This window comes from Lonchura striata, chromosome 2, assembly GCF_046129695.1.
Source record: "Lonchura striata isolate bLonStr1 chromosome 2, bLonStr1.mat, whole genome shotgun sequence".
In the NCBI taxonomy this organism is placed as follows: Eukaryota; Metazoa; Chordata; class Aves; order Passeriformes; family Estrildidae; genus Lonchura; species Lonchura striata.
Window position 1 is genome coordinate 7728063 of NC_134604.1, and position 71678 is coordinate 7799740.

At 43.7% G+C, this 71678-nt stretch overlaps 2 protein-coding genes across 3 annotated transcripts; both read left to right on the forward strand.

Moving 5' to 3' along the window:
* Positions 1-27539: 27539 nt before the first annotated feature.
* Positions 27540-46658, forward strand: C2H21orf91 (chromosome 2 C21orf91 homolog). Of its 2 annotated transcripts, none has more exons than XM_021532398.2 (5): positions 27540-27606; positions 27993-28122; positions 40494-41009; positions 44534-44596; positions 45657-46658. In XM_021532398.2, exons 2-5 carry the CDS (start codon positions 27999-28001, stop codon positions 45815-45817), a joined length of 864 nt encoding a protein of 287 aa, XP_021388073.1. In that variant the 5' UTR covers positions 27540-27606; positions 27993-27998; the 3' UTR covers positions 45818-46658. The 2 variants fall into 2 exon arrangements, with proteins under 2 accessions (XP_021388073.1, XP_021388072.1); XM_021532397.2 differs by having other exon boundaries at positions 27554-27676.
* Positions 46659-46951: 293 nt separating this feature from the next.
* LOC116183407 (ragulator complex protein LAMTOR1-like) lies at positions 46952-49550 on the forward strand. Its single transcript, XM_077790363.1, has 3 exons — positions 46952-46956; positions 48822-48948; positions 49238-49550. Exons 1-3 carry the CDS (start codon positions 46952-46954, stop codon positions 49328-49330), a joined length of 225 nt encoding a protein of 74 aa, XP_077646489.1. The 3' UTR covers positions 49331-49550.
* The last annotated feature ends 22128 nt before the right edge of the window (positions 49551-71678 follow it).

Sequence of the window (71678 nt, forward strand, 5' to 3'; positions counted from 1 at the left end):
ACTTTGCCCCAGTGCCATCTATGAAATTTCTCTTCCTTACATATGTTTCTTCCTATTTTCTTTCTTGTTCATATTGTCTGTTCACCTAAGCACAAAAAAAATACTAATTTTAAAAGTTAGGTTTTTAGGTGATTTCCAATTACCTACCCAGTAAGGCTGTTTTAAAATGAAGGAAAGACAGCAGCACTGCAATGGCTGAGGTTTTTATCCCACATGGGAGTTGACCTGTAAAGCAGCAATGCTAAAATCAGGATCCTCCAGCTTGGGCCATCCAGGGTCCATCTCCATGATGCAAAGGAGCACAGATAAGAAGCCTTTCAGAACTCTGAGATGGCCTCTACCTGCAAAGACACTTCCACAGGCTGTGCCCCACACAATGCCAGGCAGATGTATTAGCCTGGCTTGTAAGCTCTTTAATTGCATCCATTAGGGCGAGTATTTAGTCTAATGAACTCAGTTAGATTGTTTCCTGTTTCAAAATTAGCTTGATCATTACCAGTTTGATGATCTGTGCACAGCTCTTAAATTCAGCATAGATACACCTTAAAAGCTACATCCTGAAAGGCCTTTAGGGACATAATACTTATTTGGAAATACTGTGCGAGTCAAATTTTTTATTTTATTTTTTTTGTTTTTAGTTTGATGTGTTAATACTGCTGAAATGTTCACCTGAAGGGCTACAGTCAGGGCCTGTGGCTGATTTTCAGCATCAGACACTGAGGGGGTGGAGAGCAGCCAGGAACACTATGTTCAATGTACTTGCTGGAAAAGCTCAGAATTTTTTTTCCTGGTAAACATATTAAATGTGGCGATAACATGAAATATTGTCCAGTGCATGTGCATTAAAAAAAAAAAAAAAAAATAAAAATAAAAAAAAAAAAAGAGGAGGAGGGAGGAAGTTTTGGAGGAATTATTTTGTATCAAAGCACAGCATTCTACTGCTGGAAAATAAACCACAGTTCCAGCAAGGATGATCTGGTAGCTCAAAATGGAGGAAGCAAATGTGAACAGAGGAAAGAAGAGCCCCAGAGCCACCACCCTCTGTATGGTCGCTCCTGTCCAGGCTGCAATAACCTCAGCACCCTGGAATGCATCCCATATTTTGGGGAATTCCTCCTTTCTTTAACTGGCACAGGTACAACACTTTAAATTATTAGAATTACTGTAAAATTTAGAATAACTCAGCTTAATTCCTATAGAATGTTTCACTTCTGTAAGCTACAGCAACATCTTAGATTATAAAATGTCTCTGGGAGCAGGAATGCTGAATTTGCCCCCAGGAAATCAGATCTCAACTCTATCTGGTCTGACGGTCATCAGTATCAGGCATTCTGGAGAAGAGGAAGGATCACCTGTAGGTCAGTTCTCATGACATTATACCACTACTTCCTATGCCTACCATCACAATTATAGCATCACCTCTTATGTCTGCCATCACAATTTCTGCTGATTCAATATACTAATATTGCTTGCTGAAGGATGAGGTTGAACACTCTTTTGAATTTGTTTTTTTTTTTTTTTAATTAGAGATGCGTGGGAAGAGTTTCTCAACTAAGTCCTTTTAAAGCCACCTAAAGAGCGCATTTTGCAGAAATGTGCTGTCTTTATGCATAAAAAAAACCACATCCAAATATACTCAAATCGACTTAAATCAACCCAAATCCACCCAGCCCATTGTCGGAATCTGTGTTATTGATGATTCTGAGATTGTAGAAAGTCTCTGTCTTTCAGCCCCGCTGCCAAAGCAGAAGCCATAATTGGTCTGTGCTGGTTTCAAGGTTGTTTATTCTGTTTATCTCTCACATGTTCTGCTGCCCTGCCCAGCTCTGTCCTGCAGGGCAGCGTGTAGGGCTCTGCCCTCAGTGGGATGTGACAAACATTAAATACCAGAAACTCCCTGGGCTGCATTTACAATAACGTGCCAATATCTGTCACCTACGTTGGACAGTGTGTCCCCAGCCTGAACCAACAGAAAAATGCCAACACCACAGTGAAACATGGAGGGCATGGAGAAGGAGAAAAAGGACAAGGCACACCCAATTTCCTCCAGCTTGTGCCCTTTGGACCCCTAATCTAGAATCTTAAAATTTTACTTTTGCACCTGTGCCACACTTAATTATTACTGATATCAAACACTCAGAGCTGGTAATTCATGCTGTAAGATTGAAAACTCTTTTCCATGGACAGAGATCACAGACAGTGTCTCTGGGGGCTCTGTCCAGGGGGTTCCTGACCCCTGCCAGGGTCCCAGACCTGCCAGGGCAGCCAGAGGGATGCCCTGGACTCCCACAGCCCATCAGGAGCCAGGATTATAACAATGCTGGGGCTGAAAGATGCGGACACAAAAAAAGCAGAATGTAGAAAAGGGATGCCGAGGTTTCCGAGCGCTCGGGAGCAGGGATGCTCGGGCGCGGTGTCCTGCTGCCCTCCTGCGGGCAAACCCGGGACAAACCCGGGGCAAACATCCGGGAGGACTCATTCATTTCCACAGGGAAACCTGACACTCACCGCATACGGAATGGTGGGAATTATTCTCTGCTCTCCCGCAGAGAGATGTACGTGATATCATCTACATGCAATAAGTGGGTTATGAAAAACAAACAACTAAACAAAACAAACCCCCCCCTCCCCAAACCCCCAGGCAAACAAAATATATGTTTTAGCTGAGTTACTGTCTCACAAAGGTTCAAGATCTCTTGTGTCATTGATAGGAAAAAGCTATGTATTTTGTTTTCACACCTATTACCGGAGCAGCATATTTTAAATTACAAAATCGTAGTATTGTAGATACTAGAGGTACTAGATACTAGATGGAAAATCCTAGTATTGTAGGTACTAGATGGAAAATCCTAGTATTGTAGATACTAGATGGAAAATCATCTAGTTAAATGATCTAGTTAAAATCATCTAGTTGAATGATAATACTGCCAAAGGTTTGGCAGTGTTGTGGAAATAAGTGTCCCAGACTAAATGTGAGCTAGTTACCTGCTGTTGGGATGCTAGACAAATTAAATTTAATTGTATCAGCCTCCTTGCACTCACTTTATATAATAGTCACTTTCTTCGTAAAGCAGAGACCTTGGAGAGAGCTGGAAGAATTAGACCCATGAAACACAGAATAAATTGTTTAAGGCCAAGAGAAGTGCAGAACTGCTCATTTTTCAATGTTTTCTGTGATTCTTTCCTGCTCTGCATGCATTGGTATCACCCTGGGTGCCTGATTATTCTCATGTATCACAGAGGAATCCTAAAATCCAAGCTCTGGACTGATATTTTTCTGGGGCAGACCAGGTGTTTTCAAGGTTATATGTAGCACAACTATGTACAGTACATTCAGATGTCCTTTCATGTTTCTAGCTTTTAACTTGCTTGAAGTCATAATAGAACTGATGCCTAGAGAGGCTGACCTGGAACAGAGGCTAGACAAAGTTAAAGGAATAAAGTAGGTATTTATTAAAAAGCCTTCAAAGGACACACCTTGGGCAGTACAAGAGCCTGGCTGGGGCTCTGCTCAAGATGGACCCAAGATGGACAACTGGTCACAAATTTTCACACTTTTATAAGTTTTACATATTGGGGTTAATTGTCTAAATACAGCTTCAGGTTATGAAGTTCCATGCTTCCAGGTTGCTTTCTTCAATTTGCTGTTGTTTATAATTTTTGTGCCTGAAGCTGCAACGGTGTCCTTGGCTCTCTCTTGGGAAAGGATTGTTTTGTGTAACTAAACTGTGAGGAGAACTTGCTAACACTTCATATGAAGTTCAGAATCACACACTAAGGCAGTCTAAAATCTGGAAAATATGAAAGCTAAAATTAAGGCATTAGTAATAATAATAATAATAATAATAATAATAATAATAATAATAATAATAATAGTGCAAATAAGAACCCAGGTTTTATTAGATTAACTTATATGGCTAGGGAAGAAAAGGCAAAAAAATCCAGAACCTTAGGTTCTCCCAGTCTAACGTATTCCTGCTCCTTATAAATATTGATGAATGTATTCTTAGCAATAGTGAATTTCTACCAGGAGATTCAGAATTTCTAAAAAGAAGACATTTATCATGCTTTTTTTAAGCTGGGCACAGACAGGTCCTCCCCTAGAATGTAGTTTTATCACATTCCTGTATGCTGTAACATATCCTCTCTTATAAGATCTCTGATACTGGAGAAAAGGCACTTTGCTTTTGCTGTCAGGTATACAAGAGTTAATCCTTTCTACAGAGGTCTTGCATTTCTCTCCAGACTGCCATTAACTGAAATGTGCTGCAAGGTAACTCACAGTGCAGAAATAATGCACCTGAATGGCCAGGATGTAATTTAGTTATGTCTACAGCAAGTGAGCAATGCTCAACCCCAAGAGTGGCATGCTCCAAAAGTACTACACAGTACAAAATAATTCTGTGCATAGTTTGGATCAAGCTTTGCTTCCATTTGTATCATTTTTGCAATGGTGACATCCTTGCATGAGCACAAGTCAGGCCAGATTTATATCTCTTCTGTGAGGTAATTAGCAATAAACAGACAAAGCTGTGTATGATCATTGTGCTTTTATTCATCAGATGCCTCTGAAGGAACATTTGCATTAGAGCCCAGATCTTTGCTTGAATGAAAAATTATCCCCACTGGAATCAAACAAGGCTATTTGACATAAGTACAGAAATCAATTTAGTATCTCCCTCTGCCAAGGGACTCTGGGCCTAAGCCTGCTGCTGTTGAATTCATCAGATAGATTGGGCTCATTATCCTTGTAGGGGATCAAGGACCACTTCTACAGTCCTGCAGAAGTCTTCTAATCAGCACTAAGACCTAAATGTGCCCATAAGTGACTTTGATTCCTGCACAGGCATAAGGCTGCAAACACTTCTAGTGGTATTTCCAATACCAGAGAAAAATCCTGCCCTCAGACTTTCAGGCTATGGGGTCATGCTGTGGCTGTAGGAGGAGGGTTTATTCTCAGTATTTATCCTCAGTATGAAATTTTTCTCTTTCCACTTTTTTTTGGTGAGGAGAACTTGCAATTAATATACTTCAATTTCAAAAGAGAAAAAAAGTAATTAGAAAAATTATAGTAATTGGGGCATTCGTTGCCACTTCAAAAGATATTTTTTCTTCAGCATCCTTGCTGAAAAGTACTTTCAGATTTACTAAAGAAATGTTCTCCCCCCATCATTAGTCTTCTTTAAAATGAATCCTAAACAAATATTGTGGAATGATTATGAAGTCACTGAAATCAAAGGACACAAGTCAATGTCTTTGTTGTATTGAAAAGTCTGCAATCTTAAGGAAAAAAAACCAATACAGGAGTACTGAAAATTAAATCCATATAGTTGATATTGCAAATGAAAATATGTTCGAGCTTTAGACAATGCTCTCAGGCACATGGTGGGATTTTTGGGCTGTCCTGCACAGGGCCAGGAGTTGGACTTGTGATCCTGATGGGTCCCTTCCAACTCAGGATATTCTATGGTTCTATCATCTAGACAAAATTGCAGTCATATCATAGAAAGACAAACAAGGACAAAAAGCATGGGCATAGCCACCTGGTCATTAGAAAGGTTGCTGTTGCATCTAAAATACATGTAAACTAAGCTCCAGGCAGGCCAAGACAAGTTTAAACTAAACAAATCTAAGTCTTCATCCTGAGGTCTTGCAAAATCATTACAAATCAGTACAAATCCTGTGGCCAGTTACTAGCAGTTTTTACCAAGCTACCAGGAGGCGCTGAAAACTTCCTTATTTAAAGAACAAGGTGATGTGGAGAAAAGGAAGCAGTCTGAAGCAGTGCAACAGCAGACCAAAAGCCTACAAGCTGAATCCTGCCTGGAGCCAACAGAAACCATGAGCAAGCTGACAGCTCCTCATGAGAACAGCTCTGCAGCAGTGAAAAACAACTTGTTTTACCTGAGAAAGAGTTCTAAGGCTGTAGAAAACAACCTACTTTCCCTGAGAAAGAATTCTAAAACTGTGATAAACACTCACCATCTGTATGAACTGTTTTTATACCATTAGATAAAAAAATAAAAACTACCTCTCACAAACGATTTTCCCAGCAGGTAGGCACCAATCACACAGAATAACAACTTGTTACTGATCAATTAAGGATAAACAAGAGATGTTGTTTAAAAACCCTATAAATGAAAATGTGTGAAATAAACCAAAATCAATCCTTTCTTTTTACACCACAAAACAGGTCCTACATCCTTCTTTATCAAACACCACAACAACACAGTTAATTTCCTTTGGGAGTTGTCTGTTTTATCTACCATAGTTCTATACTTTCATTTATTCTATGTATCTTTCATTTCTGTTTTTCTATGAAAAAAAACCCACAAAAATAAAAATAAAAACAAAAAAAACCAACATTTTAAATATTGGCATAGGTAGGAAGCCAACCTGAGTACAAAAGAGAAGATAATGTCTAACAGAGGTCTCAGAGGCATAGAAATGAGATGTAAAGCAGCCAGAAGTCACTGCAGCCCTTCCCCTCATTTTTCCAACATTTAGTTTTTGTAGTGTTCCTTTGTTTCACCTGCAGCTGCTGCTCTCTGGTTTCACAGAGGTGCCACAAAACATCACGAGCTCCCATGGGAAGTGCAGGATTTCCTGGGCCCCCAGTCAGCCTAACTTCTTAGACTGTTGGTTTGTTCAGCCTGGAGAAGAGAAGGTTGAGTGGAGACCGCACTGGGGTTTGCAGCTTCCTTAAGAGGTGAAGAGGAGGTGCAGACACTGATCTCTTCTCTCTGATCAGTGATAAGACCCAAGGGAATGGCCTGAAGCTCTGTCAGGGGAGGTTTAGATTGGATATTAGGAAAAGGTTTTTCACCCAGAGGGTGGTTGGACACTGGAACAGGCTCCCCAGGGCAGTGGTCACAGCACCAAGCTTGATAGAATTCAAAAAGTCTTTGGAAAATGCTCTCAGCACGTGGTGGGATCTTGGGTTGTCCTGTGCAGGGCCAGGAGTTGAACTTTGGTGATTCTTATGACAACTAAGGCTATTTTATGATTCTATGATCCAATTTTTCACATGTTCCTTTATTATCTGGACCAAATGGGTCATGTCCAAGGACGAGAGATGGCCCACATTGCAGAAGGATGCAGCATGACAGGGAAGAGACAGCAGGAAAAGCCATGAGCTGTCCCTGGAGTGCAGGTAAGAGCATGTGCATCCCATGATCACGCTCAAAGAAGTGGAAACAGCAGCTGACCTTCCTCTCCCAGTGTGCCAATGCCCATAAATTCCACAGCCACTGAGCCTGGCTTCTTTTTCACACCCCAACACCCAGCTCGAGGTGCCATTGCCTGAGCTGTGTTTGGCCATTCTGTGGCTGAGCCACAGCACTCACTGGGTACTTCCTGCTCCACATCAGGCAGTGGGACCTTCCCTATGATGTACAGAACCATCAAATGGCCTGGTTTGGAAGCAGCCTTAAAGATCAGCCAGTTAAACCCCCTGCCTTGGGCAGGGACACCTTCCACTATCCCAGGTTGCTCAGAGCTCCATCCAACCTGGCCTTGAACACTTCCAGGGATGGGGCATCCCCAGCTTCTCTGGGAAACTTGTGCCAGGGCCTCACCACCTTCACAGGAAAGAATTTCTTCTTCATATCTAGTGTAAACCTACTCTCTGACAGCTTAAAGCCATTGCCCCTTATCCTGTCACTCCAGACCCTTGTAAATTATCCTTCTCAATGTCATGGTCCAGCACCTTGGGTACTGCCAGGTGGGTATTCCAAAGGGATGCACCACCATGCAAGAGCCATGGGCAAAACACCCCCAGAGGCTCAGCCCTTGAAGATACCTTTGAATTTGGAGGGCATAGCAGCTGCATCCTACTGATGCCATTTCCACAATTGAGAGACAGGTCTGTTGGCCCTTAATATGGATTTTTATGCTAATCTTTTGCAAAGATTAAGGTAGTAGCACAAACACTTTAGGAAGATGAGGGCAAGGGAACTGCTTTGTGAGAGATCCCTGACAGAAAAAAGCTGCATGTTTCCTTGGCATTTACTTAATTTCCTATCTATAATGTGTTTAAGGACTAATAAGAAAAAAACATAGTTATGGGAAGGAGCAGTTGACTGTGAAAATGTTTAAAAGTAATAGACATGGCTTTCCATGGCCTTTTGTGAGATGTGAATAACATTGTTGAGTTTTCCTGTATCCTCAGAAGATCCATTTAGACTAAGAATGAGCTCCCTGCAGTTTTATGCACTCGAAAACCTCATCTCTAAAACTGGTGAATTACCAATTAAAAGTGGTAATGGCAACTGCACAAAGAAGTCATGACAGGTACTAATAAGATCTTTTCTGTTTAAAGAAGTCAATGAAAAGAGCATTTGCTTTCAGGAAATGGTGATCCTCATAAGACATTAAGAAGAGCTTACCTCAAGCTCTACATGGAGTAGAAGGGAAGAAAAATAACACATTAGATTTGGGAATGAGTCTCCTGTGGGGCTGGTTTGCTGAAAGATCTAGTTCGTTATCTTTGGAAATGTAAATGTTATGCCACCACCGGGGGAAAAATGGAGTGAGCTTCTGTTTTAAAAGACAGAGCCTTGCATTTTCTTTAATTTAGCAGCAGTAAAATTAGCTGCAATCTTAATTCCCTCTTATAAAGTGGTGCTCCAAAATCTATACTTTTACCTAAACCAGCAGATTACATTTCTGCACCTCTGCTGTGAAGAAAGTCTTCCAAATGTCACCTTACCTAAACCCACAGACTACCACTCTCCTTAAGCAGCAAATGATTTGAAAAAACAAAGCCTATTTCCTGTTTCACTGATGTTTTTTCACACTGCTGAGGTGCTGTAAAGGTTCCTCATAGAGCAAGGACATGGTCTGTGCACAGATGATTTCCTGTTTTGACCTCTGCTGTTTTCTGCTGACTTTCCCTCCATCACCTGTGTCTGCTGCAGAACTAAAGCACAATGCACAACAACAAAGCTGCTACCAGGGGTCCACAAGAATTTCTTTAGCAAATAGCTTCCACTAACCACACCACTGTTAACATTTCCTGTACATAAAACATTAATTGAAATAAGATTCGGATGTTCTTGTCTCTTCCTGCAGTTCTTTGCCCCAAAATTATTTATTACAGTCTGCACTTCAGAACAGTTTCAGAACATAACAAATATTTGCATTGGTCCGTGTATTCTTATAACCTCTGCTACCAATTACAGGGCCATTAAGGGGAAGTTAATGACTGATTTTGAAATGCAATAATCACTTCACCCATGCTCTTATTTTTTGTTCACTATGTTGTGCATAAAATATGCCTATATGAATTTGTACATACACAAATGTATAATATATCATTTTCACAGGCAATTTGATGTAAATTTACCACTGTAAAGTAAAATTAAACACATAAAATGCATTGCTACATTAAAATTCAGCTCAGAATTTCCTGATGACCATTTACTTTAAATTCCCTTCATAATAAGCTATTTCTGTTTAACTAGATGTGATGCCATTTAGGCAATTAATTTTCATTCCTGCAAAAAGGATATATTCATAAAAGGATGCTTATTATGTTGCCTAGCCTGGTGCCATGCAGAATTGGAGGAAGACAGTGTAAGTGACAATTGCAATGCTATGCTTACAGGAAAACACTATAAATAGAGCAGCTAAACTTAGGGGCACACCTGCTGTGCTCTCAGAATTTAATCCTCACACAAGGTGCTGAGTACCCTGAAGAAAAAAGCTTATAGGAATCACTAGGCATTAAGATGATCCATCCACTGCAGAGTGGAGCACGGGTGACAGAAATGCCAGTGTGGCTGCAAAACCCCTGTAATATGTTATTTTGAAGAATATTGAAACAATGTGTGCAGAACTTTCATGGCATGGATACATGCTAAAAAATATAAAACCAGAAGTTGACTACTGAGCCACACCATCATGTCCAGTTTAATGTAAAAGATGCATAAATGTGAATTTCTGCCACAGTGCTTCCAAAAGCACCAGCTCTTCCCAAGAGTAAGCTCCCTTGGCAACTGCCTGGGAGGAAATTCCCTCAAAACCAACATTTAAAGCCACTATCTAGATCTTTGTGGGAAAATCCTCATCTAGGTACCTTCAGCAGTTCCAAATCTTTTTTTTCTTGCCTGCCAGTTTTTCAGTGCAGTGCACTCCTGCTCTTAACAGGGATTTGTAAGCCTGCCCTTTAGGTAAAAGAAAAAACAATATCATATACATCCCAGGAATGGGGAATTAAGTAAAAATGTCAGGTGGCTTGAAAAAAGGGAAGCTGAAATGTGAAAAACTGGTGAAAGGGAAGCATATATTGCCTTCATGTCCATTTGTGTGTTTTGTTTGTGTACACCATGATCATAGAATCACCAAATGGCCTGGGATGAAAGGGATCTCAAAGATATCTCATTCCAGCTCCCTGCCATGGGCAGGGACACCTTCCACTATCCCAGGTTGCTCCAAGCCCCATCCAGCCTGGCCTTGAACACTCCCAGGGATGGGGCATCCCCAGCTTCTCTGGGAAACCTGTGCCAGGGCCTCAGCACCCTCACAGGGAAGAATTTATTCCTAATCTCTAATCTAAATCTACTTTCTGTCAGTGTAAAGCCATTGCCCCTTTTCCTGTCACTCCAGACCCTTGCAAATTGTCTCTCTCCATCTTTCCTGTGTGCTCCCTTCAGGCACTGGAAGGTCACAATTAACTCACCCCAAAGCCTTCTCTTTTCCAGGCTGAACAATCCCAGTTCTCCCAGCCTTTCCTCCCAGCAGAGCTGCTCCATCCCTCTGATCAAGTTGGTGCCTCCTCTGGATTGGCTCCAACAGGTTCAAGTCCTCCTGTGATGATATTAAGCACAAAGGACCTCAGAATTAGACAAGAATGGAAAATTTCAGTCACTTAGTCCAACATGGTGCTCTCACAGATATTAATTAAACTATTAAACTTTAGAAACTCCCATATAAAAGCTGCCTAGATTTCTCATCACACTGCTTCAAGAACCTTATTTTTCCTGATTACTAGATCATTTTGCTAGGTTTCAAGATGAACTGTGCCAGCTTATACACATTTGTTTCTATATCCCCACCATTCTTCACTGTTTGAGCTTTTTCCATGCCATTCATTTGCTCAGTGTACTCAAAGAGAACAATCATATCCCTTCAGGCCTTCCTGCTACAAGCTGAACAGAACAAAAGCTTAGCTTCATACTTTTAGAGAAAGGATGATATAATTAATAGGAAAAGAGATGCATAGAGAAAAATCATAATTCTGCCTGGAAAAATGACAAAACTATTTTTTGTTTATCTATCACTGTGGTTCATAAACCACTTCTAGGTCACACAATCAAAGAGCGTCAAGCCAGAACAAATGGTAAACGCAGTGTAACATCTTAATCTTATTATAAGGTTGTGTTTAGTCATTTCTAGGTGTATGAAAGAGGACTTTTCCACTAAGTCAGAAGCTAAAAAACTGCATGACCCACACAAGCTGAGGGGGCTGTGAATGTTTTGTGTACTTTTTTCCCAGGATGGAAGCAAGGTTGCAACATTTTTATTTTCAAAAGAAGATAAGGGATGGGTACAGGTGGTTCTGTATGGAAAACATGGGTTGCCAACAAGTCTGGGGCACACAACAATTACAATCTTAGGTTCTGCTGAAGCTTGAGATACAGGCAATGTAGATGCACTGAGCTCATCACCAGTTCAAAATCCTTGCTTTATTTTCTGCTATTTTTATTTAAAAAGCACACAGGTTTTTGCTTTTTAAACCAAAAAGAACAGCTGAAAAACATCTTACATCTACCATAAACAGAGGGTGGCACACTCCAAATAGTTGATGAATTGCAGAGTGTAAATATTCCATAAATAATTATGGCAGCTTTCCAAATATAGTTTTCTTTTCTTCCAGTTCCACTGGTCTTTATTGCAGTAATGGAGATTGTCACTAGGAACTGTAAATTCACTCAGGAGCTAAGGAGTGTCTGAGAGTTTTGCAGTATTGATTGGAGGGATGCTACGTGGCAATCACTAGTATATCAACCCAAACAGCTATTACAGCTTCCACGGGTCCCATGAAACCTACCTGGAAGTTTATGGACTTCTCATTTCCTACAACGGAAGAAATTGCATTTAGAAGAAACTCTCAAGGGACTTCCAAAGTCAAGAAAATAGCACAAGTCAGGCAGTAAAAAAATAAAGCAGGAAAAGGTGGCCATAAGTAAAAAGCTGCTGGCAGACCTGGGTGCTCTGGTGCTCCACTGAGAGCTCCCCAGGGAGAGAGAATTTTGCAGGGCAGGTCAGAGTTGAAGGAGGAAGACAAGGTGGGTTCCTCAGGCTGTCATCCCATGAGTGGGCACGTGTAATTTCAATTTTAAAGCAGCATCATTTGGGGAGATTAACTTGTAAGTTACACAGGGCTTTATACGAATCGAAATATGTGAAGTAAATTAACACAAAGCCTTCAGTTCTCCTCAAGGGAAACACTTTTTGCATTGTTTCCAGTTGATTTAGCCTTTAAATGAGCAAGGTTATAATTGGTAATTAAGCTTGCTGCGTTTTGGGCATACAAATGAAGGCAAAAAGTGAAGTTGCAGCTTCTGAGGGGAAAATGAGAGTAAGCATATGGGAAGCAAATGAGGCTAATATGACACAACTCACAGCTTCATTTACATCAGCATGCAAGTCAGGCAGCTCCCTTGGATTGGTTAACACTTCACTTGCTGAACTTCAGCATCAGGTGTTCTGTAATAAGCCTAAAGACAGGAAAGAGTAAAACATAATTATGAGATGAGAAAGTGATGAAACACAAAATACCCTCAAGCCTCATTCACGCTCTTAAATGTAAAGATATGCCAGAATGACACTACTGGGTGTGGAAGAGGGGCTGGAGCTCTCTGTACCTTAGAAAACATAACAATCACATTTGTGTCTGCTAAAGCTATACAGCAGCTTTGGATATCACCATGCTTTGTATTTTGTACAATTTTCAGTTTCCTGGATTCGGCTAAGTTTTCTACATTAGCACAGTGGTTGAGTATCCATCTGATGTGCAGCAAGAAACAGAAAGTTTCCATAGATCCAAGTGAGAGATCTTATGGAAAACTGAGAAGCACAACTGAATGGACAACTTCCCTTTGGGCCAAAACCCACTGAAACTACTGGGAATTCTTTAGTTGAATTAATGAAGTTTTATGTGAGTGAGCAGCATAACTACACAGTAGCACCAAAATTTGGGATACTCATGAGAGAAGTCACTTCCCAATAGCCAGCTATATTTGCACTGTCTTCCAGCTGTATTTTACTAATCCTTCCAACCATGTTCTAATTGTTTTGGTTGCTTCTGACTCTATTCAGCCAGGCAGTTCCCTCCAGATTTTGGCATTAATGTCTCTTGGGTTCTTTTCCCAATGTGAGCAGTCAGAAGCAGCTGCATTCAGGATCATGCTATGTGCAAAACCTGCTGCAATTCAAAAGAGAAACTTGCTACCTTGGTGTCTCCTACACTCTGCAATAATCTAATTCTACTTATGAAAGAGATTTCTAAATACTTAAGATCCAGAAAATCTCTAGGTCAACAATCTTTCTCTGCTAGGATTTTTATAGCTGGTGCAAAAATGTGCCTTTGATACATGTATCAGGAAGGATAGATAATAAATGAACCAGTTTTTTTAAAAAACACTACCCAAAATATTAAAAGCTGACAGAGCATTTGGCAGACTTGTGAAATGTTAGTTCTAAATCCTGTATATCTTCTGAATATAAATGGGATCTAAGCAAACCTGTACTGAAAAGCAAGAGAAGTTTCATTCAGACTTTGCCCAAGATTTCATCAAGATAGTTGTTAACTTTTCCTTCAAAAAACAAGTAGCAGTGTTATTTAACCTGTTCACTAGTACACTTTGCCAAGAAATATCCTAAGGAATAAATTTCTAACAGTTTCTCATAGTGAGACCATTCCTTGAGTCCAGAATACATAATTCCATTTTTTTTCCTTCCCAAGGAACCTGTGCTTTAAGGGTTTTTTATGTATGGGCAGATGGGAGAGAGAAAAACTGGCAAAGAGAGAAGGCAGGTAGAGTGAAGGAGTGAGAGGAAGAAATAATGATTATATCTCCCCTCTGCACACATTTCTGTCTGCTTTTTGCAGCCTTGTCTGTGTCCTTGGCTGGCAGAAAATTGCCTTTCAATTAGTAGGCATTGCATCACTGTGATGTCAAAGGAGGCCTTGTGGGCTGGAGATAAAGTCAAAAGTTAATAAGTGCATTGCCAAAAGATACGCCTGGTCATTTAATGTTTCAAATTGCATTCCAGTTTGGGAGGTCACACACTGTTTAGCTGAAATGGAGCCAGAGCTGCATGCTGGTGAGTGCACAGGCTGCTCAAGTAGGTCAGCCCTGCGTGCTGCTGCTGTGCTGTGTCTGTCCTCTCCCTCCATGCTCCACGCAGGGAAGCTCTTCTCCACTCAAACGTGACTTTTTACCTGACACACATTTACAGGTGGAAATCTCCTGCAGTTCCAGCCACTTCCCAGGGCTTCTGGTAATCATGACAACCATCATTTGCAAACTTGTGTTCTTTTCTCAATGTTATGACAAGTATCATGGCAAAAAGGGAGAATTGCTAAGCTTTTGTTTTATCCATCCAAAAAACATTTTCTCTTTTAAGCTGCTGCACAGAAGGAAAAATCACTCAAACTACATGGAAAATTAGCTAAGATTTGGGATGATGATAAATACCTTTATGCAAGTCACTTATCCCAAGGTGCAAGTCTGAAATGCATGAAAAACATAAACATTGGTCAGCTGACAATTGTGTGGTGAAGTGACTGAATGCACTGGCCTTATTTACCTGATCTTTAATGTCACAAGCCTGCAATTCATGACATCAGGTATTTCACAAATATGCTACTGCAAGTATTTTGCTATTGAGGGAACTCTTTAGGCTGCTTGTATACATGAATAGGCTGCCCTGGCATGAAAACTAAACAAATAAACCAGCAGAGGATGATGAGGATGTCTAGGCTGAAGAGAATTGAACAAATTATTACTGCAGGCATTCCCTTACATAGACACCTGTAGATGTAGATGTAGATGTAGATTTTAATTAAATCTCTACCCATTTTAACATGTTCTATATTATTTTAACAACTTTATAGACATCATCCAAGATAAAGATATTTTGGGGAATGAGGCTTTTTTTTTTTTCCCTGTAGCTGATGTCTACACTGAATAATAAAATGTCTACACTGAACAATAAAATTTACAATATACTTTTACTTCCCCTAATATCACCATATAGCTATCAGAATAATATCAAGCTAATATTGATAATCAATAGAATTGGATCATTACTTCTTCATTATCTTGGGTTCTGTGGAAGCATTGCTGTCAAGGGATATAAACACTGCTGAATTAAAATGGTACATGACACACTCACTCATTCTGCTGACATGGCCTTTGGCAGAGGGGAATGAAAAATGCTCCTCCTTAACCTCTGCTAATAGGTTTTAGATCTTTCTACAATTTTAGGCTTATTTGAGAGTCAGACAAAAGTCACAATATTTTTTTTGCAAATTTAATGAAAGTGGGCATGTAGGGTGAAGAGATCTTGACAGAGCATCTACACAGGAAAAGAGTATATTGTGAGGGTATAAAATATTTATTGAGATTGAGATGTGTGAAGAGGAAGATGTTTTTAATGTCTCAGCTCAAAGACAATCTCCCATAACTTTATCTCTTCCCACACACGAGTTTACTCACAAGGTACACACCTGTAGAAAATTTCATTAGTACTAATGCCCACAGGCCCCTGTGCCAATTCCATTTTCTGGGTATTTCCATATGAATGAAGCTCAGTGTGTGGTTTGGCAGTAAAGATGGTAGTTAGCAATCCATCTTTAGTCCAGCTATAGAAGCAAATACCTTAACAGAATTGATAAAAATATAATAATTTTTTTAAAAGCAGAATGCTGTTATATGAATTAAGATATTTTAGGGTTAAAAAAGAAACAGACATAATGTTCATTAAAGAGAACCAGCAGGCATCTGATTTGAAATGGGATTAGTTCCCCAATCCTGCTGTGCTGTTTTCGTGTACATGGATGGATTAACAAATCATGGTTGAGTTTGAGCTTTTTTTCTTTTCCCCTTATTTCAGATCAGGACTCTCAGGCACCACTTTTTCCTGACTTTGCAGACTAAAACTTTTAATGACTCCATCAATGGAAACTAGGCCACTGTCAATAGTGAGCCTAATACTAACTGGCACTCTTTGGAGATTAAGGCTCAGCCAGCACATAGAGTGACATGTCATTTTAATTTTAATTAGGTAAGAAGACACATCTAAACACAGCCTTTGCTTCTCATTAGGTTTATTAGAGACAATATGAGTGTTGGGCAGCTGCATGGAGCACCACCTGCATTTTCCAGAGGCTGATAAATGGAATCAAGATAGTCAGGAATCTGCTATGTCCAGGGATAGGGTCAGGAAACCCAAGAAACAACAGGTTGTGGAGTCTGCTGAGGGTTGTGAAGGGCAACAAGAGCTTCTACAGGAAAAATGTGAGCTCACTACTTAACGGGACAAGGGATCTGGTGACACAAGGACATTGAAAAAGCCATTGTATGGAAGGACTTTGACTAACAGTAAAAACCAACCTGCACAAATCACAGGTCCATGAGACATGGGACCTAGGGGAAAAGTCTGGAGCAGCAAGGGCTTAATCTCACTGGGGGAGAATCAGTCAGGGAGTATATAAACAACCTGGACATACCCAAACCCTGATACCTGATGGGACCCACCCATGCCTGCTGGTGGAGCTGGACAATGTCACTGTGAGGCCACTCTCCATCATCTTTGACTGGTTATGGCAATCAGGAGGGGTTTCTGAGGACTAAAACAAAGCAAATGTCACCCTTATCTCCAAGAAGGGTCATAAGATTCATAGAGAACTACAGGCTGATCAGCCTCACCTTGATATCTGGGAAGAGGATGAGACCTAAAATTTCAGAAATCATTTCCAAACACATGAAGGACAAGAAGGTGACTAGGACCTGCAAGGACTTATGAAAGGAAAATCATGCCTCATGGCCTGAAAGCCTTCTTCCATAAAATAAGTAGTTGAGATTATGAGGTATAAGCAGTGGTATTGACTTTAACAAGGCTTTCAACACTGTTTCTGGTAATATTCTTGTAGAGAAACTGGTAGTACGTGGACTAGATAGAAGTACATGAGACGGACTGAAAACTGATGGAACTGGGCTCAAAAAGTTGTGATCAGCAGCTATTAGCTGGAAACCAACCCCTAAAGGTGCAGCCAGGGGCTGATGTAGAGCCAAGACTGTTTAACATCTTCAACAGCCACCTGGATGATGGGACAGTGTCTTCAGCCAGTCTGCTATTGGCAAAAGCTGGGAAGGGTGAGCTGCCCTTCAGATGTCCTTGAGAGGCTGGAGAAATGAGCTGGTGTTTGAAGTTTGACACAGAAGTGCAAAGTCCTGAGCCCCAGGAGGAATAACCCCACGCACCAGGACAAGCTGGAACCATCTGGCTGGAAAACAGCTTTGTAGAAAAGGAGCTGATGTCTCTGGTGGGCAAGTGAGACACAATCCACAAGAGTGCCCTTGCTGTGCAGAAGGACCACAGCCTCCTGAGCTGGATTAAGCAGTGCTGCCAGCATGTCAGAGAAGATAATCCTTCCCTCTCCTGAGCCCAGGTGAGAGTATCAACACCTGGAGGGCAGGGTCAGCACAGGGTGTAGTGTCACTGCAGGCAGGCTGTGAGTGCTCAGTGACTGCAGGCATTTGTCCTGCAGGGAGGCACAGAGAGCTGAGAGTGTCCAGCCTGGAGCAGAGAAGGCTCAGGGAGATCTCTTCAGGTGTAAAAAAGATCTGACGGAGGGGCTGAAGAGGAGGGAGCCAGGCTGATCACAGCAGTATCCAGGAACAAGACAAAAGGCAACGGGTTCTAAGTGAAATATGGGAAGTTTCACTGAAACATAAGGAAAACCTTTTTACTGTGAGGGCACAGGGTGCCCAAAGAGGCCAAGCAATCTGCAGCCCTGAAGGTATTGAAAATCCAGGCAGACACAGCCTTGAGCAGCCTGCTCTGGCTGAGCTGCTCTGAGCAGGGCTTGGACCAGGCAATCTCCCGAGGTCCCTTCCTGCCTCAGCCAGCCCCAGCTGAGTGTGTGATTGCAAATATTGCAGTGTGTCGTGCCCAGGTGATTCTAAAATTGACAGCCTACATTCTGCCTCATTTTTCATTTTCTCCAATGTTTAAGCATCTAGGATGGATTATTAATGGTCTCTTTTAACACCCTGCTATAGCACTAACTCTTCCTCCTGCTGATGTAGGCATTTTCTGGATGTACAGTTGGTGCAAATACACCCATACACATCCACCAGAACTGGAAGGCAGGGCTAAGCCAATAACCTGCACACAGGGAAGGCAACATCCATGCTTACAGTGAAATTATCTCCACACAGGAAAAGCATTTTGCAACAGGGAAACTCAGTGGCCAGAGAATTATGGTGGGTTCACTATCCACACAAGTGCAAATTCATATTGCTGCTTGCTTCTGCAAGCACATCCCCTCTGATGCCCTATTGATTCATTTCCTTAAATGTGTGTGTGTGCGCATAAATACATAAACAGTGACAGCAACAAGAGGCATGAGTAGCAGCGGTGTCACCAGTTAAATGAGTTTCCAAAGAGGATGATTGTGCTGCAGCAAGCAGTAACTGGAGTTGTAGTACTGAAAAATTCACATACTTGAAGCAGGTATGTGTTTCTTGAGGCAAGCCTTACCATCACAGAGGAATCTGACCACTTGGAGGATCACTGTGACCAAAATACAGAGGCTAGACAAGAAATAATTCAAACAACAATTGAAAGAGATGGTGGCACTCATTTTTGACAACCTTCACTAAAGGTTTTTAGTTTGTCATAGTTTGTACAAGTTTATATAGGCATCTGATTTTTCCTTTTTTTAAAATCTATTGAAATGTTACCCTGGGAAATTAATAGGGGAAGGAAGCATTTAATGGATCAGCCCCTTCTGATATCCTGCTCAACAGCAGTTTAGGATCAAAAAAGAAATTGTGAGGACAGTAGTATGAGGATGCTGTTTTCCTTGCATTTGCTGCTATAGAAGACTAGTATGAGGACAGCACACTCAGTATTCCAATAGCACAACTGGTGCTGCCAGATCTCTAGGAAAGTATAGAGCATTTGTCAAGATACTGAAACACCAACATACTTCAGAAGCCACTCCTTAATCTGTCTGTGTATTAGGCAGATATAAGATACACATCTCTCTGCTCTCTCAGACAGGTAACTACCTTATTGTGTCCATCTCATGTTGCTATTTCAGCATGTGGAAAGCCATTAAAGACCACAGGACTTTCATAATGCTGTAGGTTTTTATGGAGGTTTCATAATGCTCTATTTATGTTGTTACAACATATTATTACAAAATTATTATCAAAAGTCAGGGCTTTCCATGCTACTCAGTGGCCCTCACATTTAAGGAGTTAGTGGCAGTTTGGTTCTTCCCAAAATTTCTCACATAATAGTATTTACCAATTAGCCAAAACTATCACAAAATTTTACTCAAGCAAAATGAGACTAGCAGACTATCTTTGATGATTTAGCCACAGTTAGGTGGCTGCAAGGCTTGTTAGGAACTGCATTAGCATTTGTAATAAGAAGGCTAGAATTTGTAGGTTGCAAAAACAGGAGGAGTAAAACTGGTGAAGAGAATGGAGGGTACAATGCACAATGCACAATGACTGCATTTTACACATTCAGCTTTGGGCAACCATGCAGAAATAAGTCTTGGGTGAGACAACAGCATGAACTAATTCCTTTGAAGTTTGTGAGGAACTTCCAGCAAGGGAGGAGGTACTTTGTAAAAAGGCCAGAGGTGATTGTGTGAGAAACAACCAAGGAGGCAGTGAGGACAAGTGTTAGTGACAGATAGCTGTGCTCAGTGCGACAGTAAGGCTGAGCCATTGCAGAGACAGTTGTTCAGAAACTTTGAAGAGCACAATGAGCTTGCCTTTCATGCTGATGAACCAGAAAGCCACAAGAGAGACATAGACATTATGTCAGCAAGGAAGGTAATCCTCACAGTGCAAATCTGAACGAGGCTTTCTCAGAACACATTGGAAGTCGCAGGAGACGCACAGGGAAGTTGGTAACAGCTGAGGTGTGAAGTGACAGGGACACTGGGACAGTCAACAAGGCTGAATCTCTTACTTAACATGTAGGAAGAAATAAAATGCTATAGGCATTGTTGTTCATGTATATCTCCACAGAGACTGCAAGACCTGATGCTTTGCCAAAGACCACCCTAGGTCGGGGGTGGCTCCGTGTGGTGGAAAAGTCTCTCCTCCAACCCGTGCTTCCAAAGTAAAGCTCAGCAGTCTTCAGTTGTTTGGTCTCATGGTTGTTTATTGCAAGTTATCTAAAAGTTTTTCTTCTTGAGCTGCTGTGGTTTGCTCACAGCTCAGGCAGAGGCACACACACACCCTGACATCCTCTCTGACCCCGACTGCTTCTTTCCCCGCCCAGGGCTGCTGCTCTTTTATGTGGTACATTGCGTGTTACATGTTTACAGTTTTTCCCCAATACCTACTACCTATATTACATGGTGCTTTTCTATCTTTTATATGGTATATTACGTGTTACATGTTTACAGTTTTTCCTCAATGCCTATTACCTATATTAAATGTGATTTTCTACTCTAAACCAACCTGTGAGTGCCAACATCACCAAGAACGTGGTGGTAAGGAAGAAGAAAGAGGGAGGACAGGGCAGGCCCAAATCCCTCCATCTTAAAACCTCTGACCCCCATGTACGAAACCAAAACTCCCCTGTACAGGACTTAAAATCCCCCTGTACAGCACTCAAAAATTCTTCCCTCTACTTTGTGTCTACTTCTACTCTAATATCTAAACTTTTGTGACTTCTTGTTCTTCCTGCAAGGTTGGTAAATCGTTCCATGGTTCAAACCCAAAATCCCAGCTGTTTCCAGCTGCCTGCCAGGGTCTCAAATGCTTCTGACCTGGGCCCAGAACATCCAAAAATGTCTGAGGGACATTTTGAGTTCCAACAATGCTTTGAGAGGCTACCTAGAACAGAGGCTAGACAGAGTAGGTATAAAGGAATAAAACAGATATTTATTAAAAGGCCTTCAAAGGATACTCCTTGGGCAGCACAAGAGCCTGGCCAAGGCTATACCCAAGATGGACAACGGGTCACATGTTTTCACATTTTTGTAAGTTTTGGTCCATTTACACATTGGGATTAATTGTCCAATTATAGCTTCAAGTTATGAAATCCCATCCTCGCAGATGGCTCTTTGCTGGGTTTTATACTTTAGGGGTCTGAAGCTGCAACGGTGTCCTTGGATCTCTCTTGGGAAAGGATTGTTTTGTGTAACTAAACTGTGAGGAGAACTTGCTAACACTTTATATGAAGTTCAGAGTTATATACTAATGCTGTACAGAATCTGGAAAATATGAAAGCTAAAACTCAAGGCATCTTTCTATTCAGTTTAAAGACCTAAATGGCTGGAAGGGCAGTGAGGCATTTACAGTAAAAGAGGGAGAAAGAGAGGTTTGTGACAGCAAAAAAAAACAGTACTTGAATGTACTGTGCCAAGTATAAGCTGTGGTCGCTGCCCTCACGGAGGTGGCAAACAGGTACTGATTTTAACTGGGCATGAAAAGACAGGCCAGCAACAGAGGGGAAGAGCTGTGAATCACCACAGTAAGAAATGAGTCCATGCCAAATTCATGGATGAGAGACCTAGAGACAGGCTCACAGCCATCAGAACTTCAGGGGATGTATTGCAGATCCTGGTTAAAAGCATTTAACAAGAATCAGCTGCTTTAAGAGAAATAGCTAAAATTAGAAGGCACACTAGACAAAACATAAAGCCATATGAAATCTTGATTTTGGAAATGATGGAATGACTTGAATTATCAGATACTGAGAGGTCAAGGGAGATTCAGGTAGAATTGGAGGACTGAGATCTGGGCAGGAGGAAGGCATGCTCAGCTTGGGACAGCACTTTCTGTGACTTGCAGACATCCACAACTTTGTGGATTGTTGTGATGATCAAGAAGGAAAATGAGGCTGTTCCAGAAACAAGGCTGTAGCAGTGGACAATACATTCCATCAACCTTGGAAAAAGAAGTCAAAAGAGCTTTAAAAAGCACAGTTGATCATTAAAGGGGCAAGAGGCATTGTAAAGGATATCTAAATCTATGGATGAAAAAGGAATGTATAAATGCCACTTAGAAATTAAGTGCTATTTCATCATTACAATTAATCAATGAGATCTTGTTAGGATTAGGAAATCTTGTGTTCATCTGAACAGAAAATCAGGATAAACTAGTTACTAGAAAGCATTTTACCAGAGTGTGAAGGCATAGAAGTCACTCCCCTCCTCTGTCTCTCATTCATGACTTGTTTGAATGCACACATACTCATCTATCATGTCTCTGATCCACTGTAGCCAGCAACCTGCTACAAGCCTTTGTTTAGAAGACACAAATTGTTGCTCCACCCTTGTTTACTGTGACTTTCATGTAATTTTAGGTTGGCTCAGCTTCCTCCATTTTGTGGCCTATTAGATGTGTGGGAGATTTGTTTTTCCAACCTCAAAAAATACAGGACATTGACCTTCCAAGGAATACTTTTCCACACCAGCTTGATATTTAATTTCGGAGGCCAATCATGAAGCCAAAAACCAATGAGTAACCCATCCTTTTCTCACTGCTTTGCTGAGATGACATCTGTGAATCAGACCAGTGGTATTATGGTAAGCTTTTGAAATTTTCCTTTGTGGTGTCTCTTCAAGTCTGGTGCTGAGTTTACTGAGCGTTCTGAACAGCCCTGTATCTTCTGCCAGTGATTAATGAACAGAACTAAACTTGCACAGGAGGAGTTCCTAATGAAGGCATGCAGTTCAGTGAGCTCAGGGAGAAAAAGAAGATGTAAGAGATAAAGTCTGGAGGTGTGCTATAGCACAGACAGGGATGTTTTACAGAAAGAGTAGTGGAGAAACTGTGTGGTTTCATACGGCAGAACCAAAGGGACCTGGAACAAAGGGACAGGAGAAAAACAGTCACAAGGGGAAGAAGAGAAAACCAGAAAAAGGCAGGAGAAGAAAGACTCTGGTCTTTCTCTGGGTTTCTTTACCCAGGTATTCAGGCAATTTGCTTAAATTGATTCTCTCTTGAGGGTCTGGGCAGTCATGCAGGAAACTGGACAGGAATTTGACAGATGCTGGTTACTTTTCAGCACATATCCCTAAAAAAAAATGGGATGGAAAATGGGTAGAAGCAGTGAATACTTCAGCCAGCGCTGCTGCCAAAAAAGAGGATCATGAGATCAGGGCCTGGAAGGAAGATGGAGCAAAGGGAGTGGATGAAGGAACAGAACGACTAGGAGCAAGAGATAAAACTAGTGGTTACAAGTCTGATGAAATTTCAAGCTGCTGAAAGGTCATTTGCATTCCCACCCCAAAAACCCTTACACCACATCTAGCACCGATACAGCTGAATATAGAGGTATTTCAATGAGCTGGTGAAAAAAGGCTTTGATTTTTCTCTTTAATTTTGTTTTATTCTTTTTTGTATCACCTCAGTGACTCATTTCACCTTGCAGCAGCCATGGGATCACCAGATCCAACACAAAGGAAACAGCAGGGATGGGGAATGTGGAACTACCCCTTTTCAATTAGGTTTTATGCCACACACTAAGGGGGCAAAGACCAGTCAATAAAGATTTTAAATAGGACATTATAGTAAAGGTGGCACATTGAATAAAGTTGAAAGAGGACTGGGAGAATAAGAAGAGGTAACTGGTCACAAAATGGACAAGTGGTAACAGGATAGGGGGTACAGCAAATCACTCCTATTTATACTTGTCTTCCAGGGCTGAAAGATAAAATAAACTAGGAAAGGTCAGAGAACACTACAACAAAAGATCTGAAAAAAAAAGGACAGCAACATGTAAAAGAAACTAGGAAAAAAATCCACCAGAATACACAAAGGAAAAAAAAAAAAAGCAGCAAAACAGACGAGTTGGAGAAAATGCATGTGTTTATTAACTGCAGACAGAAATGCCTGAGGAACATGAAGATCTGCCAGAGCCCCTGGAAAAACCACAATCACCTGACCTACCGAGGGGAAAAATATCCCTAAGCCCAGAGGAGAGCAGAAGGGAGAAATCAGAGAGAAAAGACAAAGTTAGGTTGATTTCAATATATTATTTCTAAATTTTCAGGGAGGCAGACCTACTTCACCTAGTCTGAGTTTAACATTCAGATTTTTGACAAACTTTTCTCATTTCTTGAGTCTCTTTTAATATGCAAACCTACACAGATACTTTCATTTGGGCAGTGTCAATATTATTTGTGGTCTCCACTGGGAATCTCCACTGCAGTATTTTGCCCCACCTCCCCCTGGATTCCTGTTTAACACTGTATTTTTCAGTAGAAATGCAATTTCGCTTTAGAATCTTTGCTCACAAAACTGGAACTTGGTACGTCTATAAAATACTGCTACAAGCTTTCCTTCCCAAAACTTCAGTATTTGGAGGGAAGATCCTGATGGAGCTCAAGCCATGATTTTATGATACAGTGTCCAGAGTATTCATTGCCATCTATGCATTACCCCTTCAGCTCTCTTCCTGCCCCCAGTGTGAACCACAGTGGATCAGCCTGAGGCAGAATTAACTCTGTGCCTTTAAACCAGTGATCCAGTCCCTTGTGTCACCTCACTAACACAGAAACACTGAGAGAAAAGAGTGTGGGAACATGACCAAGCAGCTGGGGGAAGGTGAAGCAGTGGGAATTAGTGAAACATGATCACTGCCAAAGCCTCCCTGTTAAGAAAATGCAAACTCAGTAGGGAAAAAAGAAAAATAGAAAGACAGAACAGATTTGTTCTAAATATTTTCCAAAATATTGTCCTAAAATAATTTTCCAGTGTAAGTAAACTGTTAGCTAGAATCACATGCACTGATAAACCAAGGCAGGAAATACAAATGTGTATGAATACATATAAGCTACACCATGGGCAATAGCTATGATTTCATAATCTTCATCTTGGTATTTGCTATCTTTTTTCAGAAATTCGTGCCTGAAACATTAGTTGTCCTTCACTATTTTTACTGCAATGACCTCTATATTTTAAAGCAATATTTCACAAGAAAAGCAGCTCAGTTACTGAGAGCCATACTGTCTCCCACGTGTCATTTATGAACAAGATTCATGACTTTTTTGCCCTTGGAGTTCACAGCAGCTGCTGCTGCACTGTGGCAGTGAGCTGTTGAGACTCAATAGACATCAGATCCTGGAGGGGAAAATACTTCAATAATTATAGATTTTATAAAGCTCTACCATCATTTGTCCAGTCTCTCTTTCCATTTCTAAATCTTCCAACCCAGGCTGATGGGCCTTTTTCTGTCTTACTATTTCTTCTGCAATGATGCCAAGGTGCTGCTTCTTTGCTACCCTCCATCAAAAAAGCAGATGGCAAGGAGAGAAGGAAATGCATCCCATGTCCCAGGTCCAGTTCTCAGCTTGTGGCAGAAACAATTTGATGATGATTCCAGCGAGCTCTGTGATGAAACATGCTCCATCATCCTCCAACAGAAGCAAATCTAAAGTCAACTTGCTGCCTAAGAGTAGTAAAGGATGGAACCCCAGCACAGTGCAGGCTTTTTTTTTTTTTTTTTTTTTTTTTTTTCAGAAAATCATAGAAGCGCAGAATGGCCTGGGTTGGAAGGGACCTTAATGATATTCTAGTTCCAGCCATGCAGGGACACCTCACACTAGACCAGGTTGCTCAAACCCCAATCCAAACTGGCCTTAAACACTTCCATGGATGGGGCATCCACAACTTCTCCAGGAAAACTTCCAGTGCCACACCACTCTCACAGGGAAGAATTTTTCCTAATATCTAATATAAACCTACTCTTGGCCAGTTTAACCATTCTCCCTTATCCTATCACTCCAGACCTTTTTAAATAGTCTCTCTCCATCTTTCTTGTAGACTCCCTTTTGGAAAACTGCAATTAGCTCACTCCAGAGCTGGTTCTTTTCCAGGCTGAACAATCCCAGTTCTCCCAGCCTCTCCTCCCAGCAGAGCTGCTCCATCCCTCTGCTCCCCTCAGTGCTCCTCTGGCCTGGCTGCAGCAGGTCCCTGTCCTTGCTGTGCTGGAGCCCAGAGCTGATGCAGCCCTGCAGGTGGGGTCTCAGCAGAGCGGGGCAGAGGGGCAGAATCCCCTCCCTGCCCTGCTGCCCACGGGGCTTGGCATGAGCCCAGCACACGGCGGGTTCTGGGCTGCCAATGGCCAGGGCATGGCCAGGCTCTCCCCACCAGCACCCCCAGTCCTTCCCCCAGGGCTGCTCTGGGTCTGTCCATGCCCAGCCTGGATTGGTAACTGGGGTTGCCCAGATCCAGGTGCAGCACCTCGGACTTCATCTTGTCAAACATCATGAGATTCCCATGGGCCACTTCTTGATACCTCTGGATAGCATCACATGTGTTTGTCTTTTTTTGAGAAAATCAAAGAAAACACCTCAAGAAAACACAATGCAAGAAACAAAACTACAGAGGTGTGTTTAAACACAGGAGTCTCTGGAAGATTACTTAGCTCTCCCATAAATAATCCCACTTTGACATTTAGGAATGTGCTGAGTGTAATTTCCGTCAATTGTGGAAATTCCCCCGATGAAAGGATCAACTTATTCTCAATGTTGCCAACAGAAAAAGACACTAACTACTGAGGATGAAAAGAAAATTAATCCCAGGGTCTGGCACACTCTGGGAGAAGCTGGAAAATTAGACATGAAACCAATTCACATTAAAACTGAGAGACCAGAAGACCTCATAAGGGTAAAGCAGTATCCCATAGAACGCTCAAAAACAGGTGCCCAGGAAGTTCCCTCTAAACTTGAGGAAGAACTTTACTGTGCAAGTGAACACACACATGCTGGAACATGTTGTCCAGAGAGGCTGTGGAGTCTCCCCAACTGGAGATACTCCAGAACTGTCTGGACACAATGCTGTGCCATGTGCTCTGCGATGACCCTGCTTGGGCAGGGAGGTGAGACCAATGACCCTCTGTGCTCCTTTCCAACCATACCCAGAATCTGTGATTCGGAGCGCCAGCAGAGCCCTGGCCGGGTTTTATTATCGGCTGCAGAACGGAATCGACATTCCATCGCTTATATTTTTCGCCCCCACCTCTAACAAACCGGCACCCCACGCCCAGCCCGCTCCGGGCGAGTCACGCCGGGCAGCCCCGGCCGCGACGGGAGCGCCGCCCGCCCGCGCGGCGCGCACCATCTGCTGCGGGGGGAGCAAGGCCGCTCTCCGCCGGCCTGCCCGCCCGCAGAGCCGCGACAACCGGACCTCCTGGCCGCTCGCTCTTCGCTGCCCAGCTCCGAAGCGACTCCAGCCGCCCGGGTGCGGCGGGGTGCCGCCCGGGCCCCCCGGTGCCCCCCGTGCCGCCGGGCGGTGGTGGCGGCCGGAGCGGCGGGCGGTGCCCGGCGCCGAGAGCGGCGGCGGCGGCGCGGGAGGGCGGACAAAGCACGGCGCGGCCGGGCGGGCGGTGAGAGCGGACGGGGCCGGGATCCGGGATCGGGATCGGCGAAGGATTAGCGGTCGGGGTCGGATTGGCGGTAGGGGATAGGGCAGAGCCGGGGATGTCGCGGCTGTGGCGGAGCGGCCGCGCGGAGGGAGGGAGGGAGGGAGGGGGCAGCGATGCTGGAGCTGGTGATGGAGATGCTGGGGGGCAGGACGGGATGGGACGGGGCAGCCTGCGGGCGAGGGAAGGGGAAGTCTCGGTCCGTGCGGCCTGGCCTCAGTTTCTCTAAAGGGAAAACTTTGCCGGGACGCTGCCGGCCCGTTGCGGGCCCTCCCCTTCGCGGCACGGAGCTGCCCGGCTGGCTCCCGCAGTGACCTCCCGTCCCTTGTCGCCGCCGTCCCCCTGCGCAGGGCACTATGAACGAGGAGCAGTTCGTGAGCATCGACTTGGACGATGACAACATCTGCAGCGTCTGCAAGCTGGGCACCGAGAAGGAAACGCTCTCCTTCTGCCACGTCTGTTTCGAGCTGAACATCGAAGGTAAGGCTGGCAGCAGGAGCCTCCCTTGGCCAGCCCGGCCGGGGATGAGCACGGCCGGCTCCTCCGAAAGCTCCCATCCGGTTGGAAATTGCGCTTGGAAATGGCTGTCTTCAGAAAGTTTTAAAGCAGTTTGTTTTCTAGCTCTTTTCTGGTAAAGGTGGGTGCTGCTCTTCCAGATGTGAAGGTGAACCCCCTTTTTCAGAGCCTCTGAAATGTTTATTCCATCTCCTGGCATTTAGACGTCTGATGTTGAACTTGGGATCTGAGTCACGTTCTGCCTTTATTCAGTCGGTTTGCTCAATAATTAGAGATCTATGTATAAAGCAAGCTTAAATAGCAAATTTTATAGCATAATATTTGGGGGTTTTTGCAAGCAGATCACTTTACGGTCACTACATCTGCTCGGGGGAATGGAATTTTTGTTTCCATATATTCTTTTTGAAATTATGAAATAAATTTCAAAATTTCTTTTTATTTTCAAGGAATGTTGGTATCTGTAATATTATAAATCAGGATTCATTATCAAAGCTTCCTAAAGTCAGCAGACTGTAAAGTAGGAATTCTTGCTATCTTTTAAAAGACTAATCTTGTAGAAGTACTTTCTACAAGAATGGCCTCCAGAATAGTATTTTTAAAATTTTAAACCTGTTTTGGTAAAGAATTTCCCCATCTTGTTGCTTTTCTTCATGCATGAATGAGTCACAGATTGTCTTTGTCCTTTTTTAAGTCAAATTCCTTGTCTTTGGAGCAACAAAGTAACTTCTTCCCCTTACATAAAGTGGTCTTTACCAATTATATGTAGATATCACTACCCAGAGTAATTTATGTTGCTGTGAGGCAGTTGAATATGAAGATCTCAATAGTGTTAGGTGATTAGTCCCATCATTTCTGCTAGCATTTCTTGATAGCAGACTTCTGTTGCTAGTAGAGGCAGTATATTTCAATCTGAACACTACTTTTATACTTCAGAAGTAATTGCCGTGTTTTTTGCTTTTGTTTAGAAGAGACATGCCTGTGTACCTGTAGTTTTTTATTAAAACTCAGTAGCAGCTGTCTAACCTGTGACAACATCTCAGTCTGAGTTTTCTTGTTGCTTTAAAATGTTAGGTTTAGACTTCTCAATATGGAGAGAGAATGTTTCTCTCTCTAGGCCTTAAAAACATACAGACACAATGAGAATTAAGTTTCATTACAGTGTTGAAAGTGATAGAACACATTAAAAAATTGCTGGATGATTTCTGTGCTCTGTTGTTTGAGATAAGCTGTGGATTGTCAAAGCTGCTTTTTATGGCTGTGACTTTACAAAGTGATCATGTGTTTTAAGTGGAATAGGTTTGGGATTTTTTTGCTCTAAATAGCCTTGATAGGAGGAAAGACTTAATCTGTGCAAACCGTTGCATAATCTTCTAAATTTCCAGTTAATTTTAAAAGGAGGCTGTTTGGAATAGAATAGTGATAAAAGTTTCCCTGAAGTTACATAGGCCATTGCAATTCTTTTATTTTGCATACACATCTTTGATCTTGTTAACATCAAAATGCCTCAATTTCTGATAGTCTGTCTTTTGTGTGCCACTTTGAAAAGATGTACAGTTACTGCTTATAGGGAGGGGAGGCTTAAAGGTGGCTGAGGCTGTGTCAGTGACTTTTTATATAGTCACTCCAAGGCTTTTTAGCTGAACTACTGTGTGAGTCAGCTCTTTGCCATACCCATGGTCACGCTTTTCCTACTTCTGACATATCTCTACATTCCTGTATTTTTTTTGTGACAAAGACTGATTTTTATGTGTCTCAGGTAAGTCTTCTTGCAGCCCTGAGTACAGCATGAACTGGGTGATTCACTAAAGCCCAATGTTATACTGGATGTTTTCATACTGACCTGGTTATGTTTTAATAGAGTTCAGATGCATTAAATCTTGTTGAACAGAATCATCTGCAAGTTCCATCAACTCTTGTAGATGTGTTATCCCACACTTACAAATGAGTGTCGATCTTGCTGATAGTTTGTCTTTTTATGTAGCATCATGTTTAAAACTGGCAGCAATTAAAACCCATGCATATATTAAGTATTTCAGGAAGTGAAGTAGGCAATTCTAAAAAGATTCTCATGCAACGGCTAAGACAGGCTTGCTCATTTTTGGTGTTGATGTGCATGTGGAACTGCTCCCTCAGAGAAGCAGGAAATAGCTGCTGTTGGAGAGCAGGCAGGCTATTAGTCACAGCTCAGCATCTTGCAGGATGCTCGAGTACTCCCACTGTTTGCAGCACCCTGTTAACTTCCATGTGTTAAGTGCTGTCTGACTTAATTGGAATGTATGGCACCTCTTCCATCTTTCCTGACCGTGCAGTCTGCACCAGGAGCTGGGTCGGGGTGGAGAGGAGCATTACAGATGAAGGGCTAGCAGTGGGTTTGGCAATCTCAGGTTTGCAGTTGGACTCAATGATCTTGAAGGTCTTTTCTGACCTAAATATACTTCTAATTTGTGAGTCTAGGTATGAAATTCTGGAAAGTAGGCTTCCCAGCTTCCTTTTTTTAGCAGGCCATCTATTAACAAAACTAGTGTGGATAGTTCTGTTTCCAGTCATGCCAGCAGCATCTGACTGCTTAAACCTGGACATGGCAAATCCATGTGCTGGGAACTGATGCAGCTGAACCCTTGAAACAGACTTTCTCAAGTGTGCAGAAATATAATTTCCTTAGTTGCACTTAATTACAGTGCAATCTAGTGATGGTGAATCCTTACATCTCCTGGCATCTGTGAGTTCAGCATGTTTGTACATGTTTGCCTGTGTCTCAATGGTGATGTTGATTGGCCTGAGTCAGTAAGAGGAGGAATTAGAAATGGGTAACTTGGAGACCATCCTCATCTCTAATAATGACTCCTTTCTGGATTAGTGTTACAACATGGCTCAGCCCTTACTTTCCTGACATGGGAGTGTTTGTTTGTAACTTTATTATATTTTGACAGTATCTTGGTAATTTTACATATCTGGGGGGGGGGGGGGGGGTGGGGGGAAATTGTACTTCTCTTACAATCTTTTATAGAGAATACTGCTATACAGAAAGCTTAATCTGTGGTCTGTCTTGATTAAATAACTGTTGAATTTTTGAATAAGGAAGTCGGCTACTGTGTCATAAAACATTTGGTTTTTATCAGATATCAGGTCTCCATCATGATTTTTCTAATAATAAGATTTCTAGTATTTTAGTGACATAAACTGTGATTATGCTTCTTACTAAGTTCAATTAATTCACAGAAACTACTGGTTTGAGTGTAACTGGGAAATAAGCTGTGCTATCTGTCCCAGAATTTATTCAGGAGTGATACATATGGATTATAGGATCTATTTTTCTGAAGCTGACTGAAAGAGTGATAGCAAGGGGAGAAGAAAAGAGAACGCAGGCACTGGAATAACTAAAGCCAATATGCAGGTTTAAACTTAACCCTGTTAAATGTCATCAGTCTTTCTTGAACAAGGAAAGAGCAAAATGCTCAGGAGAGTTTAGTAGTTCTGGTCTTCAGTCTAAAAGGGGTGAAAGCAGTGATATCTCTGGAAAGGACAATATTTTTTTCTGTTACACTGGCTCACCTGGCTCACTTAGTTTGAGGATTCACACTCAGGGAAGCTGAGTGTACCCAGCTACATGTAAATACTTCTGTTGCCAAACTAGCTTTTGTGTGTCAAGGTTCATAGTCAGATGATATAACACAACAGAATATTAATGTGCTTCTTAAAGTTAAAAATATGCAAAGTATTTACATATCAAATACTAAATATTTTGAAAAATGAAGCTGGTTGTGGACAGTGTTTTTAAAGTTGTACATGGGGTTTAGAATATCCTGGTGGGGAGGATCTGCTGGACTTTAATGTTGGGTTTTGTTTGCCTTGTGCAGATGAAGCAAGCATCAGAGATGGTGCATTGTTTGCTTTTCTGAGTAGGCGTCACAGTAGTAATCAGTGGAAGGAAACAGGAAATGTTTTAAATTCATATGTGACTGGTTTGCATAAGCCAGGAAATCACGTGTTGTGTGTTAGTTGAAACAAAGTTCTTCTTTTTAATTTCATTAGAATATGAGAAAATTACTAATTGAACTCTGCTAGCAGGGATAGAGTACTAAAAACAAATCTGCTGTGATACCTAAAGGGTGGGGAGAAATGCATGAAAACTCAAAAATACAGGCTTGTGTATGTATAAAAACTGTCTGTAAATGTATACATCGACAAAACAAAATCCTCTGCCTGAATATGGTGTTTTGAAACTCCAGCTGTAGCATTTCCAAGTTGTGGATGCTCCATCCTTAGAAGTGTTGTAAGGACAGGTGACATGGAGCTCTGAGCAGCCTGGTCTAGGGAAAAGTGTCTCTACCCATGGCAGGGGGTTGGAAGGAGATGATTTTTAGGTTCCTTCTAACCCAAACCAGTGTGTGGCTCTGTGTGACCCTGTATCCCATGTGTCACCCCTCACACAGCAGCAGCCAGAGGGTCCTGCCTGTGGTGCTGCTTAGAGGCATTGCACAAGGCAGCTGTGTCCTAGGATCCTCTGGACACCTGTGGAAATTCCAGCTTCAAGATCTTAATACTTGAATGTTTTTGTTTGAACGTCAAACTTGGAAGTCTATAATAATTATGACATACCTTTATATTTCTTTACATAGTGTATCTGTCTGTAACTGGGTTTATGCTGGTGTTTCTTAATGCAGAATCATTTAAAAACCTGAATTTCCTCACATTCAAGAGTTGTAATGGAGACAAATGGTAATAGAAGTGAAAAATATGATAGTTTGAGATGATTTTTTACTCTTTTGCTTGTCCAGTGCTGCTAACTACAATAACATCTTGGAGAATGCTGGCTGACAAGCACACTGGCTCACTTCCATTTCTGTTTAGAGCTGAACAGCTGAATAGCAAATGACAATTCCCATCCCAGGTCCTGTAACATAAGAGACAGTAAGTAAGTACTAGGCATCCATTCCCCTGATTTATGTTGAAGTAGTTAGGTTTCCATAGTCCTTTAAAATGCTGATAGACTCAGCTTTTGAGGCAATTTCAGCATCAGGTTAGTGCATCTGAGTCTCTAGGCTGAGACAAGGATGTTATAAATAAATCTGTCTTATCACTTAGCTTTTTCCCTGTTAAGGTCTATAAAATCTTGTATAATATCCTCATTCTGTGTTCATTAAAAAAAAAAAAAAAAAAAAAAAGGGGGTGGGTTTAGTTGTTGCAAACTGTAAGTACTCAAATTTCAGGTTTTTTTTCCTTTTTACACCCTACAGAAGAATATCTCACTGAAATAAAATGTGTTGTAAGGCATAGTTGAAAGAAGTGGGAATCATTGTTTGATCTTATTCTGTTCCAGAATATTACACATCCTTATTTTTTCACTGTTAATGAAATGATAAACAGTAAAATAGATTATTCTGGCAATAAAAGCTAAAAATTTCCATCGTTGCCCTTTAGATTAGACAGATGAGAACTTGTTTCAAGGTAGCATTTGCAGGCCAGGGGTATGACTCATTTCTGCAAACTTGAATGGACATGTGAAATTAGCTGCAGTTTCCACTAAAGCTCTTAACTACAAATTCAAGTCTGAACATAACTGGAGATGCTGTTCTTACTCTGAATGCTGTACAAGTACCACTGAGTAATGCCAAGCTGTGGAGCTGGTTCAATAAATACATTTTTGCATTCTTATAATGTGTAAATTTGGGTGGTTTGTCCATGCAAACAAGATAATCGAGTATTTATGTTACCTGGCATCATCCAGACTGCAGAAATACTGGCTTATGACTTCCACTCTCTTCTAGGTCTATTTAACTGATTTTTCTTTCAAAGTATGTGACATAATATTTTTAGTAGTGAAGTTTTCATCAGAGTGCATTGCTTTGTTTAATACAGTAGCAAATTCTTCTTAGTAAAGTAATTTATAAGGAACATGATTTTTGCAAACATATTTAAGGAGCCAGCTGGATCTCTGTTCTGTCTGGTATTTTTGCTCTGTGCTAAAATACAAATGAGCTGATAGGAATGAAGTGGGAGGTGATTTGTGTGCACACTTGATGCATGGAAAGTACTGGCATTATCATATGAAATTATATGAAAGCAAGGAGAGAACTTTAATTTATGAACTAGATAATATCTAGTATTTGCAAAGTGTCTGGTTTTAGAAGTTAATGAATGGCACTGGCATTTTCCTTCTAGCCAGTCTAATAAATCACAAGATTTAACTCTCAAATGAGATTGCATGTAAACCCTTAAAAATAGCAGTGGCTTTACATCTTGTCAGGCAGATGTACTGGAGATACATCTCTAATGATCCTGCTTTCCAATGCTGGCAGAATTGTACAGCTGAAGAGTATCAGGTTTTTGTCATTTAGACATGTGGATAAATTGTTCTCTTAGGTTATCACGGGCTACTTTTGTCTCATGCATTTTGAGCAGGTCTTGGGATCTGCTTTCCTGGGAACCCCCCTCTTCCAGCACTCTTGGTAAACAGCCTATGCAGCAGTGGCTTAAAATAGATAGACATGAACATTTAATGTCCTGTGAAGCCTTTCTGTCTGCTGCAGGTCTTGGCCCTGCACACGAGGCAAACCCCTCTGGAGCTGATGTGATCTCTGATGTCCAGGAGCTGTTCCATGAGCTGGCTGCACATCCCTGTTTACAGAGTGCTCCTGAGGTGCACAGCTGAGGGCAGCAGCAGCTGGAACATCTGGGCACACAGTGAAGAGCAGGGCTCTGAAAGTGGGCAGCCACAGGCAAGGGGTCTTGCTTACTCCAGGTGTAAATGAGAAGAGCAGAGGTGTCTGTCACAAATCTCACTGTTTCAGATGAGCTGAATTATGCCTGAGAAGCATTTCTTCACTGGCTGGTCTTCACAGCTAACTCAAACTGGAGACAGAAGTGATGGTCAGGTATAAATCTTGCCCATAAGTATTAATAAATTCTTTAAAGAAGCCTTAATTAACTAATGGCATAGTACAAACTTATTATTGACTATTCATGTGTCTACAAGTATTTCTGTTAATTTTAGTTCATCTTAGATTCAGGGTGGATTTTCCACTTCAGCTGCTATTCACCTTTGCAAAAAACAATTAGTTTACAACAGTACCTTAGAAAATGTTAAGAAGGGAATGCAGTCTTTCTTTAACGTTATTTCCAACTGATGGATCTGAAAGACCAAGTAAAAAGTTTGCTTGTTTTTTTGGTTTTGTTTTTTTTTTTTTAAAGAGAATAGCAAACAAATGGGAAAAAAAAACACTGTTGAAGATAACCAGGCTGATGATCACTTTATTTATTTTTTTCTTTGGAAACATTTGTGAAGGGATGTGGAATAATCTTGATATTCAAGAACATTCCTTTTGAATTGGACTTGTTGATTACTGTTATAATGTCCAAATAGGACAACTCTTCTAGCTAGCTTTATATAAACATGAGCAAACATTTCACTTTAGTTCTGTGCCTGTATAATGAAGAAGAGTTATACATAGTTCTCAGTGTATCAGTTGCAAAGGCAGAAATAAAGTCTTACCCTCAAAAAAGCCAAAAAAACTTTAATATGATGGAAGCTCATTTGCTTTCAAGTACAAATGCCTTAAAATGGGGTAGAATTTATTAAGATACAGTTGCTCACTTGGTTATCTGGTAAATATTCTCCCTGCTCTCAGCTACTTTACAGTTATGAATAAATAGAAGTTACAAAAATGTGTATTAAACTGCCTGATTGCTAGTCATGCATTTACAAAATTACTTTGTAGGAGTGCATTAGGAGTCACGTTAACTGCCTGCCTTGCATAGCTTATAAATTGAAAGTCAGGGTTTGGGTTGAGGGGTTTTTTTTGCCTAAGGTAGGAAGTCCTGTTCTTCAAGTCAATATACAAAGATACTGTTGAGTGAAGTGATACATTCATATTTCATCTAGGACACATGAGTTATTAGAATCAGAAACAAATAGTGGATTGTAAGCATTTACATTGTTTTGTGATTTGTCTGGAAGTTTGGCATCATCTGTGAATCATGTGCACTTGAGGAATGATTTCTGGCATGAGCTTGTTTCCTAATAGCATTTGTGCCTTCTTAAACTTGTTAGATATGTTCTTCTAGATATTAGTGAATTTTGTAGGATTTTTTTTTTTTCCCCTGCAGATTAAACTTTTCTACTCTGGGTTGTTGTTGGATGGGATTTTTTTGTTGCTTGATGAGGGTTTTTTTCCTACTCTGAAAAAGTAAACATGAAGCTTAGGGTGTACTTGGACATAGTCTGCAATCCTTTTCTTGGAGAGTAAGACAAGGAGCAAATATACATACCTGCAAATGGGGGAGTGGGGGAGGGGGGAAGTTGATGGTTTTATGATTGTAAACTTGAAGAATCAGACAAAAAGTAAGAAAGATTGAGGTTGATACTGGCAAACAGAAATGTGGAGACGGAACTGAAAACCTGTGAAAGTCCCCGAAACTCACAATAGCTATTTATTAAAATTACAGTATTGCTTCTTGTTTTGTACAGAAATCTTGCCATCCTTTATTCATCTGTTGGTGTATCGTGTTGAATAAAGCAATAAAACTGAATCATCTTTATATATCACTTGGTCCAAGCCAGCTCAACAGATTGTAGCTTTTTCTACAGTTGATGAAGGGAAAAACATGAAGTAGTCTGAGTGGAGTATGAAGTCTTCCCAAAAAGAAATGGACATCTTTTCTGCCTCATAAGGCTGATGGTACTGCCCACAATAGAAGGATTTGTTCCAAAGAACCATACCCTAACTTGCTGTAATTCTGGTGTGTGGTGGTTAGGTTGTTAGCCCCTGTCCCTGCTCAGCTCTTCCAGGAGGTTATGCTTGGTGTTCTCTGCATAGGAAAGGACTAATTGTCACCTTAGGACAAAAGAGAGATTGATGCTAGTTTTAATTTTGCGTGTGATTGTTAAAGTAAAAATCCAAGCCAGTTATGTGAAAGCTGAAGCAGGTCTGTTAGCAGTTCTCTACAAAACTGGTTTAGATTTGCTCATTTTCAGTTCCTTACTTTATTCAAGATCCCTTAGATAGGACCCCTTTGGGGGTTTTGCAGTGGAATAAGAGAAGGGGTAGCATGTAAATTCTGATCTTGTATACTGGAAGTGTTTTGCAATAACCTTCCCTTCTGTGCTCAGAAAGGGGGACATTGTGGCTAATGTGTGGCATATAAATAGCAAAGCTTAAACTCTTGAAGTAGCAGGGGCTTTTTTCTTTTGTAATAATTGCTCATTTCAGACACTGTTACTGAGTTCAGATAAAGCAGATCTTTTTGAGCAGCATGCCTCTAGAATGGAGAAGTTAGCAATGTTCAGAACTCTTAAAAGATAAATTCATCAGAAGGAAAGATTGGAATAACCTTGAGCTTAAGACTTGGACATAATTCAGTTGAGGCTTCATGAAGTCATGCTGCACTTGTTGTTTCTTTGTGTAACAATTTGTGTGTTGGCTATTTTGTGTGGTCTCATGTTCCTCTCCGACTGGACAAGTAACATTTATTCTCATTGAAATAATGAAGCTGCCTCAAAGGAATTTCTTTTTTTAAAGAAATCAGTATTCTGATTTCTGTATTTTAAATACATCAGTATTCTGTCATTTTTTGTGAGGGTGTGTTTGTTGGGTGGGTTCCTGAGCATTATTATATGGAAAATTGTGCAAAACATGGTTTTCAGCCCACTGTTTATTTTCTGTAAGTAAAAGAAACCATTGAGCAGCAGCAAAGCAGAATGTTGAAGAATTACTTGGATAAAGCAAGTAACATTTAACAAATCACTCTATAGTTTTCTAGGGTTTATAGTGTTGTGACTATATTTGCCTTATAATTTCACTTGACAGTGTTTGTTTTTCCTTGATGGCTTAAAGATTTAAGGTTTCCATCATGCTACTTGAGTTCAAGAGGTTTGCTCTATTTAAATGGTGCTGATAAGTCATCAAAACAAATTACTTGTCTTTCTTATTTTCAATAGAAATGTTTGTTGGGGTTTTTTTTAAGTCTATGTAAAGACAGTGGTAAAATGGTACTGCAAGATTATGTGGAGTTTAAGAAAAGTTGGTGAATATTTGTTAGCTGAAAGAGGTGGAAAAGTATTTTGAGGTGTGGAGTGAGAATCTTAACTGCACACAGAGGGCACAGAGTATAGTTTACTCCAGAACTTCCTTCTTAAAAGTTGCCTCTGATTAATGTGTGAGTTTCATTTCTCCTAATAGTTACCTCATGAACAGAAGGAGGATCTGTTTTCATGAGTTTACCTTTTCCCCTGCTTCTAAGAAAAAAATTAATTCCACTGCTGTTTTATTTTCCAGTTTTCTAGACATTTTGCCCCATAAATTGTGTGCACTCTCAGAAACTCAGCCAGAAAATAATGCACTTAAGTTTCAGTGCTGCCCAAAGAGTGGAAGATCAACAATTTGTAATGGCTACTCTAGATGTTTGAACTCCCCAACTTCAAACAGCAGATACCAGCAAGTGAAGTGCTTGGATTTCTTTTCAGTTTCATGTTAAAAATTTTACCTTTTCAGATTAGTTAGAGAGTATTGTGGGATTTTGTGGCATTCAGTAATTTAACAAAAACATTGTATCATTGTTTAATCACTTGAGGTGGGGAAATTACACTTTACCACAAGAATTTGAGTAAATCAGCTGGAACTGAGACTTCTTGTAATGTGTGGCTTTGTTCTAATTATCTGTAAATGTCTCTGTTACCAGATTTTGTTACGTGTTGCATTTCATGTTTTTTCTTTTATTTTAGTCACTTTTAATGGCTAAAAGATAGGATGGCTGCAAGTTGGTTCATGTTGCCTAGATTCAGAGATCCAGTTACATTGTTTGTTGATTTCAATACTTCAGCATTAAGCATTTTCAACCTCTGGGTCACAGGTATATTATTGTTATTTTCACTGACAAACTTGTTTGACAGAATTGGTTTTCATTGTATTGGGAACCTCCCAAGTAATACATGGGGCACTGAGATAAATGACAAAATGTTTATTACTTTGGAGTTGGATTCTGAATCTACAGTGTACATGAATCTGAGGAAAAATAAATATACACTGAAGTTGCAGAAAATACTTATGTACTGGGGCACTATTAACTTTCTGGAATAGTAATTTCTCATACCATCTGTGTTCACTCACCAACTGCAGATCTTCACAGATTGTGTTCCTTTTTAATCTGTCAATCACTAGCTGCTACTTAGAGGTTTAAGTTACCTGCTGTAGCTATTTGAACAGTCTTTGAGGGAGGATGAGCAAAGAGGAGAGCAAACATCCATCATGTGTGATGTCATGGTTTAACCCCATGGGACGGGGAGAGAATTTCAGCTTGTGGGTTGAGACAAAGACAGTTTTCAAAGGGAGAGCAGAAGCTGCCCATACAAGCAAAGCAAAATAAGGAATTAATTCACTGCTTCCCATGGTTGGGCAGGTGTTCAGGCATCCCCAGGAGAGCAGGGCTCTGTCATGTGTAACGGTGACTTGGGATGACAAATGCCATCACTCCAAACATCCCTCCCTTCCACCTCCTTCCCCCAGCTTTGTGCACTGAGCACGATGCCATATGGTGTGGAATATCCCTTGGGTCGGTTGGGATCAGCTGTTCCACCTGTGTCCTTTCCCAGCTCTTTGCATGCCCCCAGCCCACTCACTGTCAGGGTGGTGAGAGAGGCAGAAAGGGCCTTGACTGTGTGTAAGCCCTGCTTGGTGATAATGAAAACACTGCAGCACAAATCCAAAACACAGCCCCGTATTACACTGTGATAAAAATTAACCCAGCACACCTCAAATGAATTTCAGGACAGTTTAATGTTGGCAAACATTGACAGTATTAGAGCTTGCTTCCCTATCTAGGCTGCAGGCTTGTACCAGTGCAATATAATAAATGATGACTGAAATCCAAGTTTATTTGACCACTTAAATGAGACAAGCCTGCACCCTGCAGTATTTGAGCAGATGGCTCACAACATTTGCAGAGAGGATGGGAGCTTGTATGAGTGCTGTCAGACTGCTCTTCAGGATGGTTCTGTAGAACTTGCTGATACCCAGTTGGGTTTATTTTACTTTTGCAGCTTATACACTTGTGTGTAGGGGGGATGCAGCATGTGTGGAGTTGTCAGTTTGCTTTATCTCTGTCACCATGCAAGAGGCACACGCTGAAGTCTTGCTCCAGAGATTATGGTGCACAAAACACTTTGTGTGACAAGGACTCAAGCCTGAGGGAAACTTCACAAATTTTCAACTGTGGATACCCTTGTTTGCTTCAGTGTTAGTAGGAAAGCATCACTAAAGTTTTTGTTTTTTTGGTTGCTTGTGAGTAAAGATTTTAAAAAATTAGCAGTAAGTGAACTTCTTTCTGTTGTGTCTTTACAGGAGTGCCAAAGTCAGATCTTCTACATACGAGATCTTTAAGGGGGCACAGAGACTGCTTTGAAAAATTCCACTTGATAGCAAATCAGGACTGTCCACGATCAAAGCTCTCTAAAAGTACTTATGCAGAAGTAAAAAATATCTTGAGCAAAAAAATTAACTGGATCATACAATACGCACAAAACAAGGATTTAGACTCTGATTCTGAAAGCTCAAAACCATCCCAGCACCAGCTTTTTAGCTTCAGACATCAGACTGATAGAAAATTACTCCCACAATTTGACTCCCCAGTACCTAGATACTCTGCAAAATGGATAGGTGGGAAATCTGGAGGCATCTCAAGCTGCTCACAGACTCTGCTGGAACCAAGAGAATCCACTGATTTCAGACTAGGTGCTACCTTCTGCTGCAGCAGTGTTTTGTGGTCCAACCGCAGCCAGGTCCAGAAAGCTGAAAAAGCTGAAGGAGATTCACTTGCCAGTGTTCACAGGAGACATCCTCAACACAGCAGGGAAGAACGTGAGTATACATCCATTTGCACACAGCCTAGCAAGCAAGGGCATTAGGGCATTCTTTCAAATACCTATTGGCCACTTCGTGTCTCCACAGGGCATTAGTTTTCATCCTGAAGTCCAGCATGTAAGATCTGTGGGGAAAAAAGAGCTACCTAGCTAAGCAAATAGGGTGGTTTGGCTGGTTTGGGTTTTTTTTTGTTTGGTTGGGGTTTTTTTGTTGTTTTTTTTTTTTTTATTTTACTCTTAGCTGTAGCCTGTCACTACAGGACACGCAAAAGCACAACGTGAACCACTGCTATTGCAGAGGTGAAAAAGAGGAAGTTTATTTTCTGACTCCAGCATTTATACTTTTCCAAAGTGACAGTGGATTAGAGGGTGAATGTGCCACCTCTCTGACAACATTGGACAAACTACCAGTACATCAGATTTCTCCGCCTCTATGGAGGAATGCAAAACAATAGATCGTTTACAGAAAGTTGTGTGAGAAAGTTCTCTACAAGAATGTAAACTCAGAAGGCTTTAGAATATCTTAAGAACCGGGGCAACATCAGCCCAGTGTGATACAGGACATGTCTAATTTGTACAAGAAAATTCATTTCAGTATGTCATTCCTTTGAGTTGCACAGCCCTACCTGTGGAGGTGGAGGTTACTCAGCTCCTGCAAACCTCTCTCTTATTGAACTTCTTCAGTGCCCCCTGAATTACATTTCACAGACACCTGCCCTAAACAACAGGGGAAATTAGAGGTCATGTAGCAGATCAAACTTGTGAAATAATCTTAATAGTAGCAGACTTTCCTTGTGCATTTTAATGGATTTGTTTTCTTCCTTGTATTTGTTGAGCATAAGAAACTGGGAAGGCCCTTCTGCCAACATGTCCTCTTTAAAGGATGTAGCAGAATACCTGAGCTGTCTTCTGATGACTGTGGTGATGGTCAAAATAACAGAACATTAGTTTTCCTGTTGTTTAAAAAAATCACTGGAAGAAATCTTTAGAAAAAGCTAGGGTATTTTAGTGTCTCTGGAATCAGGGTCCATGAAATGTGTTAGATTCCTAGAGGTATATTCTGTTACCATCCTGCTTTTTAGGCAGTACTTGGTCCTGAACTGGTGTATGTCCACTCTTACATTTGTAGATGGGGAAATTAATTAGCAGAGGGTTTCTGAATTTCGAAAGATCTGAGAAAGAAAACAAAAGCAATGATAAAATATTCCAGGGAAAAAGAGGTGATGAAAAACAGAGTAATAGTGGAATCAGAATGTCAGAAGAGTCAGAGAAAGAGGTACTATAAAAAGTTGGAATTGTCTTTTTTAACCTCCCTTTTTTTTAAAACAAACTGACAACTCTCCTTGCGAAGCTGAGTCATTTCTCATGCTTTATGAAAGGATTTTACTTAACTGCTACATGATATGTGTCATGTTGCATTTGTAGTGAATTAGTAGCCTTAAAGCCATAAATCAAAGCAGATACACTGGGCTATTTGACCACCTGTCTGCTGCAGTCATAAATTGGGATTACATAAATGAGGACAGCATATAGCAGAGGAACTATGGAAGCTTGACCTGGTTTAAGGGGTTGTCTAACTGAAGTTAGTTACTTGGAATTTATCTCCAGTCTTTGATTTCGGGACGGGAGCCTAAATCTGCATTGAGCACAATAAGGGTTTTTTTCTTCTGACTACATAATGCAGCTTTGAGGCATTTTGCTTGTATTTTGCAGTATTTACCTCTAAGTGCCATTCATTTGGAGGCTCTATGATTAAGTTTGTATGTTAGATAAAAACTTAGACTGCCAGAATTAGTACCTTTTTACTGCAATACTTTCACTCTTAACACCATAGCTGTCTACTGAAAAAAAGTATTAATGGAACTGTAAATAGCTTGGCCAGTATTCCTTCAGATTACCCCAGCTGTGGATAAGATAATATTTTACCATTTAAATTCAGTGCTCTGTTCCTTCTCTCTTTTCCTTCTGTATCAGAACAATGTGCCATGAAATAGTCCTGTACCAAAACACTCATATGAAACATGTGAACCAGTCTGTCTGCCAGATGACAAAATGTTAATGAAAATAGTGAAGAATGGGGAAGTAACATCCTACCAACTGGGTATAAAAGTGGGGGAATTCTTGACATTTTTAGCTGTTAATTACTATATTAAATTAGGTCAGGGGTTTCCTGTTGCTTAAAGGGTGGTAAAGTGTGAGGAGGGACTTTTCAGATATATTGATAGCTGAAGGTGGGAAAGGAGTACCATTTTACCTGGCTGATGGAGGAGAAAGGTGAATATGTTTTATTCTTAGCTGGGATTATGTCTTGAGTAGCAAGTCTTAGCTATTGCCAGCCTCTTTGGTTTGGCAGTACTGTCAGCAATTTAACATCCTGCAACTGCCAGCTGTGAGAAAGTTTGAAAGGGAAGACTTAGGATAATAAAATAATCCAGTGGATAGCTAAAACCCATCTTTTTCAGAACTCAGGACTTTAAATTTGCCACGTAGAAACCTTTTGCACAGAGGAACCTCTGAAAAAAAGCTGCAGCATTGTTTTTTTCTCTCAAGTATGCAGTGAGAGCTTTGCTAAGCTGCAGCCGAAACAGCTTTGCTGAAGTTTAAAAACAGTATTTTAGAATTACAAGGTTTTAAAGTTTGTGCCAGTGCCCAGTACCCACTGTGGTGTTCAGATTGTTGCTTTTCACTGTGGTGACAAGGGCATCTCAGCAGCAGCCATGGCACCATGTGTGTCCACTGCAGGGTTGAGGGAATCCCAGGAAGCAGGCCAGTGCTTCCCTGCTGTTGATCAAGGGCAGTGAAGAGCACTGTCACAGTACCCATCCTCTGTGAGGATGATCAATGCACACAACCTGAGACACAGAAGGGCTTTTAAATGATGCAGAGGATATTATAGTTCTCACCAGGAGCACAGAGGGAAACCTATTTTTATATGCTGCTCTTCATATCAAGCCAGGATTGTCCTTCATCATTTGTCAGTGAGATATTCAGTGGAAACTGTGTAAGTTATTCCTGTATGCGTAAAGCACAAACCTTAATAACCAAAACAGGGAGCCACATGCTGAAAATTCTGTCAGGATGCTGCTTCTTGCAGGCTGGGAAACATAGCAGGACTTACTTCAGAATTGTCCCCTTTTAATTGCACACAACTAAACAGATGTGCTTTCATGGGTTACACTGGGAAAATCATGTTTTGAAGTCAGAGGAGGGTATAGTATTTACATGTGCCAAGCAGTTCTGATTCTGAATGCTACTGTTTTCAGGGCTTGGTTTTCCACCTTTTTGACATTGAAGAGAGGGTTTTTTTTAATTGAGTAAATCCTTGTCTGTGTCAACATTAAAAAGAGAATTTTCAAACTTTCCTCAAATCACTGATAAATACTGTTGTTTCTGACTTACTGCCACACATCTGTTGATTATTAGGATGCAAATAGAAATACTGAGAAAACAGGAGTCTGCTTAGGGATGCTTATGTGATTGGTAGGAGTATGATAGTAGTAATAACATATTTTATTGTTGCAGTGACTACAATGACTCTAGGAGAGTTAAAGCAACTTAATGAAAAACTGCTCAAGCAAATCCAGGGTGAGAATTTTTCAATACTCTTCGTTTTGGGTTTGTGGTGCTTTATCATAAAAATGCCTGGTTTTAAAAATGTAATTTTGATTGCCTTTCTGTCATATAAGTTTCTAACTGAAGTCTCTTGTTTGGCATGGAAATGTGTGATATAGAGAGATTTCTAAGTACTTTCATTATGTCATCTGCTTTGGTTCTGCAAATTGGCACAGTATTTATTCTCTTAAAGAATTTGACTAGAACCACAGAATTGTTAAGGTTGAAAATTACCCTTAAGATCAAGTGCAGCCATTAACCCAGCACTGCTAAGTCCCCCACAAAACCAAGTGGTTCCTAAATGCCACATCTCCATGCCTGCTAAATCCCTCCAGGGGTGGTGACTCCACCACTTGCCTGGGCAGCCTATTTCAGTGCATGACCACCCTTTCCATGAAGAAATATTTCCTAATATCCAATCTAAGTTTGCCTGGTGCAAACTAAGGCCATTTCCTCTCATCCTGTCACTTATTATCTGAGAGAAAAGCCTGATCCCACCTGGCTCCACCCTCCTGTCAGGCAATTGTAGAGAATTATAAGGTCTCCCCTGAGCCTCCTTTTCTCCAGGCTGAGTCCCCTCAGCTGCTCCTCATCAGGCTTTTGCTCCAGACCCTTCCCCAGCTCTGTGCCCTTCTCTGGACACGCTCCAGCACCTCCATGTCCTTGCTGAGAAGAGCCCAAAACTGAACATTTTTGATGTGAGAATTTGAGGTGTGGCCTCACCAGTGCCCAGCACAGGGGGGTGATCCCTGCCCCGGTCCTGCTGCCACACTGCTGCTGATACAGGCCAGAGGCTGCTTTGTTTTGAGTTCTAAATTGATCCACTTTAGCTGATGTTGTCTATAAGTAGAAATGAAGTGATGCTGTTCGGTTTGCAATGCATACAAAGCTGTGCTGGAGCCAGGAAAAGCAGAGTTCCTGTGCATGATCCCACTTAAATGTGTGTGCCTCTTCCCCAGTGTTGTTTGTCACTGCTTCCTGAGCCTGTGGCAGGGCAGGGACCAAGTGCATTAACCCAGTGCTGTTGTTGCAGATGTGTTTGAGGAGCTGGCACAGCAGGTCCAGGAGAAGGACTCCCTGGCCTCGGAGCTCAACGTGCGCCACATCGCCATCGAGCAGCTGCTGAAGAACTGCTCCAAGCTGCCCTGTCTGCAGATGGGAAGAGCAGGCATGAAATCCAACATCCCCATATAAAGGGAAACAACTTCCATCCCCCTCGAGCAAACTGTCCCTAACAGCGTTCATAACCATTAAGTACAGCTGCACCCATATTTAGACGCTTTTGAGAAAACTTGGGCAGCAGCAAGTCTTATTCCACTTTGGGTTTAACAAAAAGGGCAAATATTTTGGGTATTAAAATCTACTGTAATAAGGTTTATTCACATTTGGGGAGTATTATTTCTTTTTTCCCATAACTACGCATGAGCCCTGAAATTAATTCTGTGTTTTGTTTATAATAAAATTGTTTCTAGCAAAGAATGACCTGAAGCCTGTAAACCTGCCTCCTTCATACGGAGGACAAAATAAATATTAGACTTTTGATCAGGTCTGATCCTGTTACATCCAAGAGAGCTTTAAGGGGAGAACAGTATTAACGAAACTCATGTTTTCTTATTTATTATGAGCAATATTTTATTATTGAAATTTTATACTAAATAAATATCACTATTTTAGGTACTTTTCCAGATCTCTTTATAAAATGTCTGAGTTACTCTGTGTAACATTTATGCCTTGTGTATGATTGTTTATCCTTTTTCAGGTCTGTATCTTTCATGATACAATTTTAAAAAGTATTGTTTCCCAAAGAGATGAATTTCACATGTTGAAGAAAAAAATCTAGTGGTGTATCACTTATTTTTATCAGCTTTATAACTGAAGAATTTGGTTCATGAGATGTTTAAAAAAGCACAGCACTTGCTTTAAATTAGAAAAATAATCCATACTTTGGTTTTAATGCATAGAAGTTGTTTTATATGTGTGAAATTTTCAATGCTGAAACACTACTTTGCCAAAACTTAATAAATTTGTAATACTACACTGCCTTGTTATGATTTCTTTACAAAGTTGGATCAGACTGATAGAAGGTTTTAATTCTGAAATGCAAGTAGTAATGATACATAATAAATCAGAACAGCCTTTGTATTTTTTTAACTTATATCAGTCTACCATAACAAGAAATCTTAGTCTCTGCCAAAAATACTTCAGGGCTGCATTTGAGTAGCTGAAAGTTGCTGAGTTGCACTGAAAAAATCTGGGGGAGGAAGGGATGAGTGGAAGATACACACAGAAAAGTTAAAAGTCTTTGTGCTTTTAGCTCTTGAAGTGAAAATGGAGTAACTTCTGTAGCTGAGCTGAAATCATAACTAGCATGAAGAAAGGTTTAGATTTTATTTTAAACTCAAGCTGAGAAATAAGCTAAAGTTCAGAGTTATTGATTGACCTATGTGTAGTGATAACTGGGTGTCATAGGACAGGTTGGTTTTATTTGTGTTTTTATTATTTTTTATTGTTTTCTTCCATATCCTCCAGCTGTTCCAAAGCCCCTCCACAAATAAATGAGTAGGGACTTGAGATTTTCTGGGTATTTAGTGGCTCAGGAGGGGAAAAAGTCAGTAGCATCATTGCTTGTGTATGCAAGTGGACCTGTGAGTAAGTGGGCACTAAAAAATCCCTGATCCTGCTTGTCAGAAGATGGATTAATCTCCACATGCAAGTCTGTTGGTAAACCTTTTTGATTGAGTACCAAGGTAAGGGTCAGGTGTGAGAAGCATCTCTGAGAAGGACCTGAGGGTCCTGGTGGAGAACAGACTGTCCCTGAGCCAGCAGGGTCCTTGTGGCCAAGGAGGCATTAGGAAGAGCATTGCCAGCAGGTCAGGGAGCAATCCTGCCCCTCTGCTCAGCCCTGCTGAGGCACATCTGGTGTTCTGTGTCCAGTCCTGGGCTCCTCGGAGCAGGAGGGACAGGGAGCTCCTGGAGCAGCTGCAGTGGAGGTTACGGAGATGAAGAAGGGATGGAGCATCTCTCTTATGAGGAAAGGCTGAGGGAGCTGGGTCCATCTTAAACCTCCCCTGGCACAACCTGAGACCATTTTCTCTTGTCCTGTGTATGTGGAAGAAGAGCCAAACACCCCCCTTGAGTCCACCCTTCTGTCAGGGCCTTGTCTCTGCAAGAAGATCCCCCCAAGCCTCCTTTTGTTCAGGCTGAGGGCCCCCAGCTCCCTCAGCCATTCCTCATCAGACTTGACCCTTCTCCAACTCTTTTACCCTTCTCTGGACACCCTCCAGCCCTTCAATGTCTGTCTTATATTGAAAAATTCCTCTCTTTTCCTTAGTCAAACAAGTTTAATCCAGATGCTTATTGAAAATCACAGACTGGGCTCTCAGTATTGCAGCAGCACAGGCTGGGGACTGACTTGCTGGAGCAGCTCTATGGAGAAGGACCTGGGGGTCCTGGTGGAGAACAAACTGTCCCTGAGCCAGCAGTGCCTTATGGGCCAAGGAGGCAAAACGGATCCTGGCATGCATTGGGAATAGCATTGCCACCAAGTCAAAGGAGGTGATCTTGCCCCTCTCCTCAGCCCTGGTGAGACACCTCTGGAGTGCTCTGTCCAGTCCTGGGCTCCTCAGGACAAGAGACAAGGAGAGCCTGGAGTGGGTCTTTTGGAGGCTGCAGAGGTGGTGAAGGGACTGGAGCATCTCTCTTATGGGGAAAGGCTGAGGGAGCTGGGGCTGCTCAGCCTGCAGTCCTTCACAGCTGTGTGTGTCCCTAGGCAGGTCCCAGGGACACACACAGCCGGGGGACTGAACTCAGCATGTAGTTTTGTCCTGGGGTAGTGAACTCAGCATGTAGAAAGTCTGCCTCATCTTGGAGAGCAGGGTGCAGCCTGCTCAGGCAAGGCTGATGGCAGTGCAGGCAGCAGAGCCCAGGCCAAAGGGCTCCTTTGTTCACCCAGCCCTTGGGGCAGATGTTTGGGGGCTGGATGTGATGGCTTCTGCTTGAAAGGTGCCTGTGTGGCAGAGCTGGAAGCTCGCTCATCCTCCTGCTGCGGGGAGTGCAGAGGGCTGGATGCTGGGAGTGCAGCTCCACTGCTCTCCCTCTCTCCCCCTGGGGGTTCCAGGTGCTTGGGGGTGCAGCACCCATCTTCTGGATGTCCCCACGTCTCGGCAGGGCACTGATGTTCGCTGCTTTCCCCTCGCAGCACACGCCTGGCCATGCTCAGCAACAACCTGACGCACTGGAAGAAGCTGCCCCTGCTGCCATCTCTGACCAACCAACCACACCAAGTGCTCGCCAGCGACCCTGTCCCCTTCGCAGACCTGCAGCAGGTGAGCCGGGCTGGGGTGAGCCCCGAGCCCCTGCGGTGCTCCCCAGAGACACATCCTCGTCCTGGAGGAGCAGTGATGCCCTCCTGCTTGCCCAGAGCCCTGACACGGCTTGTTAGAGCTGAGGGCAAACCTAGGGTAAGGTTTAAAGCCTTGTTAGAGGTGGAGGCAAAGCCCAGGACAGGCTTAGGGACTCCTTAGGGCTGGAGGTTGACCTCTTGCAGCAGTTCCTTTGGGATAACGGGGAGTTTCAGCAGCCACCAGTGACAAAACCATGTCTTCGTGCCTGCAGGTGTCCCAGATAGCCGCCTATGCCTTCAGTGCGCTCTCACAGATCCGTGTCAACGCCAAAGAAGAACTGGTTGTACAGTTTGGCATCCCCTGAACCTGCCCCCACCACTGCTGCTTCAGCGCTTTGGGTTGTTTTTGGTTTATTTCCTGATTGTTTTTTTTCCTCTTTATATCCCTTCCCTCCCCATGCTGCTGCCACAGAACTTGGACAGATATCCTGTTTCCTACTAAATGCCAAGGCGCACATCATTGGCACATTGAGCCCACCTACATTGCTTGAGGCTTTCTCCTCCTCGTGGGTGTGTGTGGGTGTGTGTGGGTGTGTGTGGGTGTGCGTGGGGAGCAGGCTGTGTCAGCTGGACGCTGCCTTGCACAGGGACAAGCACCAAGGGAACAGCTGCTGCAAGGAGACCCTGGTCAGCACCATGTGCCAGGTCATCAAGATGTGTGGCTGAAGCCAGGCAGATGTGATGCCTTTTTGGGGCCTGGTGGCTCCAAAACCATCCTTTCTCCGTTTTACATGTTTAGGCCTTTATTTTAGTTGTTTGATTATGGTTTTGGGGGGTTTTTTTGTTTGTTTGTTTGTTTGTTTTTAATTACTATTATTTTTTGCCACAATAGATGAAGCCACGTTCACCCAGTGCCTGTCTCCACTGTTCTCTGTTGGACACAGAATGGATGTGATGGGGGAGCCATGCCCTGGTGGGGGGAGTACACCCACCTGTCTGTCCTTTGTCACCCCTTCGATCATGTCCCATAGGGCCTAGAGGACAAGGGGACAGAAAAGGTGTGATGATTCCTTCCCCAGCTAAGGGGAAGCAAGCAGCTAAGATTCATAAATACTCACGGTCGAAAGGAATGTACAAAGTCAGAGGGTTTGCAAATAATCAGAAAGTTTTATTTGTAAATTACACACTTCATCCTAATCTCATTCTACACTCACATCCTACAGTGCAGAAACCACAACAAGGATGTTTTTCCAGTGCCGCCCTACAGTAGTTCATTACCCGCAGTCCTGGCCAGACTCAGCAGCCGTGCAGTTATCTGTGTTCGAGCCACACGCTAGGCTGATGCTCTGGGATCGGGATGCTCGGGCTGTCCCCGCGGCGGGCAGGGCGCGCCCCCCGCAGCCCGGCGACCCGGCCCGGCCCGGCACGGCCCGGCCCGGCACGGCGGGCAGCGGCGGGGCGGCACCGCGCGGCCTTCGAATAACAGCGGGACCGCGGCTCCGGGAGCGGGACCGCGGCTCCGGGAGCGGGACCGGGACCGGGACCGCGGCTCCGGGACAGCGGCTCCGGGACTGCGGCTCCGGGACCGGGACCGGGACTGCGGCTCCGGGACCGGGACTGCGGCTCCGGGACCGCGGCTCTGGGACCGCGGCTCCGGGACCGGGACTGCGGCTCCGGGACCGCGGCTCTGGGACCGCGGCTCCGGGACCGGGACTGCGGCTCCGGAACCGGGACCGGGACTGCGGCTCCGGGACTGCGGCTCCGGGACCGCGGCTCCGGGACCGCGGCTCCGGGACCGGGACCGGGACCGGGACTGCGGCTCCGGGACCGGGACCGGGACCGGGACCGGGACCGGGACTGCGGCTCCGGGACCGGGACTGCGGCTCCGGGACCGCGGCTCCGGGACCGGGACCGCGGCTCCGGTATAGCGGCTCCGGGACCGGGACCGCGGCTCCGGTATAGCGGCTCCGGGACCGGGACCGCGGCTCCGGGACCGCGGCTTGGCCCACGATGCAGGAGATGAAGACAGACACGAATTCCCCGGCCTTACGGTAAGGGCAAAGCTGACGCGAGGCGGGTCCCGGTGGTTCCCTCGGCGGGTCCCGGTGCTTTCCTAAGGACGGGCGTGTGGTTCTTCCTTCCCCGGGGCTTGGCAAAGCCGGAGCCTGCGCCAGCGGCACTGGACGGCCGCGTTCCTCGCGGGTTCCTTTGCTACCCCCAGCGCAGGTTTGAGATAACCTTCTCCTTGTGCTCGGGGCAGCCCCATCCCGCGGCCCCGAGCCTCCGCAGGCAGCCCAGGCACTGCGGAGATGATTTCCGAGGGTCTCCGGAACAGCAGCGAGGGATGCGCGTCCCTTCCTCGCCCGATTCCTCCCTGATCTAGCTGGTGGGCCGTGGGGTCCGGTTCCCGTTGAATCCGTGCCCGCGGGGGTGTGTGCGTGTTTTCCAGGCAGTTTTCCAGGGGTCAGCTGGGATGTGAGTCCGGTCAGGTTAGACGGAGACCATTCTCTGCCGAGCCGCGGCTTTCCCGAGCCGCGCTGGGGCCGGGGTGATGCGGGGCCGGGAAGGGGAGCCGCCGCCTGCCAGCCCCGCCGAGAGAAGATCAATAACTTTTCTCTTGTGCGTGGCCGCTGGCTCCCCGGCCCTTCCTGGCCTGCCAGCGCTCATGGGGAATATACCCGTGCAGATCTCACACCAGGAACCAGTGTGTTGCAGACTGGTTCTGGTAAAACCCAGCTCGACGCTGGTGGGACACGGTTTTCTCCGAGGGTCTGCATCCAGCGCTGCTCGAGTGCCCTGTGCCTTTGGGTGGATTTTTAGGGAGAGGTCTTGGCTGTGCCACCAGGTGGAGTGACAGTAGTTGCTGAGTGACCCAGCCAAGGGTTTCAGGCAAATTGGAAGGAGGGCCTGTCCTGCTGAGGATCCTAAGCTCCCCACCTGGGCTGACAGCAGTGGGAGCTCCGTAGTCATGGTGTGGATGTTCAGGTGCAATAGAGGGTGAGGAGCCCCCTCCTCATCTGGGTGACTTTTTGGCTCCCAGCAGTTCCCTCCCCTGGAAGACTACCAGGGTGGCACTGGGGACAGCCAGCGTGGAGGCAAAGGTCGCTGTGAAGGGGACCTGGCAGTGATCCCAGATCCTGTCAGAGCAGCTCATCCCTGCTCCCACCCAATGCAGTGATGCCCAGAGAGCTCCCTGTACCTCAGCAGGTGGTTTTTTCACTGGCAGCTGTGGGAAGGGGAGCTGGCAGTGCTTCAATGGCTTGGCCACTGCCTTGCTGGGCAAGAAATGTTAGTGACACTTGGAGGTGAGAGGGAGGGAAGAAGGCACAGCAGGAGAATGAGGAGCCCGAGCAGCAGTTTTCCACTGACCCCATGTCAGGATCCTAATCTGTGGGAGTAGACCTGGCTGCTGCTCAGCATTGCTTCCCACTCTGTGCCTGTGGGGAAGCAGGAGGATGCTGGCTGCTCCTGCACAGCTGGGATATCCCAGATGCAGGGACAAATCCTCCCTTGGTGGGTACAAATGCCTGGTGCTGGGCACGAGTTGTTTAGTAACATGGTTACTATATTTTTCTTTTTTGTGTGTGTGTGTGTTTTTTTGTTTTGTTTTTGTTTTGTTTTGTTTGGGTTTTTTGTTTTGTTTTGTTTTGTTTTGTTTTGTTTTGTTTGTTTTTTATGGTTTTAGGTCTGGGCAGGGACCTGACAGGCTGGCCATGATGTCTCTTCACAGTGTAAGCGTTGTTGCTCTCTTTGGTTGGGTAAGGTCACCCTCCTGTGCCAGAGCTCGCTGCATACATGGGACATGGTACTGGCAGCTTTGGGGCATGATGCTGGGGCTTGTCACAGGAGGGATTGTGGCTGGGGCAGGTCCTAGGATAGCCAAGTTCCTGCTGTTTCTGGGCAGCTGGGTGTTTGCAGCAGAAGTCTTGCTCACCCTTGAGTGACCACAAATGCTGGAATGGCTTGGTCTGGTTATGGAAACTGCCTGGGAGATGGAGCTGAGCCTGAAGCAGGTAGCAGCTGTACTGTAAAGGGGTTGTTGGATCTGTCTCACAAAGTACTGCTGTGTCCAAGTGAAAACTCATAGAATAGTTTGGGTTAGAAGGGGCTTTTAAGCTCATTTAACTAGAATGCCCTGCCATGGGCAGGGAGACCTCCCACTAGACCAGCTTGCTCCAAACCACGTCCAGCCTAGACTTTAACACTTCTAGGGATAGGACAGCCACGGCTTCTATGGACAGCCCTTACAGGGAAGAATTTCTTCACAATATCTCATCTAACCCTGCCCTCTGTAAGAGAGAAGCCATTCCATCTTGTCCTGTCACTCCAGGCCTTTTCCAAAGTTCCTCTCCAGCCCTTTTGGAGCCCCTTTAGGCACTGACAGGGGTCTCCCTGGAGCCTTCTTTTCTTCATGCTGAACACCCTTGGGTCTCTCAGCCTTTCCAGAGAAGAAGGGCTCCAGCAGTGTGATAAATGGGACTTGTGCCAGACTCCCAGATATGGAACTGTGGGGATCATGTTCATCTGTTCCTTGGGAAGGGGTGGTTTGAAGGGGTAGATTTACTTTCCCACCCAGTTCTTTCTGTCCCTACCAGGACTGGAGATGGCGAGTGGCAGGGTGCAGCGTTGTCTTGGTTTCTGCCTTCTGACTATCCCTCCTCATTTCTAGGTGAACAGCACGAAGGTTTGTCCTGATCCCCTCAATGATCTGTCCCAGCTTCAGGACTGTAGTGACTTCATCAGAATTATCCACAAAATGTGAGTATGGGGAGCTGTGTACACATTTCAAACCACACAGCTGGGTCTGCACCGTCCCTGGAGCCATGGCCTCAGCCTCCAGGAGCTAAGGGGCTCCTGTCTTGGGCAGGGTGGGAGTGGGGGTCTTGGGGTATTTATTCCTCCTTGGCATATGAGATGCTGGGATCTCCATCTCCTCTGTTCCATTGCTCTGCCTGCAGAGCTGTTGGGTCCCACAGAGCTGCCCAGGGATTGCTTTGGCCAGAGTTCCTGTCATTTGAGACTTGTTGTCACATCTGGCCCTTAACATATGGGCACACCTGGGCAGCTCCTGAGTGCTGCTGCCAGTGGCACAAGGGTTCCTGCAGCTACACAGGTGATTATTCATTTCTGTTCATGTCCCTCTGGTGAGGGAACAGCCCAGCAAGTTTTCCTGAGTGGCAGTCTTGGGATCCTGAGGAAGCCTTGTATCTGGAAAGCAGTGTAAAGAAGGACAGTTTCTGCCTCATGAAGTGCTTCTGTTACCAGGGGATGTCAGGCTGCTGCTGAGTAGAGTGTGGTCAGGATGGAGCCTGTGTGCTCTGTCCTGGGACCTGAGGTGGCTGGGCAGGGGTGGGAGGAATCCCTCCTTCAGGAATTGTGTTTGTTCCCTAGGATCAAGGGACAACTTATGGGCATCAGAGGTGGGACTAAGCCTGGTGGTTAAGGAGCTGGCAAAACAAATTGAGAGGGTGTGAGGCTGCCATGCATTGCTTTCAAACCCTTCCGGAGGGAGGCTCACTGGGAGCCTGTCAGCTATAATTACCTCCTGTGCAGGGCAAGGAGAGCCTGCCTGGAGCAGGGATCTGCCTGCAGTGGGTGGGGAGGAAGGAGCTGCACCGCAGATATATTTAGTCAGACCTGGTTAATCTCCTGGGTCTGTGCTCCAGCTCGGATTAGTGGGATCCTGGTGGCGTGTGCTCTCTAAAGAGGCCTGGCCATGGCTTGATGCAGTGGAGTGGCAGCAGGGCAGCTGCCACAGCAGCTGGCTGATCTGAGGAGCTCCTGGTGGCACGAGGGGAAGTCTGTGAGGAGGAGCAAATCCTCGTGGCAGCCCCTGTCCCAGGCCAGGTTCCTGGTTTTGGCACTTTGGGAGTAAGTGACAGTACTGAAGCAGTGCTGGTCAAGCATGATTGGTGTGGGTTTTGGGCATGCCATTTCTGAGCTGCACTTGTGTTCAATGACCCTTGTGGGTCCTTTCCAACTCAGGATATTCCATGAACTGGTGGCTGCTCAGGAGGAGTGTAGTCACAAATAAGAGCAAGAGGAAGCTTTGGCCTCCCCAAAATCCAGCAAGAAAAGCCCCAGGGTCTACGCATGGACTGCCCCTGTGGTACTTCCCGGCCAGAGGGGCCACCACAAGCTCCCTGTGCTATGCTGGATGGGCTGGCAGGCAGAATAGGAAGCAGTGCAGGGGGGTGTTGGCTGCCCAGCTCCAGCTGCTCTCCCAGCAGGGAGATGCCAGGGTATTCCTGTTGGTCCTGGCTCTGCTGGCCCTGGTGTGGGGATAGAAGGCAGAGCAGTGCCCCAGAGCCAGCCCCTGGCTCAGCAAACCCTGCTGCACAAAACTCAGTGTTGGTCTAATCCCTCCAGAAGGAGTTAATGCAAACCTTGCACTCTTCCAGCCACAGGAGCAAGGAGGGGGAGTCTGTGCTGGAGCAGCCACTGCCAGAGAGGATCTCCTTCATCCATGGTTCCCTAAAGAGTAAGACCCTCAGCTGGTGCTGGGGAAAGTGACTGCCCCTGCTCGGTGCCCCTGACCTCTGAGGGAGTCTGGTCTGCTGTCTGCAGCTTCCCCCTCTGTCGCTGTGGAGTAAGAAACAACACAGACTCATCAGAAGGCTGGCTTGCACAGCATCTGGCTTTACTTTGAAAATCTCTCTTTTATACACTGTTCTGTACAGAGAGACCAGATTGGTCAATTAATCAATGCATTTCACCTGATTGGCTAATTAACAAAAACACCTTTCTTATAAACAATCTTTGAGAAAAAAAAAGGAAAACACAGAATCTCAAGATTGGAAGAGACCTTCAAGTTCATCAAGTCCGACCTATTCCCTGACACCTCAACTAAACCATGGCACCGAATGCCACATCCAATCTTTTTTTAAACATATCCAGGGATGGTGACTCCACCACCTCCCTAGGCAGACCATTCCAGTACTTTATCACCCTTTGTGTGAAAAACTTTTTCCTGATATCCAACCTATATTTTCCTTGACACAGCCTGAGACTGTGACCTCTCGTTCCATCAGTTGCTGCCTGGTGAAAGAGATCAACCCCCACCTGACTACAACCACTCTTCAGGAAGTTGTAGAGAGTGATAAGGTCACCTCCAAGTCTCCTTTTCTCCAGGCTAAGCACCCCCAGCTCCCTCAGCTGTTCCTCATAGGACTTGTGTTCCAAGCCCCTCACCAACCTTGTTGCTTCCTCTGGACACGCTCAAGCATCTCATTGTCCTTCCCAAGCTGAGGGGCCCAGAACTGGACACAGCACTCAAGTGCAGCCTCAGCAGTGCTCAGTACAGGGGAAGGATGACCTCCCTGCTCCTGCTGGCCACACCATTCCTGAGACAGGCCAGGATACCACTGACCTTCTTGACCACCAGGGCAGACTGCTGGATCATGTTCAGCCAGCTGTTTACCAGTGCCCACCCAGGTCCCTTTCTGCCTGGGCACTGTCGGAACCCCGGCCTGGTTCAGGGGCTCCATGTGGTGGAAAAGTCTCTCCTCCAACCCATGCTTCCAAAGAAAACTCAGCAGTCTCTGTTGTTTGGTCTCAAGGCAGTTTATTGCAAGTTATCTAAAAGATTTTCTTCTCGGGCTGCTGTGGTTTGCTCACAGCTCAGGCAGAGGCACACACACACCCTGACATCCTCTCTGACCCCGACTGCTTCTTCTCTCCCCGCCCAGGGCTGCTGTTATCTTTTATATGGCACATTACGTGTTACATGGTTACAGTTTTTCCCCAATACCTATTACCTATATTAAAAGGTGCTCTTCTATTCTAAACCAATCCATAAGTGCCAACATCATCAAGAACATGGAGACAAGGAAGAAGAAAGAGGAGGAACAGGACCGGCCTGCATTCCTCCATATTAAAACTTCTGACCTCCATGTACAAAGTAAAATCCCCCCTGTACAGGTGCTAAAACTCCCTTGTACAATACTAAAAAATTCTTCCCTCTACTTTGTAACTACTTCTACTATAATGTCTAAACTTTTATCACTTCTTGTTCTTCCTGCAAGGTTGGTAAATCATTCCATGGCTCAGATCCAAAATCACAGCTGTTTCCAGCTGCCTGCCAGGGTCTCAAATGCTTCTGACCTGGGCCTGGAACTTCCAAAAATGTCTGAAGGACATTTTGAGTTCCAACATCTCCCCCTCCTGTTTGAACCAGAAACACCTGTTTTGCCACTTTGTTCATGGCCTGTCGAATGCACAGAAAAAATGCATGGCAGAACAAGCAGAAGAACTAGAAGCCCTATAAAAATATAAAAAGCTACTTTCAAAAGCTCCCTCCACAATGGTGAGAGATTAAAAAAGTTAATGAAATCATCCCACCAGGATCCTGTAACTTCTTTCAATTTGCTGATGCTGGTTTGTATTTGCTTTATATTTTCATGGGTAGATTTTGAGTGATCAGAAAAGTTCACACAGCCCATCCCCTCAAATTCTTCACACCCATGCCCATGTGATAGCAGCAAATAATCAATTGCCACCCTGTTCTGAAGTGTGGCTTGTCTTGCACTGTCGATATCTGTTAACATGTCACTCAGTGCAGAGGAAATGGGATAAGTGTGTTTGCTCAACCAACATGCTATGTGCTCCAATTGTGTCAAGGCCACCCCTGATGCTGCTTGGGGTGAGAAAATTGCCACTGGAATTCTCCGAGCCTTGTCCCAGATATAAACTTCATCATCACAATTTGGACTGTATTGCTCAATGGATCTTTTTTCCCTGCGTGTCTGCTCCCTTAAAATTTCCAAATCAGGGGTTATCAATGAGAGTTCCCCAATGCTGCATGGGCCACCCTTGATTTTTGCCGGGATAGCAGGCCAAATTCTGTCCCTGAAGATTAAAAACACTACCTTTGGTAAAATGGCTGGATTTTGGAGGGATTGTTTGCTCATCATTTTGGTGTAATTACACCAGGATGATGCATTTCTATAAAAGATTTGGTTTGGAGTGACATCTATTATGTGGTTATCTGTTTCTGCCACTCCCAATGGGTTAAATTTAATACAGAATTTCATTTTTGTTGACCCAAAGATGTCCAATTCTGGAGGTTCAAAGTGAGCCACAGGAAGGAACTGTGTCCAAACATGCCATCCTTCCACAGGATCTGAAAAAGACTTCAGAACTTTTGGAGGGATGCCTTTTGGGATTGGCCATTCTTCCACTGGCACACCTACCAAGCATGTTGAGAATGGTTTCCCTGGTTCTGAATGGGTCAGGCAAATGCTGTCCAGACCTGCTGCTTTTGCCAAAGTCTCCCACACCTTTTCCCTTGGTTGTCTCATGGGCAAGCCTGTCCCATTGCCCAAGACAACAGGTGAGAGAATGAAGCACATGAACACTATCTGTCTGAACCCCATGTCCATGTCCCCAACCTCTGTGAGAAACCCTGCAATACAGCAACACTTAAATAACACTTAATTTCCCCAAAAAAAACCCAAGTCTCTGAGTTGCCAGTCGTTGTCTGATGAGGTATCTACAGTATCACTGTCTGCCTTCATCTGCGTGCTCACTTTTCTTCTTGGGTCCACATCCACTGGCGTCTGCACCCGATAAGGTTTCACATGCCTTGCTGACTCCCACTTTGATCCTTGTCCTATAGAAACATAAGCAAAACCCTTGCCCCAAGTTATTAATGTAAATGGACCTTCAATTTATCCTGTCTCTAGGTATCTGACCAAAACTAAAGGATTCTCCCTTAGTTTTGCTTCTGTGCTGTTTGAAAAATGTCTGACAATTGGTGGATGGGCTCTGAGAATGAACCATTTAAAAAATTCAACACATACAGAGCTTTGTTCAGCTGCATATAAGGTGTTGCACCTGCCTCCCCCCTTTTTTGTTTATCCAAAAGGGATTTCAGGGTGCGATGTGTTCTTTCAATGATTGCTTGACCTGAGGGAGAATGAGGAATACCGAAAATGTGTTTGACTCCCCATTTTTTCAGAAATTTGTCAAGCACCTTGCCTATGTAAGTTTGACCATTATCTGTTTTTATTTCTTGTGGCACCCCTAATGATGCAAATGCTTGGAAAAAATGTCTGCAGGCATGTTCTGCGGTTTCCCCTGTATGTAATGATGCAAAAATTGCCCCAAAAATGTGTTGACTGAAACATGAATGTTTTTGAGCCTCCCAAAAGATGGATATTTTGTGACATCAGTTTGCCACAGCTGGAGACTTTGCAATCCTCTCGGATTGACTGCTCCTGTGGATGCAGGTGGCTGCACAAGCTGACAGTCTGGGCAAGCACAGATGATTTCCTTTGCTTGGCTTTTAGAAAGGCAAAAGGATTCTATCAATGCTTGTGCATTTTGGTGGAAAAATGCATGGCTCAATTTTGCTTGCTCGAAAATGTCTGGCAGTGTCTGTGAGATGGGCATTGTGAGCTTGTCTGCGTGAGCATTCCCTTCTGCTAAAAACCATGGAAGTGAGGAATGCGCTCTGATGTGTGTAACAAAATATTTGTGCTCTCTGTTTTCTAGGATTGTTCTCATGCATGATGGGTATGAATATAAAATTTCATTGTCTGTGTGTTTTAAAAGTGATCCCTCTAATCGTTTGACCACATTTGCAACATACACTGAATCTGTGATCAGATTGAGGGTTCCTGAAATAACTGAATAACCCTGACCACTGCTGCCAGTTCTGAGATTTGTGGTGAACCCTGTACCATTTTGATATCTGATTCCCATTTTCCCGTTTTTGGGTTTTGCCATGTGATCATTGATTTGTGGGTTTTCCCTGAACCATCAGTGAACACTGTCACCCCTTCCACTGGTTCCTGACTTATTTTTGTTTTTTCTCTAAAACTTATTTTTGCATTTAACATTCTGTGAGCTGGAAAATGAACTGTGCAAATTCCAGGATACCCTAACAATGCAATTGAAAAATCTTGTGACATTTGTCCACTCAAAATATTTTTTTCTTTAAAGGTAAATGAACGATTGAGAAATCTTTGCCTGACATTGTCAGCAACCTGGTCCTTGCCTTAATGATAATTTGAGCTATCATCTCTAAATCTGTGAGGGCCTGTAAGCTAAAAAAACCCACTCTATCAACAAAAGAGGGTCCATTTGAGATAAATCCCACTGAAAAATCAACCCATACAATTGTGCTGTTTCCCCCAGCACTGCCAAATGAAAAGGCAGTGATTTCACAAAGCGATGTGATGTCTCTGTTGAATCATATCTGTGATCTTAAGATCTTTCCGTGCTTCAGGCGTCAGAGTTCTGGGAGATTTGATGTTGTCCCCTTTCAAGAGGTCAAGCAATGATGAGATGTCATCATTTGTGATTCCCAAGATCGGTCTCATCCAGTTGATTTCCCCCAAAAGTTGTTACAAGTCCTGCAGATTGGTGACTTTTGTGTTGATTTCCAGTTTCTGTAGCCTTATTGTTTGCTTTGTGATCTTTCATCCCGGGTATTTCCAAGGTGCAATTTCTTGTATTTCTGGTGCATTGATTTCTAGTCCTGCTTTTTGCATCTGTGCAATCACACGGTCACGAACTTTCTGCACTGGTGTTGCTCTTAGTGTAATTTGCAAGAGCTGCCTTGACACACTTCTCAGTTTGGTCTCCCAACTGTTCCTCCATGATGGATGCGACATGTTGTGGTGTCCCCACCTTGCTGCACACCTCTATCACGTCTGCCAAGGTGGCCTGGTGCAGCATCATGCTGATCATTCTCCTGCATTCTAGGATGGCATTGGAAAAAGCGAGGCTTTTGATTAAATGTGGCTTTACTCCCTCATTGGTCACTTGTTCCACTGCCTGGGAAAGACAATCCACGAACAAGGAGAATGGCACCGAAGGACCCTGCTTGATCTCGGTGTAGATGTTGTCCTGGACTCCCGCCAGGGCAATTTGTAGAATTGCTCTTTGTGCAGCCTCTTTGATGTCGCTGAGCACGTTCCGCAGAAGTCGCACTGCTTGTTGAGTCGGGTCATCTTCAGGAGGATCACCAGCAAGCTGCACCATAGTGAGGTTCGTGTTTGGTCCGCCTTGGTATCTGGCTCTCAGCTCCTCCAGGGATCTCCTCCATGCCTTCTGCCACACGAGAGCTTGGGTGTCTGTAAGAACTGATGTTGCAAGATATTTAAGATCATATGGTGTTAAATCATACATGCCAAAAATGCTTTTCAACATTTGTTTGAAATATGGTGACGACAACCCACTCTCTCGAATGGCTTTGGCTAGGTCTTTGATTGCACCACGATCCAGGCGTTCCCACTTTGGGTTTTGGCCCTGAGCATCATAGATTGCTGGCATCATTATGTTTCCCAAGCCCTGCAATAAACCTTTTTCCTTTTCCAATTCTGCTCGAATGTCCTGCCAGTCCACTTTTGCGCTCTGCAAAGCTGTAAATTCAGTGGGTACTTGCCTGTAGAGTGGAGTCATCTGTTGTGACTGCAGCTCTGGTGCAGCAGCACTCACCGATACCAATGGCGTCTGCAGCATCTGCGAAGATGAGGGCTGGGAGCTTCTGGAGAAAAATGGAGCATCTGCTGTGGAGGAGAACACACGACTGCCCTGCATTATTTGGAAAATCTGCAGAAGGTGAACCAACAGCTCTGGATGCGACTCCAAGGCTGTGCTCAAGTACCGTAAAAGAAACTCGACAACCCCTTTTGATATTAAAATTGACTCTCCCTGACCCAAAAAATCGGCAGACCTTGATGTTGAAATTGTCCAAGCAGAGGCACCCTCCGAAGCAGTGATGCATACAGTATCATCTCTCCTCTTGGGCTGTTCTCGAGACAAGTTGTCTTGGTGAAGGTCAGGATGTTTTGTCTTGAGCTTTCTGCTCCCTCTCTCTGGAGTCCTTGGAGAGTGTGTGCGTGTGCCTTTTTCTGGTGGAGGTTGGAGGTTGCTTGATGGATTGGCTTCTTGCCTCTGCCCACCCAGGGACGCCAGATGCCGGAGCTCACCTCTAGGTCTGAGGTGGCTCCATGTGGTGGAAAAGGCTCTCCCCCAACCCCTGCTTTCAAAGAAAGACTCAATAGTCTTCAGTTGTTTGGTCTCAAGGTAGTTTATTGCAAGTTATCTAAAAGATTTTCTTCATGAGCTGCTGTGGTTTGCTCAGAGCTCAGGCAGAGGCACACACACACCCTGACATCCTCTCTGACCCCGACTGCTTCTTCTCTCCCTCGCCCAGGTCTATCTTTTATATGGTACATTACGTGTTCCATGTTTATAGTTTTTCCCCAATACCTATTACCTATATTAAATGGTGCTTTTCTATTCTAAACCAACCTGTGAGTGCCAACATCACCAAGAACATGGAGGTAAGGAAGAAGAAAGAGGGAGGACAGAGCAGGCCCAAATCCCTCCATCTTAAAACCTCTGACCCCCATGTACAAAACCAAAACCCCCCTGTACAGCACTCAAAAATTCTTCCCTCTACTTTGTGACTACTTCTACTCTAATATCTAAATTTTTGTGACTTCTTGTTCTTCCTGCAAGGTTGGTAAATTGTTCCATGGTTCAAATCCAAAATCACAGCTGTTTCCAGCTGCCTGCCAGGGTCTCAAATGCTTCTGACCTGGGCCTGGAACCTCCAAAAATGTCTGAAGGACATTTTGAGTTCTGACAAAAACCCTCATACCTTCTGTCTGTAAACTTTCCAGAGGCAGTTCCACACAACAGTGACTCCTTCTCTTCCTTCTTCTACCTTCTACCACCCATGAAGGACTTTGCCAGAACTCACAGGCAAAGACTGAGAGCAGTAAACAGCCAGGGTGAGGGCAGGAGGAAGACAGTGACCCATGGAATTACCTGCCAGGAAGGCTGGGAGCACAGTGCCTGTCCAGCTCCCTGCAGGTCAGGGGGGCTGCAGGGACATCCAGTGCAGAGGCTGGGGAAGAGCAGGCAGGAATCACAGAGACAGTTTGGACTGGAACATCTTAAAGCCCCCCCCCACCATGGGCAAGGACACTTTCCACTAAACCAGGTAGCTCCAAGCCCCATCAAATCTAGCTTTGGAACACTTCCAGGGATGGGGCAGCCACAGCTGCACTGGGCAACCTGTGCTGGTGTTTTACCACCCTCACATGGAAGAATTTCTTTGTAATAACCCATCTAACCCTGTCTTCTGTCTATTTGAAGCCATTGCCCCTTGTCTTGTCCTCCCAGGCCATTGTCCCTCTCCAGTTCTTTTTGAGCCCTGTTGGTATCATAGGGCCGCCTGGTTGGCAAGAGTGTGGTGTGTATTGTGCTACAATTCAGAACTTCATAGGAGGTATAAGGCCATTGAAATTTAAATTGTATCACGTCACAAGAAACAAAATACTCCTTGTCTCTACAGTTTTTGGAAGGAATTAAAGGATATTCAAATTTGTGGAGTTGAATGCAAAACGAATAACTTAGGACCTTGAATCAGAAAGGAAATCAAAGACAAATATGAAATTAAGTCAGATATCATACTTGTGCCTTATTACTTCATTGTTTGCCTTAAGTAACGTGATCCTGCCCATGAGTCAACCAAAAACCAATATTTGTGTGACAAGGCACAAATACCTTGTCTCCTTCAGTGTATCCAACAGAAGTTTGACAAAGCTGTCCAAGCAGTGTTTGTGGTTCAAACAGGAGGGGGAGATGTTGGAACCCTGGTTACTGAGAATTTTAGACTTTCTGTGCTGACAGGCACTGACCCCCAAGAGAACACTGCATTTGACCTAAGGCCATGGAGAAGGCTTCCAAAATTTAATGATAGAACTGGGATTATGGGTATGTAGTTTGAATAGAAGTGTGTAATATCACATGGTGGAAAACTTAGAGTTTAAGGTTTTGGAATATAGTTATATATATACATATATATATGGCAAGATGGAGGTTTTAGGGTGGTGGCTAGTCCTTCTTCTCCACCTTCTTCTTCATGGATTTGGGTAATATTGTATAATTGGATAAAAAAGTCCGCATTGTGTGTCACGGGTGGTTGGTTATTGGGTTAAAAGCAAAAGTATTTTAGGTATAATTTCTTAATTGGACAGTTTATTCTTAAAACACCTTGTAAGAGATACAGCTCCATTTTTAATTTGTTAGTGAAGTGCTGTAGAACTCATGACTGTAATATAGATAAGAATTAATAAACATCTGAGTCCAAACAAGAAATACCATCTCAAGCATTTAATCCTGACCTTGGCAGAAAAATGAAGTGAAGAATCCAGAGAGCACCTTAGGCAGTGGAAGAGGCTCGCAGTTCTCAGAACCTTCTTGTCTCTAGGCTCAACAGCACCGGGTGTCCTAGCCTGTCTCCACAGCACACGGGCTCCAGCCCTCAAGAGCATCTCCATGGCCTCCTCTGGACTCATCCAGGTGCTCCACACCCTTCTGAGGTTGGGGATCCCAGAGCTGGAAGCAGCTCTGCAGGTGGGGTCTCAGCTGAGCAGAGGGGCAGAACTCCCCTTGCCCTGCTGCCTGCAGTGGCTGGGGGCCAGCCCAGGCCACGGCAGAGCAGATTCACTCACCTGGCACTGAGAGACCTCCCACAGCCTTGGCCAGCAGCTCTGGGTGACTCCCCAGGCTGCTCATGCCAGCTCTGTGCTGCCAGCAGCCCCATCCAGGCAGAGCAGCTGAGGTGGGCCAGGCTCCAGGCAGCCCCTTCCAGCTTCCACAGGCAGCTCCTCCTTTGCTTTTCTGCCCTGGATCTCCGGGGAATAGGGAGTGTCAGCCTTGCAGGAGGACAAAGGTGGTGGGAGCTGGGGCTCTGGGGTCCAAGGAAGCACCTCAAGGAGCTCCTGGCCACACTGTGCAGGGACAGGATGGGGTGGACCACATCAGGCCAGGTAAATGCATGGTTCAGGGAAGAAAGTCCTGTAAAGGGCAGGGCTGGAGCACCAGGATTGGTCTGAGAGCTCAGCATCCTCCTGTGGGACAAGGAGAGGCCCCAGGCAATTGGGACAGGTTCCTTGTGCCCACCCCTCTGGGCATAGCCCCTGGCTCAGCCCAGCAAGCACCTCCTGAGTGATGAAGGTGGCTAAGAGGAGAGTTTCACATATGACCAAAGGGTACAATGTCTTGCAGGATCAAATACTGTCTTGTTTAAGACAGCTTTTCACCTTTCCTTTCAAGCACAGTCTCAAACTCTAGCAACTCTAAAATCTCACTTGGAGCTGATAAATTTTTAATATGATCAGCTCTGACTGCATACCTGGACAGCAGCAATGTGTCTGTCCTCATTGATGTCAAGGCCCGGAATACTGCAGGATTCTCAGCAAGCAGCTAGTGCAATGATCACAAATAAAGACCTCACTCTGGGGTGAAAATTAAAGTGGAATAAATGTAAGAGTTCAATTTTTGTTAAAATAAATTTTTGAAAGCTACATTGGAATACATCTACTGCCACAATGGGTTTTTTTTGAGCACACAAATAAACTAGAGCCTGCTTCTGTACCAGGATACTTGAGCATAATCACCCATTCCTAGCCAGAACTACTGACGTTTGAAACCTTGTTTATATGAATCCCAAAACAACATTAATAGCTTAGCTTTTTTAGGACTTCACAAATGTATTAGGCTGTAAGTGTTGTTATTTATTTAGTGACACACACAAAATAAAAGACTGGAACACAGCATTAAAGATAATCTATAATTAAGCTGGCTTGACATAACATGCCAGAATAATCCATGTGACCTGTGGTGTGGGGATCACTGGGCTCCAGGACAGCTTGGATGAATGGAGATGGAAGATCTCTGAAGGCTGCTCTTGGGATATCAGGTTTATTGGGGATGGAGAAAGGTCCTGCTTGGAGCTGCCAGACACAGCACATGGCAAGGCTTGAGGGGATGGGGAGAGACAAGGGGTAGAGAGGATGCTCTAGGAAAGGGTGGAAGTTCCAAGGGGGTGGGGGTTCCAAGAGAGCATCTGGAACCTCAGAGACCCCTTATCAGGGGGCTTCAAGGTGGGCTGGAACAAGACTTGGGCCAATGGTGTCACAGACACCTGATATTTTAGGGGAGGGATACAGGTGCAGGGTGACCCATACATTTTGGGGGTGAGATGGAACAGTCCATTTGACTTTTGGACCTATCTGTAGGTAAGGGTATTGTCCAGCCAGTAGGGGGGATTGTTTTCATCCTGGCTGTACTATTGTGAATCTTCTGCCAGGCAATTATATTTATTCATCCTTCCCAACACTGTGGTATGGCCTTTTTCTCCAGGGCTTCTTGCTATTCATGTCTACATACAATTAGATTGTGGAGTTTGGTCATGTGTCTGACTCACTTAGAGGGTATGTGCTGCTTTAGTGGCTATTTAATATGCTGTTTGATCTCTTGCCATAAAAAAAAAAAATATATATATATATATATATACATATATAAATTAATACACTGATACACTGAGACAATGCAATGAGGAGCACAGACAATGCAATAAGGAGCATTTAAGACACTAAGAAATTCTGAGGTCAGGCATTTGTAGGACTAGACAGTTTCTAGAAGAGAACAGAGCCAGCTGCAATTATTCCACCTGCAGTGAGAACTGCTTCTTTACAGGCCTGAGCACGCCTATCCCCATCAGTTTGTGAAGTTTTAGTGTGGGAAGGAGTGGTGTGGCCCAGTAAAGTAAAGGATCTGAACGATAACAATCGTCTTCCAGTGAGAACAGAGGACATGGTTGCCTCAGTGAAGGTTTCCCTCTGCTTTCACATGGGTCTCAGGAGGCTCACTTGATGATGGCATTGTTCACCTTTAAAACTGCAAACACACTTCTGCAATAGAAGTGGTATTCTGCAATAGAAGGGGTATTGGAGGCGGGGAGAGCAGAGAGAGGAATGCTTCCTCTCAAACCACAAGGCTGGTGGAGATGCTGGATCCCAGTTATCATCTATTTTGCCTGGTATCCTCCTTGCAACAGTGAATGCCCAGGAAAGAAGCCAGGAAACCTGTAGACATGTCCTGACACTTCCCAGAAAACTCTTCAGAGCTTTGACCTGTCTGATTCTGTTCCTGAGCCAGTGCTGGTATTTTGCCCCAAACAATACCAGATAAGATACATTCCAAGCTCTACCACACAGACAAATGAAGAGTGAAACAAAACTTTGTGTGAAATTGTATCCATTTCATGGAAGTTGTTTTTTTTCCACCTAAGATATCCAGAGCAATCAAAAAGAGTATTTCAAAGCTCAATGAATGTGTGATTGCATACATTGGACAAATATTTTGCAATTGTGTAATGTGTCCATTGTGGAAATCAAAAGTGATATTCTCAGAGCAAGATTATGCCTGAGCTTCATTGGTCAAATGTTGAATTTGATGGTCTTGGAGCTCTTTTCCAACTGATGTGATTCTGTAATGCTGTGAATCTATGAAGGAGAGATGTGCAGCATGGGGCCCCACTCAGTTCTCAGGGCAGTCCATCACTCCCAGAGCATGCCACGCTCTCTAGATTGTACCAGCCAAAACCAGAGGAGCCATTGTCAGGCCAGGGCTTTGAAAATATGAGACATTCCCTGGCTGGCAGCAGTCCTACCAGCTATCCTGATTTTGCTTCAAAGGATCAAGGGTGCAGTTATAATGGTATCAGTGTGGTGAATTTCGATTCTTGCTCTCCACCTGATAATTCAACACTTAGAAAACCTTCCATTGCAAGCTGAGAGCTGCAGTACAGCCATATGCAGTGTCCCTGATGAAGTCAGCAAGACTAAAGCTCTCTCTGGTGGTATATTTCAGTCGTTGCAGTTTCCTTTCCCTCCCATTCCAAGCACCCTGGGTGCTGTCCCTCCCTTTCCTGATGAACCCACCCCAAGCTGTACCAGGATCAGAGACAGCACTGGAGCAAGCAGCGAGCATTGTCCTGCTTGAACAGAGCCCAGCACATCTGGGATAAGACAAGACAGGACAGAGGGTGAGCTGGAAACTGTATCTAAATCTGCATGGTCAGAAAATTTCCATGTATTGGCATTTATGAGTGTTTCATACATGTCATTAAGCCCAAACACATCCAGGAGCTCAGGAAATAAAATCTACCTCAGGTTTTAATGATTTTATTGTTATTCATGTTCTTACAGGTACTATTTCTTACCACAGCAAAATATAATCTCTCTGCCTTTTTAGTCCCAGGAGAGAGCTTGGAACAGCAGATACGATTATGTTCAAATTCAATTTCTGTTCATAGCACTGACTGCTGAGAAGCTATCACTAAATTCACTTGCTTCTTCCAAGGCACAAACACAACAAGTAAGTTAATGCCCTGGGAATAAAAAGAGGCAGAATAGTCATAGCTTGTATAATTTGCTTCTGATTTTTCCGAGTAGAGTTCACAGCAGTGGAGGATTTATGTTTAATATGGGTAGTGTTAGTGCAGGTATATATAATTATAAGGCAATATGACTTCCTGTCCTTTCACATAATGTCATTAGGCACCTTTTGGGGGGGGAATGTGTCCTAAATGAAAAAAAAAAAAAAAAAGCTTCTACAAAATGAAAGTGCATGATACTAAGGAATCCTTCAGTCTCCAAGTCAAAAGTTAAAGCAGAGACTGTGTTGTTTCTTTACATGCATAATATTCACATCTGTCAACAACAGCCCACTTACATTTTGAACACTGGGAAAAAATCAGATGTCACACAGATGGTCAAATTATGGCTGTCTCCTTATTAGGCATCTATGTGTATTCAGCACAGGTTTGCCATTCACCATCTTGTGTGAACAATGGGTTTCAGTGAATTGCCTTCTCATTCCAATGACCTATTTGTACCTTTTGGCACACACATCAAAGGGAGTCAGGAGATTCTGGAGTCAAAAACATCTGGGTAATGCTCAACAGTTAATCTGATTGATGTACGGTATACACAATTATCTTTTGTACAGGTAGATACACATGTATGTGTATATATGTACATATGTGTATGTAGATGGATTTTTGCTTTCTGTATAATGAACTAACACATGACTGAGAAAATCACATGCAGAATTTCAGACCTGTGACTTCAGTACAACTGTTCATAGGTAAAAATGAAACATTTGCTTAAGTACTTTGTTAAGCTTAAGGGTTTGGTTTACACTGGTACCTAGGCAACTTGGAATGATGTGCAGGGACAGGAAGATTTCATAAGCAAACTTTTTTATTTCATAAGAAATAGTTGCACGTGCCAAGATTAAAAAGCCTTTAGCACTTTGTCAGGTTTTGGAAGAATTGAAGACAAACAAATATATTTACTAAGAATCTGCTGTTGATTCTGTCTCTGTCACAGAGACATAGACAGGTGTCCAGTCTGCCACATGAGGAAAACTCATTCAGTCTTACTTGTAATCCTTCTAAAGTTTGCCATTCCTGTTAAGTAATAATGCAGGGAAGACCCTTAAATCAACCAAGAAACTTGTGTCCTGTATCATTGTCCTAACAATTCTTGCAAGCCTGAATTTCCATGTGTTTGAAGAAGTATTTCTTTATTTAAAAGACAGGTCCTGATGTTTGCTTTATGGCAGAGGATCACTGGTGTGTGCTCCAGGAGCAGCACACTGTAGATGACTGAGAGCACACAGAGCTGTACTACAAACACACATAAAATTTTGGCAGTACATTTATAGTGCTCCTTGCAGAAACATACCTGAACATCTTTGCCCCAGCCCTGGTGGACAGAGAGGCTTTCAGTGGTGGTTTCACACAGGCAGGCTAGAACAGGTACCTGGCATGGCTGGCAAGGGCTGTTTTTTAAAGGAGGATTCCTCCAGCTGATGTAATGCGCTGTGCCAAACTTGACCTCATTCCATCCCAGCAGTTTAGAGGTGTAAGTCTCCCTGTCACTTTTCATAGTACTTTGTTCATTGCTGAAACTGGTGTCTCACCTAAGACAGTGGGCACCAGGGAAACAACATTTTCATCCATTTCAAAAGAAGATTCAAGAGCAATTGCAATATTTTCTTCTTCTGGCTTACTTCTAGCCTGCTACAGAGTCCAGAGTAAAGAGTAAGGTGATGATACAGGGGAGGAAACCTCTGGCAGAGCAACCAGTCTGGCACTGAATCAGAAGCAATGTTCTGACCTTTGTCTGCAGAGGACACCAAGCTCCCCAGCACTTGTTCAGGCTTGATCTGAACACAGAAACAATGGTGCAAAGTCACTGCTCACCAATGACTCCTGAAATCTTAGCTCACACTTCTCCCCAGTGTGTCAAGGGCTGGGGGCAGAGCTGGGACTATGGTCTGGAGCTGTTACTGTCTAAATACAGGAGAAAATAGTGCCACTGGATCTGGCCTTGCCTTCATAAAAGCTTAAGTAAAGCTGCCTAGACCTCAAGCTTTAGCGTGTGTTTTTTCTGCCATGATAGTATGGCTACTTCTTCTCTTCTTCCACAGGGGTTTTATATTGTCTATAGGAAATTTGAGCATTGCATCAAAGACTGCTTTCCATGCATACAGAAACAGGTACCATTTCACACACAGAACATGCACAATTTCCCTCTTAGTGCATGATGTCCAAGTGAGTTCTTGTCCTTCACTTCTCTTCCAACCCGTTTGGAGCCACCCCAGAGACTGGTTCTCAATAGATGGTGCTTCTTAAGCCAACAAGCCAACTTGTTTGCTTTAGAATTTAGCAAGAATGGCTTTATCTTTATTAATAAATGACCAGAAGCCAGGTAAACAGGAAAGTGGCAAAACGGTTGATTATGTACAATAAAGAACTGACAGCTACAGCATGATGGAGTTAAACATTAACCTGCATTGTGTTTGTAAATGGATAAGTGGTATATAATCACCTTGTTACTTATACCAGTCTTGTGAAACTGAAAAGCAGATTAATTTAACAATGTATACTATCAGTAAAATGGTATTAAAGCTCTTCTTCTAGAGCAGCCCTGGAGAGAAGGACCTGGGGGTGCTGGTGGAGAGAGGCTGGCCATGCCCTGGCCATTGGCAGCCCAGAACCCGCCGTGTGCTGGGCTCATGCCAAGCCCCGTGGGCAGCAGGGCAGGGAGGGGATTCTGCCCCTCTGCCCCGCTCTGCTGAGACCCCACCTGCAGGGCTGCATCAGCTCTGGGCTCCAGCACAGCAAGGACAGGGACCTGCTGCAGCCAGGCCAGAGGAGCACCGAGGGGAGCAGAGGGATGGAGCAGCTCTGCTGGGAGGAGAGGCTGAGAGAACTGGGATTGTTCAGCCTGGAACAACCCCAGAGAAGGGGTTGGGGTGACCTAATTGTGCCTTTACAGTATCTGAAAGGATACTGGAAAGATGGAGAGAGACTAAAGGCCTGGAGTGAGAGGACAAGGGGTAACAGCTTCAAACTGAGTAGGTTTAGATGAGATTAGGATTAAATTATTTACTATCAGGGTGGTAAAACCCTGGCATAGGTTGCCCAGAGAAGCTGTGGCTGCCCCATCCCTGGGAGTGTTCAAGGCCAGGCTGGATGGGGCTCTGAGCAACCTGGGATAGTGTAAGGTGTCCCTGCCCATGGCAGGGGGTTGGAACAAAATGATCTTTAAGGTCCCTTCCAACCCAGGCCATTCTACGATTCTATAATTCAAGCATCACTAAAACATCACATTCTTAAACTAGAGAAGCAGCAGAACTGAACCATGGCCAGACGGAATTGTTTCCTCCCTGTCCCACAAATCAAACTCTAAGCTGAAATGGACATTCAAGACAACCTTCAAACCAGTGTTTAAACCTGCACCTGCTGTCAACCAAAATGGAGCTTGGACTGCTTCCTACCAAGCCTCCTCCCTCTCCTGAAAATCTGGCTGTTAAATTTGCCTAGTGGTA

Excerpts from the sequence above, each read along its gene's own strand:
- LOC116183407 (XM_077790363.1), top strand. Across the intron at positions 48,949-49,237 it reads CCTTCGCAGACCTGCAGCAG|GTGTCCCAGATAGCCGCCTA; the intron begins GTGAGCCGGGCT and ends TCGTGCCTGCAG.
- C2H21orf91 (XM_021532398.2), top strand. The coding sequence starts at position 27,999 with ATGAACGAGGAGCAGTTCGTGAGCATCGACTTGGACGATGACAACATC. Across the intron at positions 28,123-40,493 it reads TTTCGAGCTGAACATCGAAG|GAGTGCCAAAGTCAGATCTT; the intron begins GTAAGGCTGGCA and ends GTGTCTTTACAG. Across the intron at positions 44,597-45,656 it reads ACTGCTCAAGCAAATCCAGG|ATGTGTTTGAGGAGCTGGCA; the intron begins GTGAGAATTTTT and ends CTGTTGTTGCAG.